At 38.5% G+C, this 72,089-nt stretch overlaps 2 long non-coding RNA genes and 1 pseudogene across 2 annotated transcripts; all 3 read right to left on the bottom strand.

Annotated features, from left to right (window-relative positions):
- Window positions 1-20,488: 20,488 nt before the first annotated feature.
- LOC112185233 lies at window positions 20,489-21,344 on the bottom strand. Its single transcript, XR_002930178.2, has 3 exons — window positions 21,260-21,344; window positions 21,101-21,156; window positions 20,489-20,602 (listed from the first exon to the last, which is right to left on the bottom strand). It is a non-coding gene; the product is annotated as an uncharacterized LOC112185233 (long non-coding RNA).
- Window positions 21,345-23,024: 1,680 nt separating this feature from the next.
- Window positions 23,025-27,258, bottom strand: LOC112180285 (annotated as a pseudogene).
- A 31,277-nt stretch (window positions 27,259-58,535) lies between these two features.
- On the bottom strand, window positions 58,536-59,454 carry LOC112189712. The gene is made up of 3 exons (XR_002932055.1): window positions 59,404-59,454; window positions 58,750-58,868; window positions 58,536-58,583 (listed from the first exon to the last, which is right to left on the bottom strand). It is a non-coding gene; the product is annotated as an uncharacterized LOC112189712 (long non-coding RNA).
- Window positions 59,455-72,089: the final 12,635 nt, after the last annotated feature.

Genomic DNA, 72,089 nt, shown 5'->3' with positions numbered 1-72,089 from the left:
TGAACCGAGAAAGGAAAGCATGCGATAATGCCTGAAATGAGTCAATGGATCCCGGCGGGCACTCGAAGAACCAATTCATTGCCTCATTGTCCAGCGTTTCACTGAACAAGTGGCACAGGGTGGCGTCATCGAATCCCTTGTTGTTGGTGACCTTCTTGAAGGTGTCCATATGGACGAAAGGATCAGTCTTACCGCTGTAATGTGACATTTTAGGGGTCTTTGCATACGCCGGTTTGACGGCTAGCAAAATTGCAGCGGTAAATGGTCCTGGCCTGGCCGCGAAAAGCGGGTTTGAAGCTGGTGCCGGGGTGCCCGACTCCGCCCGGATTAACCTTTGTTCCAACTGCTGCATCCTCTCCAATATTTGAGCGGTTGCGTCGCCGGCGGGGTCCAGGCGACCACTCCGCTGAGCTGATCCTCGCCCTAGAGCGGGCGGGTCTCCCTCTGTTCTCGCCCTAGGTCTCGAGCGGTGGGTGCGTAGTGATGACTCCAGCTCTTGTTCCAACATTGGCTGGGGTACAGGGGGTGGTCCCATTGCCGCTAGCTCTGGTGGGTGCAGTGGGACTTGCATATGTACGACCGGTGCTGGCATCAGTGCTCCCGTGCCGGGTCGGCTATGCCTGGTGCTTCGTGACTGTTCACTTCGTGCCGGGTTGGGGGTTGCTTCCAGCGCTTTCTTTAGCTCGTCGAAGCGGGACACAAGCGTGGCCACCTGTCTCTGGGCTTCGGCCTTTTCCTTGCGTTCTTGTTCACGTTCTCTGTTTGCCTTGTGAAGATCTGCCAGTGCCAGCTCGTACAGGGAGGCGAGGTCTTGGCTTGGCGGGCGGCTGCTACTTGGGTTTGTTTCACCGCCGGGGTTGACCGGGGTGGTGAATAACGCGCGGTTTACGCCTACCGTTGGGTTGGTAGGTTGGGGAACGGCGGATTGATCTGCCTGCTCTTCGGCATTTCCCCCGCTGTCGTTAGTCATGGTGATTGTGGCGGGATGACCTTTTGTTCAAGGGTTCCCACAGACGGCGCCAATGTTAATGCTCAAGTCCGGCGGTAGCCGATTCCTTGCTTAACGCGGGTCCGGTGGGCGGACCGCTACTCCTAGGATTAGGTGATTCCTGTTACTGCAACACGATAGATAGGGCGTCAGAGGGAGACCGTGTTGGGCGGTCTTCACTTCTCCGATGCCTAAGTCAGTCACTGTATGCGCAGCATAACAATAAATGAGTAGTAATTGCGTAATTAATGAGGAGAGAGGAGAGGACCTTTTATAGGCGAGGAAGGGGTTGATCTTCTTCTTGTTTCCGATGTGGGACTGCTGTGCTTCGATTCCCAGCGTCAGGGGCTTCTGATGCTATCTTGACGGGGCTCGTCAGCGGTGATCTGGGGGCGGTCCGGGGCTCGAACGGTAGCCCGCCTGGCCGTGACTTCGTAGGTCATCCCCTTGGTGAGATTCGGTACCTCCGGCGGTGCAATGAGCGTGGCTCATTATAGCTAATTATGCTTGTTCTAGCATATGTAGGTACACCCTGTATGTACCAAATCCTTTAATGGACTACGATGTCTCCAACAACACCAGTAGATGCTCCAAATCTAATCCAAGAGTTGACCAACTAGATTAGAAACTCAATACTTGAAATGAACGATTCTCAAATTGAAATCATCCCAGTCATAATAATTTGATCGATTCCATAGCAACCCCGCCGAACTCAATCCTCCCAAAAGAAAAGTTTACCTCCATTCGTGACTGAAAAACCTTATGTTCGAAGCAACCTGTAAATGGTTCGATAAGTAAGCAAAAGCGCATCATGTTACGTGAACGTAAAGTACCCCGAAAGACTTATCGAGAAACCCATCATTGAATGCTACCAGAAACCGAAACTTGTTGACTATCGTCGCCCCGCAAAGAAAAATACTACCAAACCTTTGCCAGAACTCAAAGATTTTAAATTAAGATCATAACCACATCACCTAGCTAGCACTTCCACTTGAATTACCATGGACACCCCGTGGCGTCACTACGACTATTTCTTGATCCCAAGTTCAACAATTTCACACAAATGGATATCCAATGACACTTAATAATACCCTCATGTGCGATAAAAGTGATCGCAACCATCGTAAGACCATCTGAATGTCCTTGATTTCTGAAACCTCTCAAAACCTCAATACTCCCTTTTGTGCTTTTTATTGGTTCCAAAATCCAAATTCTAGCTACACAAGGCCATCCTCCCCTGGCAACATCACCAGTTTTAATATGAAGGACACCCGTCCAACATTATGTATCACCCCTAACGATACCAGGATCCGTCAGTGGTCCCACCACATTACGATCAAATTTCCAAGTTCAACCCATAAGAAGTTTTACTCCAAATATGACTTAGAACTCCGGTCAAACTATGACCTGAAATATTTCCTGAGTCAACTGGGAAAACCCATGTCCTTAGAGTTACTCTACTTACTACTCTTATAAAATCTCAACCATTCCATCAATCAATTGCTCCATTAAGAACTTACTACAATTCACTCCCTATGACTTCACGTTTCAGAATCCGAATCAAACTCCGTATCACATAGTAATTCACTTGAACCACTATGGATACCCAACAATGTCACTACAATCAATCCCCGAAATTGCGTTAAACCATTTCACCTAAAATCAAACCAAAGACATACACTCACGTACAATATCATTTACAAAGAGTTGGTTCTAATCCTCTCCATTATTTACTGACCAAGATCAAACTCCATTGCAAAACTTTAAGTGTCCCGCCTACTTAAACTTAAAACACAAAACGGCTTCAAAACTCACTTCAATCCATCTCCATACTCATTCCATACTCACTACGATCCAAAACTTAAAAAAATCAATTTCCTTCACTTGAATAACAATATGTCCACAAGTCATGGTCAGGTCAACAACCCATGGTGCCAAAATGGAGGAATTTCCAATCTTGTTTTGTTTGTGAATTGCAAAGTATCGTTCCAAAATGATGTTCGCAACATCCACTACGTCTACGTGACACATTTCCCGAAACTCGGTTCAAATCAAAACCACTATTACTATTAGTCCCACTTCAAATAACCCTTATGATTTTAGGTATTCGGAGACGATCCAAATCTATAGTCGCTCGTCTCAATCACACAAACACGAAATCAAACTCCATTCTCGCACCTTAACCCTTGCCCAACAAACTTACTAGCACCAAGGAAGAAATAACCACAACATTTCCTCGAATCACCTCGTAGCACAACTCGAAATTGTAGAGTAGTCTTACTCTACCATCAGTAGGGAAAATGTGCAAAACATGCGATGACAAGACCCACCCCGAATTCCACCCTGGAATCCGAAGTGGCCCTGCGGGACCCACCTTTAAAGGAGATTTACCAAAAATTTCGGCATAACCTCCCTTAAAAATGGATAACCCAAAATCCTGCGGAAAACCAAAATTCACTTCTAATAATCCAACCACAACTCCTGGAGCCACCCTGCTCCCAAATTCAACCAATCCCATCTCAAAGCTAATAACATCATACATAATCTCCCAAAAGGTAAAAGTTACTACAATCACCAAAGTTAGGTCATAGACCTCAAATATAATTCATACAAGTCTGGGTCACATATCCCTTAGTAATCAGAGCATTCTAGGAATATAAATGGACAAGGAGTGCAGTAGGTTAAACAGGTAACCTATAGAATGTGATGGCGGAAGCAGATGCGGTCACTATGGCTCACACTTGTACACCGAGCAGCAGTACTGCAATCTGAGCATTTGAAACCGAAGGGCCCAGAGAAAAGTATATAAAAACGTTAGCGTGAGTGGACAAAAATAAATAATTGAAAGGAAAAAGGAGTTTATACTTTTCCACATTTATATCAATAAAACTCCCGATGCATGCAATAATTAAGAAAACCACGAGAAGCTCCGCTCAAGAAAAACCGACTAGCCCCGCTAGTCAAGAACAACAACAAAAGGATACGGGGAAAAGAGTTCACCATACGGGAATGGAGCCCCTCAGGCTCTACCTACCCTCGACTGCCACTCACACATAGATTGTGCGAGGAGGAGAACTAATAACCTCAACTACCACTCACACACAGATTGTGCGAGGAGGAGAACATTACCTCGACTACCACCCACGTGAGGAGGAGAAAGCTACCTCAACTGCCACTCACAAACACAAAGTAAGTGAGGAGGAGACTTAATCACATGACCCGCGTATGGTGAGGAAGAAGATCGTCGAAAGCCAATAAATCTGTATAGTTTCCCCACATTTCTCACGAAATAAGAATCCAAGTGTACAAAGACGTGACCCCCCACGCCAAGATCATCTCGAGTTCAATAAAAATAGGATATAAATAAGTATAAAGTTTTACTTCATCGAAATCTTATTTCGTAGATCTCATAATAATCTCAATTCGCCGAATATAAATATAAAATAAATGGTATAAATTCTGAATCTGCATAAATTAAAAATAATATCAGAGATCAATCATGAAATTCGAAAATGTAATACGATAAGCAATTTATCTTTCGGAGGCAAATAAATGATTGCATGCATCAATCCTTGAAAATAAAAGTCCACTCACAATATGCGGTCAATCCTGACGTCGCTTGTGATTTTCCTCGTATGGAGACTCCTCTCGTCCTGTACGAATAACATTCATAAATATATATATATTTCACAGGACGAAATTTTAACTTTACGATACTTAGAAATGGAAATTCGAAACATCCCCCTTCCTAAAATCCAACTCCTCAACTCTCCACAACATCCATCCTTAATACTCCAACATTAATCTTTCATTGATGTAATATCTAAAGTGAATTCGAAATAAATTTGGCGATCGAACTCACGAAAATCGATAATTAATCATTTAAACTCAATTCGTAATTCCTCCGATTTCCACCAAACTTCATACATCGAATTCTACAATCATTATAGGATATATGGAACTAAAACTACAATTAAAACGCAGCTCTACGCGCCACCACATGCCACCTACAGTGGCAGTGCGTGGGGTCCACGCGCTGGCGACCACTTCCTCCGATGACCACCAAATTCCGGCATTAGCATCTACACAACAGACCTAACAACTTTCCCAACTGCAACATAATCCAATTTTACCTTGAAGTAGTCGAATCAAGCCGGTGAAGAAAAGCCCCGAAACCTCAAGAACCCTAGAAATGAAAAATCGTTAATTCGACCTCCACAATGCAAATTGGAATAAACTACCTTAGGCGAAATGATCTCCATCAAAAACCGAACCTTCGATGCTAACCTGGTGGCCGGAGGTGGCCGGAATTGCCGGAAATCGGCGAAATCCCAAAACTGCAACCGGAGCAATCCTTGCTTCGATCTGGACTTTCACTGCCAAAACTCCAAAATCCTAGGTCACTAGTGTCAAGAGAGGGTTGAGGTGCCCCTGTGGTGACCGGCTGCACGCCGGTTGGTGGCCGGAAAGTGGAGAATCGAAGGGAAGAAGAGAAACCTAAAGGGAAGGGGGAAGAGTCGGGGGAGAGGAGAGAGAAAGAGGGGTGGGTTTCCGGTTTTGGAAACCTACCCGGTAACTTTCTATATTTAACAAAATTTTTATCATGAATAGTAACTTCCGTATTTCACTCATAACTTTTGCATACGAACTCCGATTTTTACGTACCACATATGCACGCGCTCGGTTTAACGTCCTCTACAACATAAATGAAGGAAATTTTCTCGAATTATTAACCCATAAAAAGTCAATTTTTAGCCACCCCCTAAACGTTAAAATTATAATCGCGAATGGTAAACATACAGAAATTCGTGTAACTCAGTAAAAAGGGTACATCAGATGTGGGGTGTAACATGCGAACAATTCGCTACACAACGAAAACCCTAGGAGGTCGGCGTACAAGAGGCATAGCACCTAAAGGAACACCATCTAGACATGTACCTTACACACTTAATGAATACATCAGCACCGAAGAGTAAACGATGGGGAACCGCTGCAGTCGGGCCATCACTCGGGAGGTACTGTGTAACATCAAGCATGTAAGGTAACAGGATAGAAACAAGCCTACAGAATCTGACAACCTAATGCTTTGATACCAACTGACAGGACCCGCTCTGAATTTCACCTCGAAATCCGAAGAGGCCCTGCGGGGCCCACCTTAGAAGAAATTCTACAAAAAATTTGGTAGAACTTCCCCTAAAAATGGACTACCCAAAACCTATAGAAAACATTTACACTTCTAAATCATCCATCCTTATTCTCCTGGAGCCACCCTGCTCCCCAAATAACATCAACTTCCAATTTCACAAATAACAATCTCAACCGACATTACAAGATTAATTTCACAGGTTATCAGAGCAATACTATTCCATTAGGTAGCAAAGAACACAGAAATAGAATGAGTACGCGGAAGCAATGCTGTTGGCTATGCCTCGACTCCATGTACGCCTGACCTCAATTAACCTAGCCTGCAAACTGGGTATTTGAAAACAGAAGGGCCCAGGGGAAAAGTAATTTAAAACACGTTAACGTGAGTGGACAAAAATAAATAATTTAATATGAATAAAACAAAATAAAACTTCATACTTTCCCACATTTTTCGATATATAAAAAAAATCCGGATGCATACAACATTTATAAAACACTTAAGAAAGTAATCCGAAAAACGTTGAACTCCAGAAAACCGACTAGCCCCGCTAGCCACAACAACAGAGTAAAAGATTGAAATTTCAATACTCAAAAATATAAGACCAGCCCCGCTGGTTAAGAAAACTCTGACTAGTCCCCGCAAGTCAAAAATAGTATAAGTAGGGGAAGATGATAGCCATACGACTGAGCCTCCCAGGCTCGGGTGATAGCCTCCCAGGCTAAAGTACTCCCATTACTCCCGTAATATACCCTTACCCCACTAAGTGTAGCGATAGGATACCGGGCTACAGAATTATTGTCACAGAGACAGTAACCTGCGCCACAAAGGCGGAGGGCTACGGTGATCCCATCACCGCGCCACAAAGGCGGAAAAATCAATGCTAGCATGATAAAATCACCCCTCAGTATGGCACAGGGAAACATAACCGAAAATCCAGTAAATCCAAAATACATAAGGCTTCCCCCATCTCTCGTAAAAGAATTTCCAACGACGTGTCCCACACGCCAAAAGTATCTCCAAATCAATAGCAAAAAGGCGAGAAATAATAATAAATCGTAATCCCCGTAAACCGAAACAAAACCAATTCTAAAATCATCATCAAGGCATTCCCAATGCCAAAATCGAAAGTCGATAAATAAATAGGAAAGATCAATAACTCAACCGCGTGTCCCACACGCCAAAATATTCTCAGGTCAATAATGAATAAGCAAGGAAGTTAAATAATGAACTAATATTTCATTTTGGAAAATACCATGGAAAATACTTTGTTGAAAAACAACATAATTCAAAGTTTCGAATCCGGGCATAACAAAATTAATATCCAAAAATCACAACCGGAATAATTCATAATCACTTCATGAAACTCATCAATGAAAGTAATTCCTCGTGATAAATTAAAATCAGGAATCCGAAAACAATTATATGCTCAAAATGTAATATAATAAATAACTAGAGCATTACTTTAAGAAATAAATGCATGCATCATTATTTAAAAACAAAAGTCCACTCATAGTACTATTCTGACGATCATGCATTCGAGTTCCGTCATCGAGCAATAGCTCGGTACGACGCCCTGTACATAAATATATTCCGTGAATAACTATTCTAATTAAATACGATTCTCAAAATCGAATCCTCATAAATCATCTCTCCAATTCTTCTCGGATTCAGCCCAAATTATACCACTAATACCAATTCATTAATTTAAAGGTTTCAAGGCAGAACCGAGAGATATCCGACGGTCGGATTCTCGTAATTTGATAATCGAAACCCTAAACTTCAAAAATTCATAATTAATTCCATGTTTCCCCAAAAATTACCAAACTTCACATACAAGCTCTACACAATTTATAGGATTTAAAGGGCTAAAAAAAATAGAATTTAAATTACTGTTTAAACGCCACCACTGTTCACGCATGACACTGTTCATGCGGTAGCCAACTCCTCCTCCGGCCACCAAATTTCAACCACATAATCATCTCAACATTCTAAGCATTTTTCATAACTGTGACCAAGTGAGGAAATACCTTGAAGTACTCCAATTTTGCCGATGAACACAAACCCAGAATTCTCCAAACCCACCAATTTGGAAATCCTTCAAATTCACCTTCCAAACGTGGTAATTTCAGCAAGAAGTCTTGAGGGAATATGATAAGTGACTCGAGTCGCTCCTAATAGAACCAATTTTCCCGTCGGAGATAGCCGAAAACTGGAGAATTTCACTAGAGAAGCAAATTGCTACAGTAACAATGATTGCATAAATTCGGGATTGTCCGACCAAATCACCGATACCCACTGATACCATCGTACAGAGGAGGAAGAGACGGTCCAAGGACAACTGGAATCACATCAATCGGACGCCGGACGGTGAAGAAATCGGAAAAAGAAAAAGGGAGTGCGACGCGGGGGAAGAGGGAGAGGAGAGAGAGAGGGTCAGGGTAAGTTCTGAAAATGGGAACGGGCCACTAAGCACGAGCACGGCACAGACCCGGCACGCTTAAAAGAGGCCCGGCACGGCCCAAGCCCGTTAGTGGCCCGGCACGACCCGAGCACGTTAGAATAACGGGCCGGGTTGGGCCTAGGAATATTGGCCCATTGGCCCGGCACGGCCCGAGCACGACACATTTTGTTTTTAAAAATATTTAAAAACCACAACGATAAGATTTGAATATTAGATCTCTTTATTTAAAATCTCATGACAATTCCACCAATGCTATTTCTTTATATTGTCAAAATAGTGAAATAAAACATTATATCCTTATTTTGACATAAAATATTTTTTCTAATCTCATAATAATATAACTATAGAATGAAGGAAAGAATAATATGATACTATATCTTCATTATATTAATAAAGATTAATCTCACAATAATATACTACAAGCAATATATTTTGACTTTTTTTTTTTCTTTCTTTCTTGTAGTGGAATATAAAAAATATTAGAAAACTAATCTTAAAAAGCTAAGATTAAGAAAAATATTGTAGAACTTAATTTATTTTAATTTTCTAAATAGTTAAACAAAATTAATTTTTATTTATTCAAATTAAAATTTTAAAATCGTGCTTTATAGTGGCTAGGCACGAGCACGGCCCGTTTATTGGCCTGGCACGAGCACGGCCTGACACGATATGGGCTCGGGCCATGGGCCGGACCGGGCTTAATGTTTAAGTAAATGGGCCGGCACGAGCCCGGCACGATAATAAATGGGCCGACCCAAGCACAGCACGAAGCACTATTAGGCCCGCTTAAAATGGGCCAGGTCTGGCCGGGCCGGCCCGTTTGCCACCTCTAATTTGGAGTTTACTTTGAAGTGAAGGCCCATTCAAGAAAATTTGGTCTTTGTCCAATTCATAAGTGTTCAAAAGATGTTTAGAATGAAGCATGAAACCTACATGATGATATTTGGCCCTTTATGAAGACTTTGAAGGAGTCTATGACGTTTTTACATGGTGGAATTTCAAAATTGTCTCTCTACGTTAATAAGAGCTTTATTAGATTTTTAGGATACTTTGTGATTTTCCTATCCCTTCATTTCTATAAACCTTAAGCCTTGGCCCAATTACAACTAAGACCTCTTTGATCCTTGAAAAGAGCATCCTTTAATCTGTGGAGATGAGTTATAACAGTTGAAACTATGGCTTGGGTCTATTAATTGTGCAAGTAGTTGATATCTTTCATGAGATCATACTTGAAAAAAATATTTTCAGAAAAAACTTTTCTTTCTATTATATGTGAGCTATTTATTTGTCTTATATTTTATCTCTCTCACATATAACTTGAGTGATTATATGCTCATGCATGAGCTAATGAATCTAAGAGAAGAAAGAGAGTAAACCTGTGAGAATTTTACGGATCTCTATTTCTGTAGAATTTTACGGATCTCTATTTCGATACTTCTGGAGAATGTTATGATTATTTGAGTGAAAATAGGTCGGACAGGAATCTGCTCGAGAATTTACAATCATTCGTGGAGAACTCAAGTTTCGTGGCACAAGATCATCAATCCTAATATTTCAAGGAAGTTAATTCAGATGAGGATTCAATGATGAGATTATTCCTATTTCTACAACTAGTTTTCCCATTCCAAATGAAGAAAGGAATCTAAACCCAAGTTTTACAAGGACACATGAAGCCAAAGATGAGCAGAAATATTCCCTATATAAGAGAGTACGAATTTCACATAAGGAGGGGGACTCTCGGAGCACATTGAAGATGCCTAAGGAGCGGAGATGACTCATCCATCTTCCCTTTCTTTTCCCCTTCCATTCTTTTTATGTTTTTCCTATGTTTTACTTAGTTATCTTTTGTTAAACCTTTTCTAGAGTTAGGGTGATGTCCTATCATGATTGTTTATGTACTTTAATGTTTTATTGATGGATTTATAGTTTCTTTATTATGAATGGTTAATCACTATTTGAATTGATGCTTTATGTTAAAGTTTTTTGATTGATCACCTTAGGGCTTTGTATTTAGTAATTGGAAGACAAATTTGAAGCATACCTGCAATAAAATTCAAATTAGTTTCTTGTGATTAAGAGTTGTGAATTACATTATTATCGTACCTGAAGTAATGGTTTGCATGATTATCTTGTTTTCTAGAGTGTAATGAGTCCTATGTGTTAAATTTATGCCATACCTGGATAAACTGCATATTAGGATATACGACCTCTGCCATACCTGGAGATAATCATACACTTAAGGAAAACTATGGTCTAAGTGCCGTACCTGGACTTAGATACGGGAATTGTCATCAAAATAAACAAAAGAATCTGTTAATTGCATCTAAACATAAATAGGATTGTCAGTGGTTGATTCCGAAACCCTAGGTTTTATCATTATTTGTTTCTTTCTTTCTTTCTTTAATTTTCACATTATTTGTTTAGTCGAAAACCTTAAAACCATATCTTCTTTAGTTTGGTTGTTTATGTGTTTTTGTTTTTGGATTAATTAGGTTAGGATTTAAATTGATTATCAATCTTCAGTTGGAACGATCTCGTACTTGCACACTATACTAACGACGATTCGTGCGCTTGCGAGTTTTAATTAAAATTTCACAACAAGTTTTTGGATTTCACAAGAAGCTAATCAAATTATATTGCATCTCTGCTTCAAATTTGTCTTCCAATTACTAAATACAAAGCCCTAAGGTGATCAATCAAAGAACTTAAACATAAAGATAGTGATTAAGCATTCATCATAAAGAAACTATAAATCCATCAATAAAACATCAAAGTACATAAACAATCATGATAGGGTATCATCCTAACCCTAGAAAAGGTTTAACAAAAGATAACTATGTAAAACATAGGAAAAACATAAAAAGAATGGAAGGGGAAAAGAAAGGGAAGATGGATGAGTCGTCTCCGCTCCTTAGGCATCTTCAATGTGCTCCAAGACTCCCCCTCCTTATGTGAAATTCGCGCTCCCTTATATAGGGAAGATTTCTGCTCATGTTTGTACTACTAGAATTATGGCCTCAGACATCGGCCAAAAACCGATGAGAAACAAAAACTCGACTGATGTCTTAGTGGCTGATGAGAAAGATCCAGAAAATCCAGACATCGGCTTTGAGCCGATGTCTAGTATTAGTGTAGACATCGGTTCTCATTATATATCGATGTATTTAATGCTTGCATATTTTAAATGATAACAAACTTGCATATTTTACTATTGTTAAACCCTTATTTTATTGTATTTAATGCTTAAAGAAATATAGATCATATAGCACAACTTTGCATTTTAACATTGTTATTGATTTAAGAAACGATGACTGATACTGTTACAGACATTGGTTCCCATTAACATTTCTTCTTGTTCATGATTTTGAAACGTAATTTGCAACATATACCAAGATTTTAGATTCAATATACATAGTCTAGTATTGTATGAACCAATATATTTACTTAGATTAACATCAGTGTGTAAGGGAAAAACGATGTCAATTATCTATAGCACATCGTTTCCATTGAAAAAACGATGTCTGGTACTCAATAATATATCATTTTTTAACAAAAAATAGATGTCTATATATTTTAGTAATATCGATTTTTATTTTGAAACTGATGTATCTCTATTACTGGACATCAGTTGTTATGGTTAAAACTGATTTCAACTTTATATCTAGACATCAGATTTTATAAAAAGGATGATGTCCACAAAATATGTAGTTGCTGCTATAAATTGCAATTTCGACAATTGACAAGAGTGATTTGAATATTTGGGTATTTTATCTGAAATCATCATCCTTAACAATTTACAAAATGGGCAGAATAAAACTCAATTCACCTACTACAAGGCTAGCCTAGCAATTAGTATTCATTTTTGTTCATAATTGCTACAAAAATGTTAATCAAAAGCTAGCCTAACTCAAAATCAAGAAACTGGTCAGAATCTACAGCAGAGTCTGTAAGTAGTCGGCTACTTCAATGTGCACCTCGTCAAGTTGTTGTTGGGTATACCCTTTCCGATCCTTTACCGCCCACTACAAATATATATAACAATGTAAGTCATGACAGCACCACACAAAGTAGCAGAAGAAATTGACCGACTCATTAACTGAAGTTTTAAAATATACAAGTGTAGTATACTTCCGATTTATTAGCATGGAGAACTACCTATTGCATAAACAATTATGCTTAGCCTGGTTATGATAGACTTTGCAAAATATAACAGTTGAAAGGGAAATATAGCATACATGACAAATATAAGAAGCCACAAAGGTATAGACACAGGTGCAGAAAAGACAAGAACAGCAATAAGAAGCAAATAAGTAGTAACTTATAATTTGAAACTCTATGTCCTTGTTATTAAATTGCGCTGTTTGTTTTCTTATTGTACTTAAATCTATAATGAAGCTCATTGCAATATTGCTCATGTTTTTTTTAATTATAATGTTGTAGCTATAGCACCTTGCTTGGTAGGCCAGGCTTAGTTTAATTTATCAAAGTTTTCATATGCAAAGTGAACGTGACACTTTTGCTTTAATACATAGCATTTCTTGCTCATGTTATGGAATAAATACATCATCTTGCCTATGTTACGTCCCGTACCTCAATTTACCAGTTTACTAGTCATTTGGACGGTAAACGACAATTACTTTCACTGTTTACTTTGTTTCGATACTATTAGTGGCCCTAAAAAGTTGACTTTTCGTTCGGGTCAAAATTTGAGGAAACTTTCTTCATGAAAGTTGTAGAGGACGTTAAACCAAGCGCGTGCATATGTGGTACGTAAAAATTGGAGTTCGTATGCGGAAGTTATAAGCAAAAAAGGAAAGTTACTGTTCATAGTAAGAAGTATATATTTGAATTTTTACTGTTGAGCCGGGTAAGTTTTCTTTTTTTCCTTCTCTCTTCTCCCTCCCGTGGTTTTCTATCTTTCTCTCCTCTGCAACTCTCTTTCCCTCCAGCATATCTCCTCCTCCAGACCACCAAATGGCGAGCTGCTGGCCTAGATAGACTCGTCTCCTCCTCCTTAACATGCATGTGGGAGTTGTTTACCGCGATTTGGCCGGAAATGTGGAGATCGAAGCCAACATTTTTATTGTAGCAAAATGGTCAACGCCGATTTCCCGTCACCTTCGGCCACAAACCCAGGTCCATTAGAAGCGGCTTGAGTCACTCTTCACGCTCTCCAAACCTCTTGCAACGATTCGAAGCGTGGAGGAAGAAAGCATAATTAGAAGATCTTACTGTTCACTCGGGTTCAACCTTCTCCTTAATTGTTGAGGTATTTCTACTCATTTTCTGACTTTGTCACAGTTGAGAAAATTAATGTGTGTGTTGAGGAGGTGCTACTACCAAAGTTTGGTGGCCATCGGAGGTGGAGGCCAGTGGTCGGCGCCGCCACTGTAGGTGGCTTATGGCGGCGTTTAGGGCTGCTTGCTGACTTCAATTTTAGCCTATAAAATCCTATTAATGTTGTAGAGCTTGTATATGAAGTTTGGTGAAGATTGGTGATGTTTTGAATTTATTATGAATTTTCAAAAAGTAAGAGTTTTGACTATTGATTTACGAGAATCCGACCGTCGGATTTCTCTCGAATCTGCCCTAGAACTTGTGAATTAATGAAATGGTGTTAGTGATCAAGTTTGGGTTGAATTGGAGAAGGAAATGGGGATGTTGGCCTAAGAGGTTTGATTTTGGAATCATATTTAATTGTCGAATTGTTATTCACAGAATATAATTGTGTACAGGGCGCTATACCGAGTTACTGCTCGACGAATGAACTCGTATGCGTGATCGCCTATAAAGTACAGTGAGTGGACATTTATTTAAATTAATTGTGCATGTAGTATATTAGCATTTTCCAGTTGAGATTTAATTTATAATTTGAATTATTGAGTTTTATGGTTTTATGAGATTTATTTTATTGAGCTTGATTTCTTGAGATTTATTATGCTCTATGAGTTACCGGATTTTTAGTGGATTTCCTTCCCGAGGGCTTTCAATAGATTTTCAAGCTAATTATCTATGAGTTATTGAGTTGGGAAATGATTTTCGGGAAGTGACTGATTCAGAAAATATTATAAGAATTATTGATTTCGAATATCAGTTTTTATGAAGATATACGAGTACGAAGGATTTAGCAAACATTTGAGCATGATTGAATTATCGAGATTTATTGAGTTTTGAGCTCCGCACCTATCAGCCTTGAAGTTAGATTGAGATTTCTTTCCGAAAGCATTTATTGATTTACAGAGTATTTGATTTATGCTTTCGAGGATTTATTGAGATATTGAGGTTTGAGTTAGCGAGATAATCCTGGGTTATGCTTTCGGTGAATTATTAATGTTTTACTGAAGTAATAGCAAGTTTCTTTCCGGAAGCAAGTAATTGAAAGAGGTTGTTTCCAGTTTATTGAGGAGGCTATCAGTCAACGCATGCATGCATTACCTAGTTGGGAGTCCCTTCTAGGTAATAGTCTGGTTGGCAGTCCCTTCCAGACTACAGCCCGGTTGGCAGTCCCATCCGATGCGTCATCTGGTTGGCAGTCCCTTCCAGATGACATGAGGTAGTACATCTAATAGTCCTCTCCTATCAAAATACATCCAGAAATTTACTTCAGTGTCTAGCTTTACAAGCTTTGCTGTTCTCATGGCCTCATTGGAGTCTAAGGAACTTGAAGTTTGAGGAGCTCCTAGACTCAACACTCTCAATATCTTCTTGAGTTTCTTCAATAGCATCAGATTCAACTTTTCTTTTAGCATGTGCTTTAAGCAACTCAAGGTCCAGTTTGAATGTGCTTCCTTACTGCTCGAAGGCCATTCATATACTTTGATTTATCCAAAGCCTGTAAGGGGCAGGAGAGAACAAAAGGAGAAAAAATGAGAATTAACGATGGACAAAGTCTCAATTATGTACATATAACATACTAGATATAAAATAATGGTTGATCACACAAATATAAAAGGAGAATGCATAATTTGATGAATGGAATTCCCTTAATTTGGACCCCTAAAATGAAATTAAAATAAACGAATTAAGTGCATATGAAAATATACCAAGACTACAAAGTAAGCTGAATATTACCAGCTCCAGGGGGGCATGTCAACAACAAGGTAATCCAGCTTTCCCCTACATAATGAAATGAACTAAATTAGACACTAAAAGCACCATCTTTTAGCATTGAATTATGGAAGGGCCTCTGAACTTAAATTTTTTAAGTTGTGCTATCGAGATCTAAAAAAAAAAAAAATGATGGAGATGGAAGCTTCATTAACATAAGCTTCACAAGAATTTCATTGGCGATACAGTACTTAGCTCATGAAATGGGGATAATGATCAAACAAATTTGCACAACTTATTTTTGGAAGCATGCCATACCACTCTGTCGTAGTTAGAAGCTGGTCTCTAGACAGGAATTCAAATTAAAAAGATATACCATCATCAGAAGGTTTAATAACAACAAACAAACCCTACAATTGTAAATTGAAACCATGAAGTTTAGCATGTAGCTCAAAAGAAAAATACCAGCTAAGAAAGCACCAGACAAATATGGAAAGTCTACCTTGGAACTAGAAACTGGCACAATATTTAAAATTGTCCGTAACCCTGCTGGAAGTTGCCCAGTATAAAGGGGTTTTGCAGGTTGTGCTGACACAGTCACATTGACATTCTTGACACAAGGAAGCTCGTTCACCACCTCATGATTTGCCTTTTGCTCAAACTGTAATGCAATTAAAGCTTATTATGATTGGTATTTCTTTCAACTGAAGACAAAAAAAATGTTTCTAGTTTAGTATTCTAAATCCTTGTTGATTGATTTATTGGACCTCAACTATCTCAATAGTCCATTCAATGTTACAAGTAGAAGCTAACAAAGTCATAATTTTTCTCATAAATGATAGAAGGTGAAAATCATGAAGCTAATAGTTACAGCTGCATCTTTTCATTAGATATAATTCATTCAAAGGACAAGAAAGAAATTGAGATTCATTCACATATACATCAATCAGTAAGCATTTTTTACGTTCACTTATAAATCAAAAGTCTACCATATCAAATTATCAAGTTTATGCAAGTTCTTGATATAACAATGGTGATTGTGTCAATTACCATGTCCTTTACTGGATGTATTGGAGTAGTGAGCTCTAACCGAAATGAAACCCGAGATGAAAAATCAATATACCTGGTCAGGACATCTTTTTTAATGTCTGTCATTGAAAATTTTCACATACATGCTCTAAATGACCTCTCCCAAAGCCTCATTGATTTGTAGTCTTTCACAAATCCACACGAGACGATGTCTGTCCCGAAGTCTGGATCAATGATTTGAGACAATGATTTCAGCACATCACTCTCAGCTATCTCATTTGATACTGCAGCAGCACCAGCTACATTTGACCAAAGGCAATAGGATAACTAAAAAAGCTAATCGCAAAAGAAGCCATTAACAAATACCAAAAACTACCTGCCAAAATTAACATCTACATCTGGAACGATGAACAACAAGAGTGCTGGTTTATTCATAGATGATGAACTATGAAGAAGGAATAAGGAACTAGCAGAGAAGTAACAACCAAACTGAAAACTAATATATTGAAGAGTAAATAAGAAATTAGGAACAAAAAATGAGGAATCGGGATATTTTTTTTCTCCTAGTCTAGAGAAGAGTTGGAGATAAAGAGTAATTACGAGAAAACAAAATCATCATATCAATCTAGTGTAATATCAAACTCAATTTCTAATATTGTTCAATAATTCAAGGCTTTCTCCAATCTGATTTGATAGAAAATTTTCAATGCTGCCCAAGTTCCAATCTTGAATGCTAATGCTTAAATTTTCACAACATAAATAATGCTTCTTTTGTAAAAGTTTCGTTCTTAAATCTCATGGCTTTGACCATATGGAATTCTGAACAATTCCAGTTCATTAAAAAAATCAAAATCCCTCTAAGGAAAGGCAATGGGTTCCTTCTAGAGCAAATCAAAGACTAACAAAACTGAATTGTGCAATTTTGGAAACTGGGTTTAATCCAGAAGTAGTTAAAGCTACTGGGTTTGCTCCAAGAAGGTAGAGAAAGCCTTACCTTCCAAAGAAGCAGCTTTAGTTGTGAAGGAGCTCAACACAGTGCCTCTTTGTGATATCCATTTCTGGTTTTCAAGTTTCTTGTTCAGTAATTCTAGTATACAACCATGAACTGCTGCAGAAGCACAACAATACCGAATTACCCACAAGAATATATTTGGCAGAAACATTAGACAGTTCCAAGATTGACCCAAACCAGCAACAATTCATTATGTTATTCTAGAACTGGTCTCATCTATAGCTAAATCTGATTGATGAATACAGCAACAGATAACAAACACAGTTGATGATGCTTGAGAAAGCAGACCTATGCTTCTAAGCAACCAATCAAATAATTAATGAAACTAATTAGTCAAGCAAATTTCACAAAAACTAAGCAAATGGAACAACAAAAACATATAACAAGAGAAGAATGAACAAATAGACAGCCATGAAAAGACAGAGCACTGAGTGAATGCCTATTTGAGGATTTGAGCTGAAACCATTTCTGGAGCGCATCTGAGAGACCCATTTGGGGAAGGTCCTTCTCTTATGAAATCCTGAATACCCAGAAAGAAAAGCGAATCAAAATTAGTTCTTGAGCCCAAAAAGAAAAGCGAATCAATACGGTATGAAATCCACATAAATTCGCGCAGTACCAAATTACAATCAAAGATCAACACAATCGATGAGCATGAGAGAGGAGAGGAGAGACAAATGCGATTATGGCAACATGGAAATCAGAAATAACGGAGAGGTTACCATAGATGCGAAGTATCTCGAGATCCAACTCTAACATAGATTCAATTGGGGACATTTACCTTTCGGGAGAGAATCAGTTGCGATGGGGTTCTTCGTCATCTATGCTAGGCACCGACTAGATCTTCTTGACCAGTTCATGGGGTCAAAAGAGCTTGAGCTTTGGGTTCTTGTGTAAACATATATAGAGAGAGGCCACCTTGGATTATGCAAGAGAAAGAGGACTCGAAGAATTGGAGAAGAGAGGGTTTCCAATCTAGGGCTCTCTGCTGTCTGTTTTGAAGTGAGAGTGATGGGAGGAATTCACCATCAATTCTATGAGGCGGAAACTGGTTTGGTTGTCGGGGAGAGGAGAGAGGAGAGAGGTCCAAGGTTTCAAAATGATGGATTTGGGGTCTAGGGGCAAAAGATAGAGGAAAAGAGGAGAGAGGTCTAGGTTTTAGATCAGATGGATTTCGACACCGTCAAGAACAAAGAGATATGGTTGAAGTGCGGAAGCACTAAAAGTTGTGGGTTTTGGTTACAGGTCTGTGTCGAGAGAGAGAGTGAGGCGCTGTCGAGAGATTGAGGATCTGTGGGTATTTTTGTTATTGTTTTGCTCAAGTATCAGGGCTTCAAGCCCGGTTATATCAATTTGGATAAAGACTCACACAACAGAATTTTATAAAAATGTGGTCTGAATGTAACCATTTTAAATTTGGGATTTATCTCTAATCAATTTGACTTCCCTCTATTGGGAGGTAGAGAAAAATGGTGATAGGAAATCTCCCTCCTTCAGCCAAACATATTGATCAGACCACAATTTTATTATTTTTTGTCGTATGATTAATACATGTTGGGGGAAAATTTGGGGTTTGAGATGGCATTTGGCACCATTTACATGGTGGGAAACTTGCCGCTCAATTTTTTAAGCGTCACACAACTATTTTGTCCTTAAACGCCTTCTGAACTAATTCATAAGTCCATATTAGACGATAGATTTTATAAAAATGACGTCCGAAAAATAAAAATTAATCAGACAACGGAAAAGTATGATGCGTCGTGTGATAGGCGTCGTCTGATTCAATTTTTGTAGTAGTGCTAGTATAAAATTGCTGAGTAATTTTCCGATGGACATGTGCGTGGAGGGAAGTGTAGTTTGTAAAATTAAAAGACATCTGAAACCACGTTCCTGCCACCAGCAAAACAAACTCAGCAATTTTATCTGACTAACTGATAGACCCACAAGTCAACAGTATTAGCAGCCCCAATTAATCTTTAGGTATGCATCTACCATTAGTCTGTACAGTACAGTGAAGCCCTATACTTGCAGACATATACTTCCTCTACATGCTGCAATTATATGCTTCAATTCTGTACAACTGTGTTCTAAGGCCTTTTTATGAAAATTGCTTCCCAAACAGAATCCAAATTCAGAAGGAACTGATCACTTATAAACTATAATCATTTACGTGACTACTTGTTTCAGCTAAGTAAGCATTAAGCAAAGATTATACTGAAAAGTCAAAACTTGTTAATTTGTTTCTTTCCTCTCAGTTTTACACTAACCAAACAAAGCACAAGCTCAAAAACCCAATCACAAAACAATGATTTTCATCACAAAGCGCAAGAATTTCAGCAAGCCTTAATTCAATTGATATAGCAACAGTACTTCAAGCAAGAAGTAAAGTAAACAAAATAAAAAATAAAGCAAACCTGAATTCTTGAGTTCATCATTGGCTTCATCTTTCACATTCACACAGCTCTTATTTGAACTCAAACCCAAGAAAGCCCTCTCCATTTTTAGCTCAAAACCACAAAGATTTGCTTAGCTGAATTACAGCAACAAGTAAAAAATTAACTTCCAGAATCTTAAAAGCCAAGACAAGAACAAGCTCTCTTATCTAAACCTTAATTGTTCCAATAGTAACAAAAACAAAGCTCTTGAACCATGAAAGAACAAAACATTGACTAAATTCTTGCTTCTCTGGATATAGAAACTAATTGAAGCAAATAAGGGAGCAAAGAGAAATATAAAGAAAGATAGATCCAGTAAGGGTCAGATTTAGAGCCATGATTAGAACATAACATACCTCCAGCTGGGTGCAAACATTTCTCATGTCAACAGTTGGAACACCTTGACATTTTATCCTCACTGTTTCTTCATGTTTCCAATGGTTATGAATATCATTCAGCATATTGTGAGTCAAACCATCTCTCCCTACAAGAAATCAAACCATAGTAATAATAAGATGTTGGCAGAGAAAAATAAGAGAAAGAAATTGAACTATCAGTGCATACACTGCTTGTTCTTGTTCGGTACCTCAATTGAAAAATAGAAAACTTCAAATAATGCAAAAGTACAAACTTTGCATAGCCAAGTTTGATCAATGAACAAAAGGAATACAACCTCACAGAGCAAAATGGAATCCAAACACCAAATTTCTGAAGACCCAAAACTACCAATTGTATCATATACTCTCCCCAGCTCAAAAACCTCAAACCAATACCAAGAAGAAGAAATACATCAAACACATCATAAGCACTTCATAAAACACATCAAACAAAGAAAAAAGCTCACACAACAAGAACAACCAAATACCCAATTCCTAAGCACATTACACTATTAGAACCTTAAAATCAAAACCATCATACGAAAATACGACTACCCAGATTATCAAACAAACTCTTCAGCTCATAAAATATGAAAAATCACTACCCAAATTGATTTGCTTCTTGGTTTTCCCTCTCTGACATTTCTCCACCAATTATCAACTACAACAACAAGAAACCTCAAAATCAGCTCAATCATACAAAAATAGAACTACCCAGATTATCAAACAAACTCTGCAGCTCATCCAATACGAAAAATCATTACCCAAATTGATTTGCTTCTTGGTTTTCCCTCTCTGATATCTATCCACCAAAATTTGAAGGATTAGGGTTAGGTTTTGGCTTCGTGTCAGTGGCTTCTGAGTCGATCTTCGGAGGATCAAAGGGCGGCGCGGTGGCCATGGCTGCTGCAATTCTGCGATTTTATCTTTATGCGAAAGAAAGATGGGTAGATACGGAGAGAGAGCAAGAAGAACCCGGAATCTACAAACCCAGAAATAAAGAACAGAGTGTGCATGAGTGAGTATTAGCAATCAAAGTTACTTGAAATACACTGTGGAAATTAACAGAGTACCTGATACCAGTCGCGCCGTCATCATTGTGGTTGTGTTCAGTTCCTCCGTCGTTGGCATTTGGTGCTCGAAGTCGCACCAATCGAGGAGGATAGACTCCTTGGAGGCCGGTTGGACCAGTTGGGGTTTGGATCTCAGAGCAACGACGTGGTGGCGTTGGACGAGAAGTACAGGCAGAGGCGATGGCGCCGGTGAGGGGACGGAGGTAGTAGTTCAATGAGAGAGAGACAGTAGCTATGGGAGCAGGAGAGGAAGGAGGAGAGCGCTAGGGTTTCAGGGAACAGTGAGAAAGAAAAAGCTGAACCTGGAGAACGAGATCAGGTTGGAGAAGGAGCTAAGGTCGGGGACGCGAAGAAGGAGGCAGTCAACACTGAGTCTATCAATTAGGGTTCAAAAGTTTTCAGACAAAGCGACTAAGTGTTGGGGGAATTCAAATTTAGCCCCCACGTTTCTCAAACTTTTTAAGTTAGTCCCTCCACGTTTTTTCAAAATTTTCAAATAGAAGTTTACATATCAGTTAATTTAACGACCTATGTTAATAATCACAATAGAAATCGATATTTCATAAACCGATGTTAGGATGTATTTTTTACATTGCGTGCAATTCCGACCGATTTAATAGTGGTGATGTCTGATGGCATAATTCTAGTAGTGTTGGCTTCATGTTTCCTTGTAAAACGTAGGTTTAGATTCCGTTCTTCATTTGGAATTGGAAAACGAGTTGTAAAAGTAGGAATAATCTCATCATTGAATCCTCATCTGAATTAACTTCCTTGAAACATTAGAATTGATGATCTTGTGCCGCGAAACTTGAGTTCTCCACGAATGGTTGTAAATTCTCGAGCAGATTCCTGTCCGACCTATGTTCACTCAAATAATCATAACTTTCTCCAGAAGTATCGAAATCGAGATCCTTAAAATTCTACATAAAGTAGACATCCGTAGCTTTCCGTGCATATAAGGATCATTGTCTGATTAAATCTGAGTATTTCCCAGTAATTCTGTGAAATTGGATGTTCTGCACAGGCAGATTCCTAGTCTCAGATTGCACATTGCTTTTTCAATCCTAGTTAGCTCATTTTGGCTTCTTTTCTTCTTTCTATGAAACAAACCTACAAAAACACTAAAAGATGTAAATGAATCATAAATAAGGAGAACTAAACATAAATATCAAGATTAAGAGGCATAGAAATATAGGAAAATATGAGCACATCAACTACCGTAATATCATTTTTTTCGGAGCCTAGATGAGTCATGACACTGTTGAATTGGGTAAGTGGGCACAAACAGTTGAAAGTGGAGTGATTGGGAAAATTATGGTCCAATTATGGGTAAGTGGTCGTGCTCCCTATATTATTCTCTGATCACCCAACTGTTTGATAAAAGTTGCATGAAATTTAAGGTATACATATTCAGGCTTTACTGCTAAGCAGTAGAGAACAAGTCTAGCTAGTCAAGCTTAACTTTCATCCAAACCATCGCTACTGCATTCTTGACGATGCACTATCTTATTTGAGGATTTGTTATCAGTCCTTCTTCTCTTGGAACTGCTTTTCACGCTTTTCACTTCTTGTTCCCTCTTATTTACAAACGAAACAAACGACTTCACTCGTCCTATTGATTGTGAACACTTGATGTCGGAATCTGCATGACGGTAGTACTGTCGAATCATGCGAAGAACATAAAGAAGAAGAGCAAGAAAGCAAGCAATGCCACTTAGTAGAAAGAGGCCCCAAAAGCTCTTTAGTTGAAGGCGGTCTACTGCTTGCTTTGCTCCTTCTACACTGCAAGCACTTTTCATTATCCACTTGTCATGGATCTTTTGGAGGTTTCCATTCTCCGATAGCTTCAATATGGCGGTCGACATGTCGATTGCCAACGGGGAGTCCTTCGCAAAGGCCTAATGAAACCCAAAACACGCATTCAGTCTAGCATTCTTATAAAATGGGTAATGTTCTCTTCTGAGATAATTTGATTATACGACTAAAGATTTAGATACACAATGTATGGCACCAAGATCGGTTTGTCACAAATGAAACTTAAAGACAAGAATTACCAATGAGGCATTCCTAGTTTTAATGTGTCAAAAGGGGCCTAAGGAAGATACAACATAGTTCCCATGAGCTTCAAAGATGCATTTTCTATTTTAACCTTGGCTCTCATACAAACACAATTTTCTTTAGGTTATACGGATAATTGTTCATAAAAGTTGTTTGACAGTGGCTTTTAAAAATATTGAAGGAGTTTTTTGAAAAATTTAACAAAAGTAGTTAAAGTGTTTTTATGAGTTATAGAAGCATTTTTTAAGGCTAAATAAGACGCCTCAAACAAAATCCATTTACTACACACACTCGTATTTTTTTGTAACAAAAATTAGTTGGTGCATTAGATAAGATCGCTTCACTTAAAAGCACTGCCTACGTACGAGGTTTGATAAAAAATAATATTAACAAAGCACATGAAAGTTTACATGAAGATACTTACAAATCCCCAACCCATTTTAGTGAACTCTTGACCAACAATACTATATCCACATCGACTAGAGAGGAAGAGCTGCATGTAAGCACGCTCATCAATCACCGCAGCAACACCACCTGCACTAGGACCTTTCTTCAAGGCCTTCTCATAATCTTCCGGCGAGTTAAGGGCAACAAGTCTGCTATGATGTATGTTTAGCTCGTCGGTTAAGTAAGCTTCAGCAAAGGAACCCCTTTGATAACCAATGGGCTCAGTGCCTGTCACTAAACTTTCAATCCCTTTCACAGGTGAAGAAAGTTGCTCCACTGTGAGGATCGAAGTCTAGCTTGCAGTGTAGCTGGAGTTGAGTATTAATACCACAAATAGCCATATGATTACCACAAAGCGACCAAGTGTGCTGCCAGTTTTCTCTTCTGCATAAACACCATGAAAAAGGGAAGTTATATAAACAAGATTTACCCATATACAAAATGTTTTGTTGCCAGACCGTCCAAACTGTCAATCTAACCATTAATTAATTATGTGACAGATTGACAGATTGTCAATCCCACAATATAATTTGATGTCGAATATCTGGAAAGAAAACATATATTATTCGAATCAAGTGGTATGGCTACATAATTAACTATAGTACAAGCCATTTCACTTACTCTGGGAGAAGAACAAAGTCGAAAAGCTAAACCTGCGAAACCCCAAAAGAAAAAACAAGAATTAGATAGATTCAAGCTCACAAAACCCAAGAGATGCAAATCATGTTGTGTTTGGGCATATGGAATTAACCACTTACCAAACAATTGTGACAAATTGTCTCTTTGGAGGCCCCCTAAAATCCTCATTAGTCCTGCGCTCCAAAATCCAAACAACTGTTCCCACAACTAGGAAGAAAACACCAGTAACACCCCACATCATTGGAGTAAAGGGTCTCAGAAAAGCCCTTCCTTATTGGAGCAACCACAATTAGCCCAGACTCAATATAAGGTTGAGTAAAATCCACCATCTTTGTTCTGTTAGTAGTGATTGTAATAGGTCCTACTACACCATCAAACTCCTGCACAAAGATATGTAAATCGAGGCAAAGAAACATACCATGTTAAACAAAAAGTCTAGGTACTATTTATACCGACCCCAATTTGGACTCTGTGCAGAAGGTCATTGTTTTCTGGGTTTTTGATACCATCTCCAAAAGGGACATACTTGTATGGCACACCATATGGTAACTCATTTAGTGCAGCCTGAAAGACCTCAATGCAGTAACCACTGAAATCAGTGCCTTTTATACCCACAAACTCGGGGTAGCTAACTCCATGGGGGACTCCAATCCTGAGCTTTCTGCCATTGTAAGGGAAAACCCATCCGCGAGGCTTCTCAGTTGTTTGTCCAGGCCAGATCACACTGTACAGTTTTTGAGTACCGGCGCTGGAGCCATTAGTCTGCATCTTCATTTGGAGCTTTTCTGGAGGAAGAACATTTAAACCCGAGGAGTTAGACCAATAGCCAATAGTTCTAGTCCCTGTGCCAATCACATTGATAACTTCAAATGCAGGATTGAGTAAGTTCCCATCTGCATCAAACTTAATTGGCCCTGTTAAGCCAGTTGTGTTAACCTCCAAAATGCTTTTGAGCAATTGCCTGCCTCCATTGAAAATGTTCAAAGCATCAAGATTCAACTTCCCACCACTTAACTCCCTCAAATTTGTGTCATTTGAAAAGGAAATATTCCACCCAATAGCGAAAAATGATTTGATTGCTTGAGCAAGAAGCAACACCGAATCATACGCGTATAGGCCATATGTATTTAACCCAAAAGAAGTGTTATTAAGTAATCTTCTTGCCCTAGTCAAGTTGCTCCATCTCGACTTGAATTCAGTCTTCAGTTGTGAATCAGGTGTGTACATTCGCAATGTGAGAACGCCTTGGATGTTGTTTGTTTGCACTAGAGGGAGAGAAGGATCAGTATCTAAAATGGTGGAGAACCAATCAGTAGCAATCCACACATATCCACTATCCATCATCTTCTGCTCCTGCGCTTCTTCAAGTACTTGCAGACCCCAACTAGTATAAATGTGCAGGATCAGAATCCTAGATTCCATTGTAGACACACTGATCAGTGCCATTCTGATCTCATCTTTTGTTGCTGTGGGAGTCAAAGGCACTTTGTATGAAATCTTGCAGCGCTTTTCGGCTAGCTTATCACCCAAGGAAGCAATAGCATTTCTTCCAAAATCGTCATCTACATATATTGCTATGACATCTCTCCACTGGTAGTGAACAACAAGGTCTACCACTGCTGTCATCTGAAAGAGATCGCTTCGTTTTGTTCGAATAAAAGAAAGGGAACTGAACAGGAGATAGAGTAGGGTCTGTTGCTGCAAATGATAACAAAGGCACTTGGAGCTCATTTGCTATGTGTGAGATAACATGAGCTGTAGCTGAGAATTGGGGGCCAATTATGGCCACTGTGTCATTCTCCATAAACTGCAAAGCTGCAAACAAAACATGAGAAGTTAAACATGCAGTCATTCTAATACATGACAAGTTGAAAGACTAAAGAATATATCTCATACCTTCCACGATTCCGAGGAAGTCACTCGATTTGGTGTTATGCATTTTGAGTGAGAGCTTTGTGCCATTGAGAATGTTGGGATTGGAATTGACATCTTCAACCGCAAGTGTTATGGCAAGTTTTGCAATTTTCCCAAGGACAGAATCGAAAGTGAACATCGAACCAATGTTCAACACATCAGGTCTTGTAGTGACAATAGTAATGAGTCCACTAGATGAGAACCCTTACAGAAAACCGAAAAAAGCAGAAGCAAGGCTATGTTCATGGTGAATCACTCTGCAAATTCAGAACCAAATCAGCTTAGTAAATAAAAAAAATTGGCAAAAAATCCACATTGCTAAATGACATAAAAGATTGAAAAGATGAATTACATGGTCTCAATCCAAACGTATAAGATCTCCACAAAAGGGGATGAAACTAAAGGATGGAGTTGGAATCAAATAGTGTAATTCTTGTGTTTTACATGTATGTAAGTCCAGAGCTGGATGTGTTATGCACAATGAACATACTTGGTCATTATATAAGCACCAAGCCACCAACATATTGCAGCAATACTGATAAAGAAGTGCTGCCCAATAATCTTGATCGAAGACTTGAAGTCCACCGCGGCGTGATTGTCCTGTACACGGTTTTAAACACAGAAACAGTGTAAGGCAAACTTAATTTCAACTTGAACGACGTCATTATGAGATCTCCACAACATGAAGAAAATCCTTAACCAAGTTAATTATCTTGGTCATGTAACGGGCCTTCTTACGAGTGTTTGGAAATGCCTCCTTTTGGTAATGGGATTATATTTAGAATTGCATTACTAAATATGCAAGTAGCGTCTCATTTCTCATCAGCTAATAAAGCTTAAGTGCATGGGCTCATCTCTTCCAAAAATCGTCTAGTGGATACTTAACAACTCTTTCTAATAGCGATTGCAATCGATAGCAAAACAAATTGAATCGACTTGATGGCCACTCTCACAGATAAGAAAATATTAAGTATGGTTGATTGTTTACGGGTGCATGATCTCAGCTTGACTAAAATATGTTGGAAATTTGGTTGATGGAAGTAATCCATCACCATATTTTGATTCTCCTACAAAATCACACGACTACAATATATACATTAATAATAAATAATTATAATATTATTGTCATAATAGCTTAAATAACAAAGATTATAGAACTTATAGAAGGATTATAGGCTTTCGAAAGACACATTACTCTAAAAGAGTTTATGATTGAGGCGTGTAAATATTGTCCTTAATAGTAGATTTCGCCCCTCGAAACACTAGGACCACATCTATTCGCATTTGTTATCATTGCCGTAAGGCTATGAGGTCCGTAGGACTTCAGGGACCAAAACAATTAAAGAAATGGACCATAGGGCACGTTTTTTTTAATCTGTATAGCCATTTATTTCAAAGTGGGACACAACTCAGGTGGTAAGCCAGCAACTATAAACCATGAATGAGTACATCCATGGTGCATATTTCAGAGAGAAATAAATTGCGTACTATAACCATGAATGAGTACATCGTTGCCCTATAGCATACACAGACATGGGTGAGTTATTACCATTAAAGTAATTCAGAGTGAAATAAATTGCACATCATGTTCTCGACTGTAAATATGTCAGTTTAGTCATTTTCAAAGCGTATCAAATGAGTTGGTTGGTACCATTTTTCTACAGTTATTCAGTTTCATTGAACTAGAATCTTTGGATGTTCAACATTGTTGATGACATGAATGGAATCATTAAATCAAACAAAAAATTTTTGTCCGACACCACTCTCAGGAGTTTACAGTGATTCAAAACTTGCTCAGGCGAGTTCCTTGACCATGCAACCACATCATTGCAAAGGATTGTACTTAACTACTTACGGAAAGTATGTAATTTCATCGGTTAAGGGTCTGACGGAGCAGAGGTGAAAATAGAAATTGTTACAATTTTGAAATAGTAGGTTTATGTCAAGGGTTTTTGTTCATTTACCCTAATTCTAGGGATTATTTTTTCTCATTTACTCCATTAAGTTTTTTTAGTTCTCCCTTATCCATGAAAACTCTAATAAGATCTTCCCTAATACCCAATTATGTTTTTTTAAGACTATTTTACCCTCACCTTTTTGTTACAGAAAGAGAGAGAGAGAGAGAGAGAGAGAGAGAGAGAGAGAGAGAGAGAGAAGCCATAGGAGACTCCGCCAGAGTCCGGTCACCGGCCGCAGAAATCCAGTCACCAACTGCCACCCACCATATTTCTCTGAAAACCTCTTCGGAGATCCCAAAGAGATCGTTGGAGATCACAAAGGTCGCCAAAAATGTTTATTTCCCGCAATATACCTCTATTGCCCCCCAAAATTGCCCCCCAATAAAGGTCTACTGGGGGGCAATAGAGGTTTATGAAACCTCGGCGAAAGTCTCCAAAAAGGTTGTTAGAGATCTCATATAGGACCGGAAATATTTATTGTCCCCCCAAATGAACTTGTATTAGCCCCCAATACACGTCTATTGAGCCCCAGAATACACATCTATTGCCCCCCGTAGAACTTTCGATCACTGGAATGGGAACTCGTCTCCGTCAGATTAGACAAATAAAACTTTAATTAAGGGAAAAAAAGAAGAATAAGAGATTACATCAATTCAGAACATTTATTGCCCCCAATAAACATCTATTGTCCCTCAATAGACTTTTAACGGACTTTTATTGCCCCTTAATAGACGTCTATTGCCCATGATAAAATCTGCTTCTTTTGTTTCTTTTTTCTTTCCTTCGGGGCCTTTTGCCCCATTTTATCAAAAAAAAAAGGGACCTCAGTCTTTTGAGATAGAATAACAGACAAAGAGAAAGACCTATGGTGTTGCACATAGATTGGCACACCTCGCTAGTCTATCGTATTTAGATGAGTATTGGTTAGAGGAGGCTCCTATTATTATTTAGGACGCACTCTATGAGGATTCTTGTACTACTACTCGAGGCGAAGGTTATATATCCCCCTCGTTGTACACTGGTTCTCCTATTATTAATAATATTCGGGCGTGGGGCTGAGCCTCCCAGTTAGGCTGGGTTCCAAACCTCTTTCAAAAAAAAAAAGAAAAAAAAGAGCTATAACATTCTTACTGCCCCCAGTAACCTTTCGCTTTCATTCTGCCCATTGTACCACACATTTCTTCTTCCTCGCAAATACCCAAATACAGAAATCAAAAATCACTCATTTCACAAATTCGTTGGAGATTTAATAAACTCGCATGTACCTAAATTGGATTTTTTTGGCTTTCTGAATCGAGAGATTGGAGCAAAGCAATTCAAAAAACCAAGATAAAATTCATAAATATAAAATCATGGACGGTGATTCATGGAGCGCTTGTCTTTCCACCGCCTCAAAGCCTTACCAATCCGCTCTTCAATCTTGAGAAGCTGCAGGGTTTGAGTTGTCACCGGCTCCCGTCGTCCCGTTGTAGAAGAAGGCCAGAGGCTCTGGTCGCTGTCGCTATCATCGGTGAGAATGTCGTCGACAAAGAAGACTGGAGAGACAGGCGAGAGAGAAAGCCGATGTCTGTGGAGAGAGAGAGAGAGAGAGAGAGAGAGCAGATCGTCGAAGAGGAGAGAGAGAGGGAGAGACATAGAGGAGAGAGAGAGGGAGAGACATAGAGGCACATATAATAAATTAATTATGTCAAGGGCAAAACTGTGATTTTTCTTTAAACATTGTTAGTGAGAATAAAAATGGGTCCTTGATCCAGAACACCAAAATAAACAAAAATTATCTCATTTACCCTAGCAACAAATTTTTGTTCCCACATACACAATTTAACGTCAAATAACCATTTTGCCCTAAACTCAATTAAAGAATTACAATAATTGCCACTCTCTCCTCTCTCTCCAGCACGAGGAAACTCTCTCTCCACTCGCCGGAACTCTCTCTCCTCTCTTTCACGCGCGAAATTCTCTCTCCTCTCTCTCAAGCTGGAACTCTCTCTCTCTCTCTCTCTCTCTCTCTCTCTCTCTCTCAGATTGCCTCCGTTGCCATCGTCGGTCCTGCCGTCGACATTGGAGGAAATGCTGGAAATCCATGGCATGAATCTAACGCCGGCTTTCGCAATGTCGCAATGTCGCCTGAGCCTAGCTCGCTTTGATTGCCGTCGTTATGAAAGAGAGAAGGAATCCTAAACAATTTCAATCTTGGAGCTGAGTGGTTTTGCAACAGAAGGCCTAGAAATCCTAAATGATTTCAATTTGGATTGACAGACAGAGAGGTGAGATTGAGGAAGAGAGAAGGAAGATGTCATCCACGGCTGCATCCGATCTCCAAGAAATCTGGTCCCGGGTTGCAACCGTCGAAGTCGAAGACTCCGTCTACAACCGTCGAAGTCGAAGACTCAAAGACTCCGTCTACAACCATAGAAGCCAAAGATGGGAGGAGAAGAAGACATGCCTAGAGCAGTTTTTTTTTTTTTTTTTTAAGTAATGGGATAGAAGGAGGGAAAGAAAAAGAAAAAAAAATTAAATATCTATTGGGGGGAAATAGACATTTTAAATTTATATAATCTCTTCGTTTTTTTCTTTAATCAAAGTTTATTTGTCTAATTTTAGGAAGATTAGTTTCCATTCTGGCGACCGAAAAATCTATTAGGAGGTAATAGACGTCTATAGGGGGGCAAAAAAAATATTAATGGGGTATTAGGGAAGACCTCCTTAGAGTATTTTAGGTTAGAGAAAATTAAAAAAACTTAATGAGGTAGGTGGGAAAAAATATCTAAAAATGGGGTAAATGGACAAAAACCCAATAAAAATTTGTTGCTGGAATAAATGTGATAATTTTGGCCAATTTTGGTGCTTTGGGTTGATGACCCTTATGTTAAAGTTTGCCTTTTTTTCTTAGTTGGGCTTTGTTTTAATTAACTGTTCCATCATCCAATGGTCCAATCTAGTTTATATCATCCTTGTCCAAAATCCAACCCAATAGTCCAAATGTTTGTTCCCAAAGTCCAGGTCAATACTCCAAATGCATAAGTCAGTCCATACCATAAGTACACTTGGCAAAACACCGTGCCGTGTCATGTTCGTATCGTATTAAGTTGATTTCGTATATTTATCATGGAAAATGATAAAAAAAATATTAAATTAACATGTGGAGGATGATCAAACCAAAACAAAACCATCAAATTTCACGTTAACCGTCAAAACCATTAAGACCCGTTAAGCAAATAACTAAATTTTTACTCACAACATCTTACAAACTGTAAGTAACATAACTACATAAGACGCACACATAAATCTTACACATCAAAATATCTTTTTTTTTTTAATTTTTTTTTTTAACTTTAAGAGTTTAGGTGGTTGTCATGAATATTGAGAAAGGGGTTACGATAATTAGAGAGATGCCTTAGGGTTCTTAATGTATATTAGACAGAAAAACTCAAAATTCACAAGAATATGTTAATGGTTCTTATCGTGTCGTGTTAATGAATGAACACTAAACGTCACCACTAAATTTGTGTTTTTCTTATTGTGACCCTATATGGAACCAAACTAATAAACTCCGGACCAAATCTTTATAATTTCATTTGTGTTAGTACTATGTGCAATTTTACTAAATAAAACCGTATGCACCATACAGAATTACTTCTACCCACTGACCCACATGATGTACGGATGAACTAGGACCACTTTAGAATTGCACACCATATATGGGCTGTGGTTTCGTTTCAATTGGAGGTCATAGGGCATAGGGGTCCATAGGGCCCCGTTTTGTATAGCGACTTGTTTCAATATAGGACAAAACTTAAAGTTTCTAAATTTGTACATACATGTGGGGATATAGTTCAGAATATTTATGGTCATAAATATTTGCCAATTTAGTCGTTTTCAAGGCCAGCCAATTAGGTTGGTTGCGAAAATTCTACAGTGCTCCGAGCTTGCGATGCTTAGGCACATCAACATAATATGTACCACTGGATATCAAATCTGAAATTTGATGGTTGAAAATGCTAACGGGGTGACCTGCTCTCAATGGATATAAATTTGCTTGGACATTTGCTCAGCTCACAGAAAAAAAACCACTTGAAAAAAATATTTATTTTGTCATCTTCTGAAGAAGTACGATATGATAGTCACCAACTCGAAAGTTTCAGACTTTAACTTCAATCAAGGTCAGTCCTCGCCTATAGATGCAATCAAACTAGAAACCCAATCAAAAAGTGCCGGAAAATCGCCAATGTCGGAGAACAATGTCGGAGCCGAGAGTAACCCAGAAATGAAAATCATCAAAACTTAATCTAATTCGAAAACTAAGTACACCAACGTGTAGAGCATGATGAGAGGAGTGATTTTCATACCACATGCACCCTAAATAGTGGCCGGAGTCGCCGAAATTCGCTGAAACTCGCCGGAGGTTTTTTAAGCTTTGGATCGTCGATTCTCTGTTCATAGTCGCTGCATGTATGATCCGAGGCCACAAGAATGTAGGCAACAGTGAGATGAAGAGGATGGTGCTCGTGCGCCGACCGGAGGCGGCCTGATGGTGGGGCACCGGTCGGGTTAGGGGATCGGGTCGCTGGCTCTCAGTTTTGAGTCGGGAGACCTCAAAGCCTCTGGACGTGATCTTGATCCTTGATCTGATCAAGGGTATTTATAACCCCAAGTTCAATCTATTTAAAGGGCTTGGATGAAGCAGTGGTGGAATTGAAGTCCATGATCGCACCGTTGATTTTCTATTATTTTCTAATATCTCACACTTCAGAAAATCACGATAAATAGCTCAGGTATCCTAAAAATCCCCCCAAAATTTTCACGAACTTGTTGTGTCGTGTACTTTATTATTTAATCCTTAAATAGAGGATTTCACTTTATGAAAATTTCTGAAAACATTCTCAAGCACTTTGAATCTATTGAGATCGTTAAATTTTCTCGTACGATCTCCACTAAGCTCGATACATTTTTCTGGGGCTCACATCTGCCGTCATATTGACATGAAATAAACCAGTCAACCCTTTAAAAGCTTCTACTTCCCTAGGGGAAGCCGACCCTTAAGGAGATAAAATTCCTAAAATTTTCACATTGGTTGATATACCTCCAACCCATGAGAGCGTGAGAGCTGACAGATCGAAAAAATAAGTTGTGAGTGAGCGGTTATGAGCATATTAGTTTTATGTGGTATTTAAGGTTTAGGGTTGACATACTAGATCGAGACCCAAACGACGATGAAAATAGCTGAAATTTTGACCATAACTATATCTTCTTATCTTGATAACATCCTACGGTTAATTTTAATAAAATCTATTTTCTACACATTGTTCCTCATGGAAGGTATAGTATTTGATACGACTAATAAACAAGTTATATCACATTAGTAGACATATATAAGGATTTTGTACGATCTAAACAATCGAAATTGGAAATTGATAAATTTTAAATTACCCGTCTATTTATAGCGGATTAATAGGTATTATGTAAAAAAAATTAACCCTATCCGCGGTCATTTTGACATGAAATAAACCGGTCAACCCTTTAAAAGCTTCTACTTCCCTAAAGGGAGCCAACCATTGAGGAGATAAAATTCCCGAAATTGTTAAATTATTTGATATAGCTCCTACCCACTAGAGCGTGATAACTGACATATCGAAAAAATAAGTTATGAGTAAGCGGTTATGAGCATATTAGCTTTATGTGATATTTAATATTTGGAGTTGACCTACTAGATTGAGACCCAAACGACAATGAAAATAGTTGAAATTTTAACCATAACCATTTATTCTTATCATGATAACATCATACGATCGATTTTGATAAATTATATTTCCTCCACCTTATTACTTATGGAAGATATACTTTTCAATACAGCTAATAAACAAGTTGGACCACATTAGTAGGCATATAAGGATTTTGTGCGATCAAAAAAATGAAAACTTGAAATTGATAAATTTGACATTACTCATCTATTTATAGCGTATTAATAGGTATTGTGCAAAAAAATTAACCCAATCCGTCGTCATTTCTACATCAAATAAAGCGGTCAACCCTTAACATACTTACACGTCACTAAGGGGAGCTGAACCACGAGGAGATAAACTTCTCAAATTTTTATATTAGTTGATATAGCTCATACCCACGAGAGTGTGAGAGCTGACAGATCAAAAAATAAGTTGCGAATAAGTGGTTATGAGCATATTAGTTTTATGTGATCGGGTATTCCGACCCGATTACCCGAGGGCGAGATCCGGTCATATTCTCGCCATCAGGCCATCTACCAGCAGCAGAACACAGGCGTTAGTTTCGAATCCTTGACGCCGACGTCTTCCTGATCTCAAACTTTCCATTCATAGACGGACGGCGAAGGTACGAAGCTGGACAGCTTAATGCTTCCCCATCGGTTCTCTAACATTTTCCAACGACTCCGGCTACGGATTGAGCTGCAAGTGGTATGAAACTTAATCCTCTCGTCACACTCTACATGCTAGTATAAATAGTTTTTGAATTCAATTGGGTTCTAACGAAATTGTGTTTTTTGGGTAACATCGGATTTCACTGTGATTCCAGTTTCAGGCTACAATTCCAGAGTTTTTGATTCGTCTCCGATAGCTATTGCTGGGTATTTTTGCTTGCGTTCCTCCTATAAGTCCTATTTGATCATGCTGCACCAAATGAAATCAAGCACTTTCGTGCGCCAATAGCAAATCGATTGCCATAGGTCGGACCTCGAAACCAGATCGAGCTACTGGTGAATTCCTAATCTACCTCAGGCCATGTCCTTCCTCTTGTAGGGTAAAGGAGATGAATAGAACTATGGGTCTTCAAACTTCAGAGGAACCTAGCAGAGTAGCAGTCGGCTTAAGAGAATGGGGTTGTCCAGTCGTGCATAGAAATCTTTTCATCCAACGTCAACCAAGAACAGGCTAAGCCTTTCCCATCAACATTTTCTCTTTATATTTTGACATGTGAGCTGCACGTGTCTGGGCCCAAACAAGACGAGCATGCAAAGCTCTGAGCATGGAAGAAGCATTTTCTTCTTTAGGATTGTCTAGTTATATCGAACTGGGATCTTGGATATACGGTTTTTCATTCTATACTGATGACATAATATGAATGAAATCACTACATCGAAAAACAAAATTATTTTTTTATACCAATAAAACTTCTCACAAGAGTTTATAACGGGTCAAAACTTTCTCAAGCGACTTCCTTGATCATGCAACCACATCGTTGCAAAGGATTGTGCTTAATTATAGAAAGTATGTAATTTCATCCGCTAAGAATCCGATGGTAGCAGAGGCAAAAGTACATTTTCGAAATAGTAGGTTTTAATTTGTTAAAGTTTGTCTTTTTTCTTAGATGAGTTTTGCTTGAAATTCATCATCCAATAGTCCAATCCAATTCATATTGTCGACATCCCAAGCCCAACCCAATAGTTCATATATCCGTTCCCAAAGTCCAGTCCAATATTCCAAATGCATAGGTCAGTCCCCGGAGGGTTTGTTTCGATGTGTTGAACTAGGAGATTAACATAGAATACTTAACCCTAATTCACATAGATTAAGATTACATTTAGATAACAACATCATGTAATTAGTTTTGTATTTCACATCTGCTTACATCCACCCAAAGGCCAAGTGGCCAACTACATCTTATTGGAAAAATGATCATTTACCCAATTTTGGGGTTAATTAACCCCACTTACCCAAACACTCTAAGAGATTTCTCACTTAAACAACAGTTTTCATTTTTAAACTGTCACGCCCCTAATTTTACACACATGAAAATCGATATATAATCCCATAATTACATATGCGTGAACGTTCAGCCATCAATACAAAATACCTAGAAACTTTTTCCCTTTTAACTCAAGTACATATTGATGTCCTGAACCCACCATATCAATATAGACCCGTTCCATAGAGTCATATATTACAATGCTTACGAATGAAATTGTCAACAACAAAATAAAACGTAAATGCCGCTCAGAGTTAACTATACAACGGAAGTCCTTATCAACGGTAAAGTTACAAAAATGGCTACCTACAGTAAAGCTGCAAAGACGCTACCTCAGCTTCAGCCCCGATTACCCTAACCTGTAGGATTAACCCCTACATGTTTTGAATAGTGTACCGGGTTGCCACACAACAAACCCGGTAAGCTTTTGCAAGCCCGTATGAGTAACTCAAAAACACACATGCACAACTCACGCCAAACGAGGAAAACAACTCACGCTTTGATTCCTTAAAACATGAAATAAAGGAGAATAACTCACACTTAAATTTGCTTTCAAATCGAAACATAGAAAACAACTCACTCCTTGGTTCCTATCAATAAAACATAGAAAACAACCCACACTTGAATTCTATCAGTAAAATATAGAAAACAACTCACATATTGAATTCTATCAGTAAAACATAGAAAACAACTCACACCTTGAATTCTATCAGTTGTACCATAAGGTACCATAGAAAGCAACTCACACCTTGATTTCTATCAAATCGTTAATAAGGAGAACAACTTGCAGCTTGTCCCCTTAAAAACCATTAATAAGGAAGCTACTCACACCTTACTCCCTAAAAATACGTAATGTCATGAGTTGTCAATAACCAATTCCTGTTACCCCATAAATTACCTATATGGCAGACATATTAGAGTTCTAACTGAAAACGTATTCACTCGTCCTGCCAAAGACGTGATCACCTGATATTCTGCCCAAGGTCTTAGACCTTCGATCCTTGGGCCACACTGTCCCTTGGAGCAAAACATTAAAGGAGTCGCATTGGACCCAAAATGTTACACAAATCTCAACGCTTTTGAAAACAATCGAAATCAATATTTCCATAATCATTGTTTTCCGAAAAAGCCATAACACAAAACAATAAAAAGCATCAATTCATGCATATTGTTTTCATACCCAAATCTCAACACTTTTCAAAACAAATCGAAATCAGCATTTCCACAATCATTTGTTTTTCAAAAGCCACAACCCAAAACCATAAAAAGCATCATTTCATGCATATCGTTTTCATAAATCCACAAACAACCAAAACATATATATTTCACTCAAATATATATCTATATGTAGTCATCCGCTCAGGAATGCCTACTAATACCAACTATAGTTTGTATTTAATAAATAACTCTCAAAACAATAAGGGTATTCCCGTTCTTGAATGAACTTCGTGAGATTACTCACCTCGAAACTCCCGCTGCGTCTTCTATACATAACAGAGCTAACACTCTCACCAACAACTTTTCCAATTCACCTTTTAGAAGCACCTATTCACCAATGATCTCAAATCAGTAACGATTCACATTTGATTTAAGTTCGAAACCCCTGTTTTGAACTAAAATCCCCAAAGTGGCGCCAATCGGGGCAAAACCACATCCGAGACCTCCCAAAGTCTCCGGAATACGTCCACGATCGATGTGACCAAACCACAAGTCGATCGAATCCTCACGGATCAATAAATCAATCGGTATGAAACCATAAAAATCATAACAATTCCATACGAACTCCAAAATTTGCATATTATATATCGACACACTCGTAACAACGAGTAGAACATATATAATACCAAAAACAGTTCTTTAAGTGGCCGGAACGCACCGCCGCCGGCCAAAACTCAATATTTCACAAAACTCCCAACATCAAAGTTCTTTATCTAAGCCTGCTTGTGAAATTTCATAACTAGCTCGAAGTCAGAAAACAGGCATAAGGGGTCGAAAACTACCTCACAAGCCGTGAACAGTAATCCAAACTGAGTTGAACAAGGTTTCAAGTGCAACGATCCAAACAACCACCAAGGATCGATCAAGGAGGCTGCTCTGAGCTCAACCAAGAAGACTTGAAGCCTCGCCGACGTCGGAACAAGGATTTCCGACCGGGTCCAAAATCCTCAAACTGCACTGCCTTGCAGCGCCACCGTGGAGGAGACTCGGCGCTAGAGGACACCAGAGGGACGACCAAACGGAGGAGACGATCCCATCTGGAAAGTTTCGTCGCCGGAGATTGCCGCAGTTCGCCGGAAAAGTCAGGTCGGATCGTCCGGGTTTGGGTCGGGTCAGCCGGGTATTTTCGATTCTGAAGGTGCAGCCGAGAGAGAAGAGAGAGAAAGAGATATTCCGGAAACGGAAATAATGAAAACAGTAAGTTTCCAACTTGGGAAACTTCTATTTATACCAAAATGGAAATTCCTTCCATTGGCCATAACTTTCTCATACGAACTCCGATTCTCGCGTTCTACATATCCACTAACTCGTATCGATGCGCTCTACAACTTTTGTGAAGGAAGTTTTAGGAGAATCCCAACGTATAAAAAGTCAACCTTGAGCCCCCTCCCCCTAAAGTCATACTTTCTAAATAGAAATTCGTCCGAAATACTTCCGCTTCATCCACGAGCCATGAAACCGTCCAATTACCATAACTTAGATTCCGAAAAATCTTGGAAAAAAAAAAAACAAATTTCCGGGGCATCACATAAACCCCAATTACCCAATTGTTTCCAACGTTTATGTTTTATATAAAAATTTTGACCGTTTTGCCCTTTTATAACTAAAAGCTTTCAAATTGTAATAGAAACGAGATTTAGGGAGAGAAGCTCTCCGATTTTAGAGAGAGAGATGATCGGCTCCATTTATAGAGAGAGAGAAGCTCCCTGGGCTTTGAGAGTGAAGCTCTGCCATTTTAGAGAGAGAGAGGAGCTGTGGGATTTCTACATATAGGAGAGAGGAGTCGTGCGATTTTAGTGTGTGAAGCTCTGCGATTTGTAGTTAGAGCTAGTGAGGGAAGACATGCGTTTCCTAGAGAGAGAAGATATGCTGCGGTACCCGATTTTCACATGGAGCGAGATGAAGATCCTCTACGTGTTCCTCTATTGCGGTTTGTTTATTTTCCTCATCGATCTTTTACAGTTTGATTTTAGCTCGATTTAATCTGTTTGATTTTAGGTTCTTTTGTGTATGAATTGTTGTTTTAACTTCGAACTGATTTTGCTAAATCTGAGCTTTGTATTATGTTTGTACTGGTTTTGAATTGTTTTTGCAGTTCTGATTTTAAATTTCCAGGTCTTCTTTATTGCATTTTGTTAGTTTTGAATTTTTGTGTTAAGTTCGTGCTGTTTTTGGTGAATTCATGCTTCGTGTTGGTTTTGAGCTGGTTCTGTAGTGTTTTTGTTGTTTTGATTATATTATTGGGGGGCAATAATCATTCCATTGGGGACCAGTAATATGTTTTAACCGGTAGTTAGACTATCCAATTGTTGTGTAATGATCTTTTTATTTGTTTGAATTGCGATTTGTTACATTTTCAGCAATGTTTTTGTTACTTTGACTATATTATTGGGCCCCAAGAATGTCTTTATTGGGGGGCAGTAATATGTATTATGTGTTAGTATGTTGTTGTAATTGTTGTCCAGTTTTTTTTTTTTTTTTTGGTTATTTTAAAAGCAATTTGCTACTGATTCTTATTTGTTTAGGTGGTTTTGTTTACATTATTGGGTGGCAATAATCTCTTTATTGGGGGGCAATAATAGATTCGTTCTCCTTTTTTCTTCCCAGGATTATGGTTGATCCTCTGGTTGCTAGGTGCATTTACTCTGGCAAAGGTTATATGATTCCTTTGAATCAATGTATGAGCTATTCTGACTTGTATGAAGACATTTTTCGTACATTCTAGTTTTTTCCAAGTGATGTTATTGACCTTCAGTATTCAGTTCTTGGTTGTGAAGTTTGTTTCCTTCGTAACGATCATGATTTCCAAATGCTGTTCCGCGCTGCTAGAATACATAAGTTAGATTGTGTTGAGACTTCTGTTTTAAAGATTGGTGGAAGCTGCAGCAGAACTTGTTAAGTGGATAGTGGTTCGGCAATTATTGATGAAGACGATTATTTGGGGGAGGCCCTTAGAACTGAAGTTCACAAGACGTATTTGTTTGATGGGTGGAGTTAAGCTCTGTGAGATGCTCAGGAAGTATGCAATTGCAGTTGGGTTAGAGTTAGTATTTTTGAGAAATGATTTGGATCGTATTCATGCAGTCTGTACAAATGTTGGAACCAAAGGTTGTGATTGGCATCTTCGCGCTCTTTCATCATCTGCCAATGGTTGCCTTTATATAACAGAGTTGAATAATATTCACACTTGAAAGGGTGTAGTTAGGACTCAAAAGTACAAGCTTTTGGGATCCAGGTTGTCAAGACTTGCATTGCTGCCGAGGTTAGCTATAATCTTTCATTGAATCCAACAGAGATTATGAGTAAGTTCAAGTCAACATATGGGTTTGATATTTCCTACAAAGGTTGCCTTGAAAGCAAAGCATAGGGCTAAGGAAGCGATTTACGGTTCCGATGTAGATTCATTCAGCAAGTTATCTTGGTACAAGGAAGCTGTTTTGCAGAGTAACCCCAGCTCTTCTTTTGTGTTGGAAGTTGACCCATCTACTAATCATTTTTAGAGGCTTTTCATAGCTTACGGAGGTTGTGTTGAAGGCTTCCAATTCTGTTTGCCTATGTTGTATGTTGATGGACCGTAAAAGCATTTACAAGGGTCAGATTTTTTCTACAACTGGAAGGAATGGAAATCAAGGTAGCTATATAGTTTATTCCCCCCCCCCCAATAATTTTATTATTGGCCCCACGTAATATTGGCTTTCGTTTTAGTTTCTTCATCTGTGTTTTTAATATTTGTTGTTTTAGTTTCTTTTATTGTTATTGATATCATTTTTGTTGTGCAGTGGCATGCTGCAATAGTTTATTGCCCTACAATAAAAACATTATTGGCCCCCAGTAGGTTTATGCAGGTTTCTACCCTCGAGCCATATGTTTTTGTGATTATGAAACAGATGCAGATTGGACATTCTTTTTCAAGCATTTGAAGAGTTTGCTTGAACCTCAAGGAAGAGTCCTCACATTTATTAATGATCGGGGTACTGGACTGTTGAGTGCCTTCGATAAGTTATTTGCTGGTCATCCTCATCTGTTTTGTTACAAGCATTTGGTGGCAAACCTTGCCTGTAAATATATGGGTAAAGATAATTCTGTCTTGATAGAAGATGTTAAGTAGAAGTTTTTTAAGGTTGCATATTCCTCTACTGAGATGGAATTCCGTTTCAATTTGCGGTTGCTTAGAGCAATTGGTGGTGCCAATATTATTGACCATTTTTTTGCTGAAATCCCTGTGGAAAATTGGTGCCGTGCATTTTATACTAACTGGCGATATGGAATTATGGCTAATGGGATTGTGGAATCATTTAACTCTTGGATTGCAATTGAGTGTTTGATGCCAGTATACTGTATGTTGGATGAGACCAAAATAAAAGAAATGGAGCTGATGGGTGAGAGGAAGGATGAGACACAACGTTGGACCACAAAACTAACTCCCAAAATGGAGGAAAGGTTGAAGGTGCAGATGGAGAAATCTCGTCGTTCAGTGTCCATTTGTAATACCCCGGAAATTCGTTATTAATTCCTAATGGTTTTTGGGAATTAATAAAGTGTTCGTTTGTACGAGTTCGTCGTTCGAGGGTGTTGCGGAAGTGTTTCAGATGAATTTTAATTCGGAAAGTATGACTTTAGGGGGGGGGGGGCGCAAAGGTTGACTTTTTATACGTTGGGTTTATCCAAAAACAGCATTCAGAAAAGTTATAGAGCGCGTAGATACGAGTCCGTGGATATGTGGATCACGGAAATTAGAGTTCGTATGAGAAAGTTATGAACGATTGAAAAGTTGGGAAATTTCTATAAACAGCAAAAATTCCGGGATTTTTCATAAAACCCCAAAATTTCCCTTTTTCCATTTTCTCCCCCAGAATTCTCTCTGTTCTCGCTCCTCCGCGCGACCCGACCCGAGACTATATCTGGCGATCCGACCCGATTAAATCTTGCAACTCTGGCCACCTCCGGCGACGGGATAAGCCAAGGACCACTCAGACTTGCCTTGCTGACTTCCCTATGGTGGTGGGTTCCTCAGTGCCTCACTGGAAGTAGCATATCGGAGTGCCCAAAGTTTACGATTTTGAGATCCGACCAGAATTCCCGATTCCGGCATCCCCTCGAGCATATCGTCAGCTTTCTGGAAACGTCTTCTCCTCTAGATCACGCCCATACCTGCCTTGAAGGACAATTCAAAGTGTAGTGAATGTGAAAGATCAAGGTTTGAAGATTTTGACGGCTCTGGTTGAATCTGGAAACTTGATCAGACGACTGAGATTAATTCAACTTCCAATCTTGATCTAGGACGATCTAGACCGAATCTCGCTTAGCTCCAGGTAAGAAAGTTACACATCTGTTCAATATGAACAAGGTTTTAGTTGACGACTTTTGCATTGGAGGTGGTTGACTTGGCCGCCGCCGTTGACCATTCGTTGACCCGTCGCTTGTGGCGGAGCGTGGCAGCATGTCCGGTATCTTTTTTGGGTTTTGTTTTCAGTTTATTCATCTACGCTTGCAAATAAGGCATATCTTGTCTAGGTAAAATTTTTGAAACGATACCCTTATTTCCATGTCTTCCAGCTACTTTATCACCTACTTTGATTTCACGTTTTTGTGAAATATATACACGAATCGTTTCTGGATTATAACTAGAACCTCCCTTTTTCTGGATCCATCTTACATCAATAAACGCCTGCACCATTGTATGAGAATAAATAAATCAAAGAGAACATACTTGGTTTCGAAAAAATAAAACAATCCTAACGCACGCGCGTGTTGATGCAGGCGTGCGTAGCGATACTTTCGGACTTAAGAAAAAAAAACTGGGCTGCTTCTTCTCTTCTTTTGCAGTAATGGGCCACAAGGCCATATTTTTTTCTTTTTCTTGGCCACAGGCCTGTTTCCCCCTTTTTTCTCTTTTTTTTTTTTTTTTTTTTTTTTTTTTTTTTTTTTTTTTTTCTGGGCCACAGGGCTTAATTTGCTTTTTTCTTCTTCTTTGGGCAGGGTCTGATCTTTGACCCCGGTCACCTCTTTTTTTTTTTTTTTTCCTGTTTCTCTTCTCTTTTTTCTTTTTCTCTCTTCCTCCTCCTTCGTGTCTCTTCTTTCTGGTTCTGTGTTCTTCTTTTTTCAGATGGGTTGCTGATCTGGGAAGAGGGACGAGGCCAGTCGGTGATGCAGGCAAGCTGGGCTTCTCCAACCGAACAGGGAGTTTCAGGCAGCATTGGGCTTCTCGAAACGCGAAGGCCGGTTGGATCGCCGAAGTCTGGTGCTGTAGGTAGGAGTCCTACGACTACAGTCTTGGCAAAGGGACGAGGTCGGTCTGGAAAAGGCAGAGGATATCGCTAGTTTGTCGATCTGCAGAGATCAGAGATCGTGGACTGAGGCCTGTGCTCTGGGCTGCAGGTGAGCGAGCGTTGGGCAGGGGCCTGAGCGGAGTGTGTAGCGCTGGAGATGGTTTAGTGGTGCAGGGCTGCAGGCCAGTTGGGATCGGTGCTGTAGTTCACTGGAGGCCCTTGTGGGCTGGCAGGAGGAAGAGATCGAGAAGGGAGGACGCGGCCGGTCTTGGACGGGGAAAGAGAATTTTTTTTTTGTTTTTTTTTTTTTTTAGTGCGGCAGAAGAGAAAAAATTCTAGGGTTTGGTTTTTCGAATTTTTTCCTGGCTATTTGCTTTGAGCGTGCTGATAACGTGTTAAAGTAAAATGACAATTGGAATTGGTCTACTCATTTCATTTCATAGTCCCTTTATATAGGGAGTGAATTACAAGGGAAATATCAATTACAATGATGATATTAACTGCTGATTGGTCCTTGATCCATGCTGATTGATGGTGACTGCTAATTACTTGATTCCCTCTCCGTCAATCACTTTGACGAAGGCACATAATGTGTTTTTCCTTTAACACACTTTTTTTTTTGGATTCAAAATGATAATTTCATTCACTGATGCCAAATGGAAAATGGGTAATAGCAGCGCATAGATGCCTCTGCCCCAAAACTTATTACATAGTGTATTTCTACACAAGGTCATGTAGCCAACTAGGGCCAATTTGCTTGCAAAACATATTACCACCTATAGTCAAAGTTGACCGGGCTAAAGCATGAGCAAGCTGATTGTACTTTTTCCTTACATATTTCCGCTTAACCATCTCCATTTCTACCATCACATGTTTGACATCCTCAATTATAACCCTAATCCCACTCAAATCAAAGCCATTACAATCAAAAGCCTTCAACACATTCAAAGCATCACCTTCAAAACCCAACTCTTGACAATAAAGAATTCCATACCTTAAAGCTGGAGCTTCTGTTGCCAACATATTAAGTGTCCCATGACACCCTGTATCCTTCCAAATTCATCACGCACTACTGCACCCATACCTACTCTTCCATTTTATACATCACATGCACCATCAAAGTGAACCTTCACCCAATTAGGAGGAGGAGCCTCCCAAAGTAAAGAATCTGCATCATTGTGGCTAGTTTGCAAAGACTTCTGGTCCCTTACATTTGCATTGGACCATTCGTCCATCCACTCTACTGCTTTATGGAACAAACTCAGAACCTTGCAGCTCCTTGCCCCTATGGAAAGCATTATTTCTATCATGCCAAATCCACCAAGCTAGCCTTGAAACACCTCTATCTCCCTAACCTCTCCTCATGTAGCAATATGACACAACAGATCAATAAAAGAAGGCTCACTGCATATCTTCACCACTGACCTCAACCAAGTTAATTTCCACACTTGTTTCGCCTTTGGACACTGCCGCAAAATTGCATTACTGTTGTAATACCCTGGAAATTAGTTATTAATTTCTAATGATTTTCTGAAATTTATTAAGTTGGTCCCTAGTACGATTTTGTGGTTCGAGAGTGGAGCGAAGGTGTTTTGAATGAATAATTACTCGAAACGTTTTATTTTCAAGGGGTCAAAGGGTTGACTTTTTATTCATTGAGTTTTTTTGAAAACTTCATTCACGAAAGTTGTAGAACGCGTAGATACGAGTTCGTGGACTTGCTGTACGTGAAAATGGGAGTTCGTATGAGAAAGTTATGGTCAGTGGAAAACTTACTTTTTTTGGAGATTTACTATAAATACCGATTTTTCTGAAATTATATTCAGAAAATCATATTTCCATTTTTGGAAACCCCAAAACCCTAATTCTCTCTCCCTTTTCTGTGGCTAACCTAACCCAGATCCGCATGATTGGATCTGGAGATTCTGACGCCGTCTGGAGACCTCATGCGACACCATCACCTTAGTTCTCTTCCTCTCTCGCTCTCCTCTAGTGACCCCGACCACTCATTCACCTCAACAACCACCATGCATGGCGCACCAAGGCCCAAAAGGTGGAGGCGTGTCACCGGCATTGCTCCGGCCTTTTCCCGGCAACGATAGGGCTCGAACTGTGCATGGTTTTCAAGCTCTCCTCATTCTGATCACATCTATATCGGTCTTGCAACACGATTCACCGTGGATTGATCGGAATTTGGAATTGAATTTCTAATGGTGAAAATCGCCGATCTAGCTTTCAAGCTTGATCCCAGCCGATCAAGGCTGAATACTCCTCTTGTTATGCTCTACATTGTGTACGATTAGATTAGCCTAGAATGGAGGTCGGAGTGGCGGCACGTGGGGCTAATGCGGAGCCACTTATGGCTATGCATGGTGGTGCGCCAAGCCTCTGTTGAAGCAGATCCTTGCCCCAATATCATCTGCTCGTCAATACGAGTGTTGTGATATAATATTTGTGGCATTTGGAGATCGTTTTAGCATGTTAGGGTTTTTAGTGATTTTGATTATCTCAGTTTTCGATCTATGAGGATCTGGTTGTTGGATCATCCTTTTGTTGGGTGGTCTGACCCTATGAGTGTTTTCAGAGACAGTGGTCAGTCTCGGATGATACTTCATCACGATTGTCGTAGTATTCGGGCTTTAGTTTGCATGTTTCAAACTTAGATGCTTTCGCATCGCAAGTGGTATTAAAATGTGACCTTAATGAGACTAGGTACAAGACAAAGTTATTTTGGACGGATTATGTTATCTCGGTTCGGTAAGAAGACGCAGCTGGATTCAAAGGTGAGTAAATCTTATGAGGTTCATTTATGAACAGAGTTTCCTTTATCATTTCAGTTTAATCGCTAAATTGAGAAATTGTTTTGTGAAAATAAATTTTTGTTTTAAATTATATGAACTTGATCGGCTACGGTTCATAGGTAAGTAAAATGAGATTTTAATTATAAAAATAATTTTTCTCGAGTTTTGCAATTGTGGACAATAGTTGGTATTAGTAGCATTCCGGAGTGGATGACCACGTGTGTGTGTGTGTGTATATATATATATATATATATATATATATATATATATATGGGTCCGGATCATGGGACACATTATTTGACACAATTTTTTACACTTACTTTTATCCCTTAGATCTTAGTTGATCAAATGCTTGTTATTAAATGTGAGTATGATTTGGCAAGTGACATGGTAATAAAATTATTCTCCAACGAAAAAGATGAATAAATTTAGTTAAACAATTTTTTTTTATAAAGAAAATCAAAGAAAAATGTTTTACGTGATCCAACTCCAGAAGAACATGGGTGTTCTTCAACTAGAAAAAGAAAACCCCAGGTTCATGGCAAAGAGGTGTGCTCCTTTCCAAATAAAAACACCAATTTGAGGTCATATCAAATGCAAAATCCACATCTAATCTTTCTTTTTAAATAATCAAATCAATCTTCTTAATTGAATGCTTTAACCAATGGGCAAACCAATCGATCAAGTTAATATCTTTGCAGTGAGATTAGGGACCTAAGCAAATCCTAATTCTTTGCTTTTAGAATATATAGGAAGGAATCAAATACTATGATCAAGGGACATTAGCGGTTCCACATAATATTATTACCATGTCACTTGCCAAATCATACTCACATTTAATAACAACCATTTGATCAACTAAGATCTAAGGGATAAAAGTAAGTGTAAAAAATTGTGTCAAATAATATGTCCCTTGATCCGGACCCTATATATATATATATATATATATATATATATATATATATATATACCTGAAATATATCTTGATGGTGTGGCATTATGATAAGCATAATAAATTGTATTTTATTTAGGTTATTGTTTTAAGCATTACTCTTTTCGAAAATGCAATATATCATGTAATTGTTGATTTTATTGTGTTGAAAGAGTAATTGAGTTGTCACATTATGATGAGAACAATAAATTGTGATTTTATTTAGATTATTGTTTTGAGCATTTACTCTTTTCAGAAATGCAATATATCATGTAATTGTTGATTATCTTGTGTTTAAAGAGTAATTGAGTTTTGGGTGTAACATTTTGAGTCTCACAAGACTTTTCAAATGTTTTCAGTCTACGGATCTGGTGTCACAATAGTGACAGAGGCAAATATATCATATACCGTGCTTTTGGCCGGCTGACTGGTTACGATTCAGTTAGAGCTCTAGTCTGTCTGCCATTGTATGTCTTGGGAGTAACAAGTAGGTTACTTGCGACTCATGAATTACGCGTTTTTAAAATAGAGTTTCGGGTGGTTTCTTTCTTTTATTGTCCATGAGGGACATGGGTGTTGTATTTAAAAGGTGGGAGCTTTCACTGGAGTTGAAATGCTGATTCATTGGCTTTAGCGTGAGTTTTTTGATTTTCTTATTATTTTCCTTTTTCATTTGAATTGTTGGCTTTTACTTAATCTCCTGAACTAAACTTTATGCAGGAGTTACTATGATTTGAATGGTGTGATTTTAGGTGATCTCCTGAACTAATTTTCTATGCAGGGATTACTGGTTTTTACCTTGTGTGATTGTAAGTTCAGATGTGTATTATGGAGTTAAATGTTGTTGGTATAATTTATTCATAAGTTGAGGAAATTATAAGCATGTGTGTTTTGAGACATTCAGTTGAGTTCTACTCATACGAGCTTAAAAAACTTACCCATTTTGTTGTTGCAACTCGGTACACTATGTAGGGGTTATTCCTACAAGTCAGGGAAATCATGGTTGAGGTCGTGGCTTATTGTTGCAACAGTGTTAGGTTTGGAACTTATTTTGTGTATCTACTATTGTTTGTAGGTATGCTCCTTGTGAGCGTTTACATATACTTTGATGCTTTTGAGTTTATGTAAACACTTGGTAATGTAATATGTGACTCTAGAGAATGAGTCGGTATTAACATTTGTGGGCTTGGTTTGCTTGTTGCTTAGATTATATGTAAAAAAAGTTTGTATGCATTTTGGGCGATTTGTTGAGTTATTGCATGTCAAATTTCAATTTTCTTTATTCAAAATTCGAGACATGACAACTTTTTCTTCCAACTAGCAGAAAATTAATATGGCGTTGACTCAGAAGCCTAACACAAGGTACAAATGAATGGCAAGCCTTCCAAAGGAAAACCTTGACTTTGTTCGGAATTCGAGATCCCCATATATTACTCCATACAGTTGTGGAGTTTGATGCACCACTTCCACCACTACTTCCAACTCCTGCACCTCCATTCTTCCTTTCCATCCCTAGCCAATACCCTAATTTCACAATATATTGTCCATTCAGGCAATAATGTCATAGCTCTACATCTCTTGTATTTCCTCCCACCAAAGGAATAGTAAGAAATCTCTCAACATGCACATAAAGAAAATGAGCTTTGATAAATTCAACGTCCCACATACCTGAGCTTGTAATCAACCTTGTTACCAATGTGTCACTAGGTAGAAAAGGTGAAGTAATGACCCTAAAAGTTGAGGGAGAAGGTAACCATAGGTCTCCCTAAATTCTAACAGCTAACTCACCTGTTCCAATTTACATCGTACTCCCACAGCTAATAACTCTCTTCCCCAAAGGAGGCTACCCCAAAGGAACTAGGGTTTAGTGGCCAGGAAAGATTTAGAAACGCATTCTCAACTAAACCAGCTGGGTTCAGGAAAATTCTTCAGACTGTTTTTGCTAACAAAGCTTGGTTGAGCATTATAAAAATTTCGTCCATGAAATTTGACACAAACAAGTAACAACTTAAATATACTAACTCTACAGAATATGCATCTCCCAAGTGAAACAAAACATGAAATAACTCAAAGGGAAGAATATTGTACCGTCTGGAACATCTAGAGGAAAGTGATCCTCTCGCTGAAACATAGCATGAAGTCTCGTCTGAGTCTTTGGAAGTCCACGGCAACCACTACCTCGTGAAGTGTTGCCACTGGCAGAGTTAACATGGGTGCCTGTTGGATGTAACTCTTGATGCTCGATTGGAACCCTGACTGGTGTCTGGTGTAACACCCTAAGTCAACATAGAGTAATCCCTCCTATAACGACCCAACTGCCCACATTGATAGCAAGTCACATCCCTCATTTGACGCTGGGGATGATCTCTCTAAGCAGGCAATCTCTCTGAAGTACTGCTATGCAGACTAGTACCATCACTGAACTGCCATTTCTCAGACTGACCACCTCCCATATGAAGTCCTCTAAAGTATTGTAGGGTGGTTGAATCTAAACTGACACGTCTACTGCCTCCTGAAGATCTCAAACCAGAAGTGGAAGCAGCACTTTTAGATGGATCTTGGCTGGGGCCACCCGTATCTTGAGGTTGAATACTAGACAAAAAACATAGTCTCTACCCTCAAAGCAGCGTTAACTACCTCATGATAAGTGTAGAATGGTATGGTTGTCAACTGCATCGGTAATCCTTTCCAAGTCCATTAATAAGCCTGGAAATCCTTTCCTCCTCAGTGCTTACAAAGTTTGGTACATGATGGGATAGATGAGTAATTCAGGAAATCGTTTTCCATCTTGTCAATAATGGTCGAACCAAAATAGCTCCTATTGAAATGAGTCTTGAACTGGTCCTAAGTCATCTGGCCAGCATTACCATGATCCTGATTGGTCCGGTGCCACCAATTTAAAGTAACACCCTCTAGAAAGTCCACTGCCAAGCCCACTCTTAGGTCCTCAGGACACCTAATCTGAGTGAAAACTCTCTCCAACTCTCTCCATCTTGTTCAACCAATTCTGGGCATCTAAAGGCTCTTGGGCCAGGGAGAAACTATAAGCTCCATGTCTCCTCGTCCGCTCCATGCTAAAATCAACACTGGAGCTAGGGTGTTACGTCCCGAACCTAAATTTATCGGTTTACTAGTCATTTGGACGGTAAACGACAATTACTTTCACTTTTTACTCTGTTTCGATACTTTTAGTGGCCCTAAAAGTTGACTTTTGTTCGGGTCAAAAATTTGAGAAAATGTTCTTCATGAAAGTTGTAGAGGACGTTAAACCGAGCACGTGCATATGTGGTACGTAAAAATCAGAGTTCTTATGCGAAAGTTATGCCCAAAATACTAAAGTTACTGTTTATGGTAAGTTTCTATAAATAGCCGAGTTACTGTGGTAAGTTTCTATTTTCGGAAACTTACCGTGCTCTCTCTTCTCTCTCCCGATTCTGTCATCCTCTCCGACCTCTTCACCTTCTTCCGGCCATAACTTCTTCATCCGGTGACGGATTTTGACGTATAAGATGTCGTTGGAAAGCTCTCTTCCCTCTGTTCATTTCTACGGTGGTTTGGTGATTGATTCTAGATTGTGGAGGGTGCAACAACTAGAAGAAAAGGACGGTCACTGTAGCAGATCGGGATTTCGATTGATTTCCGGTGATTCCGGCCGCCTCCGGCCACCAAACTGGCGTCGAAGGTTCAGTTTTTGTCAAGGATCATTTCGCTCCTATCCTTGAGCCAAGATTTGTAGTGTGGAGGTCGAATCGACGATTTCAAATTCTAGGGTTCTTGGGTTTTTCTGGAAAAATTTCACCGGTCAAATTGGAGCCCTTCGAGGTAAAATTGAACATGTTGTAGTTGTGAAAAATGTTGGGCCTGTTGAGTAGGTGGTGCTGCCAAAATTTAGTGGCCATCAGAGGTGGTGGCCACCAGCGATTGGGGCCCACGCGCTGCCACTGTTGGTGGCGAGTGGAGGCGTGTAGGGCAGTGTTTTAATTTCTGTTTTTAGCCCATTAAATTGTAGTAACGTTGTAGAGCTTGGATGTGAAGTTTGGTGAATTTTGGAGGAGTTTGGAATTGTTTTGTGATTTTCCGAAGTTCGGTGTTTTGAGATTCAATATTGGGAAATCCGAACGTCGGATTTCCCTCGTTTTCATTGTGGAATATGTTAATTGAGGAATTGGTGTTGTGGGAGAGATTTGGGTGGAATTTGAGAAGTAATAGAGATTGGGATTTTTAGGTTTCATTTAGGTTCGTATTTATTTTATCGGATTGCCATTTACGGAAATATAATTGTGTACAGGACGATGTCGCGAGCTACGGTTAAATGAAGGAACTCATTTGCGTGGTCGCCGAATAGTACTGTAAGTGGACCTTTTCTTTTAAATATGGATGCATGCAAATGTTTTTCCCGAATTAATTATTTAATTATTTAATCCATGTTATTATATTTTGCTTTCGGGAAATTATTGTTGATTTGTCTTGATTTGTTTTGGGAAATGAATTAGTGACTTAAATTACTCTTTTAATTTATTGAGCATTTTAAACGGATTTAAATATTTTTATTACTATGTCAATTGGATTATCGAATTGAAGTTGCTATGCTCGATTTTGAATTTGTGATTTATGCGAAATTTCGTTGAAGTAATTCTCTGAGGTGATTTCCGGAATTAATTATATTTCTATTTGTTGTTTTGAGATTTTTGGAAAGATTTTCAAAATAGGATTTCGATGAAGTTATTTCTTATTTATCTATTGACTTTCAGTTTTGGCATTGGGAATGCCTTGATGATGATCTAACTATTCTTTTATCGTGCGGGACACGCTGTTAATTTATGTAACTTTTTACTAGAATTTCCGGGTACGGTTGGGAATCGTACCCGTGTTTTCTTTATTCGCGGGACTTATAGGGAAGCCTTATAGATTTACTGGATTTGAATGGTTTTTACTCGCCATACCTGGGTCGCCATATTTTATTGCTAGCTAGCCTATTAGTACTCCTCCCTACTTACTATGTGTTCGTGGGTGAGTAGAGCAGAGCATGGGATGCTCCAGAGTGTGGGACACTTTGACTCGAGCCTGGGAGGCTCCCTTCTTTCGTATGGTGATACTTCTTCCCCATATCTGATCGTTGCCTGACTAGTGAGGCTAGTCGGTTTATCGTTTTGAAATTCTTGGATTTAAAGCTAAATGTGTTTTCTAATTGTTGCATGCATCAGTTTTTAATGAAACAAATGTGGGAAAGTATGAAATCCTTTTTCTTTTAAATTGTTTATTTTTGTCCACTCACACTAACGTTTTTCGTCTACTTTCCCCTGGGCCTTTCGGTTTCTAATGCCCAGTTTGCAGGCGAATTAGTGGTGGTCGGGCATACATGGCATTTGAGGCATAGTTGTCACTACTTCCGCTGTGTAGGATCCCTTGATCCTTTACTCTTCTTTTTATATCCCTGTGTATAGTAGTATTGCTCTGATAACCTTTGGGATTAGTATTGTTGAGTTTTGTGTTTTGTGAAAGTGGAGTTGTTGGTAATTGGGAGCAGGGTGGCTCCAGGAATATAAGGTTGGTTTTCTTGAAGTGTTTTTGTGTGTTTTACAGGTTTTTGGGTAGTCCATTTTAGGGGTGACTCGGCCGAATTTTTGGTAGAGCTATCCCTAAGGTGGGCCCCATAGGTCCATCTCGGATTTCAGGGTGAAATTCGGGGCGGGTCATGTCAATTTGGTATCAGAGCATTAGGTTGTTAGGTTCTGTAGATTCGTTTCTATTCTATTACCTTATATGCTTGGTGTTGCCTAGTACCTCTCGAGTGATGGCCCGACTGCAGCTATTCCCCATCGTGTACTCTTCGGTACTGTGGTATTCATCAAGTGTGTAAGGTACAAAGCTAGTTGGTTTTCTTCTGGTGCTATGCCTCTTGTACGTCAACCTCTTAGGGATTCTGCTACGTATTGGTTTCCTTACATATGCACCTTTCCCTGGTATTGGTAGAGTAAGGCTACTCTACAGATTTGAGTTGTACTATGAAATATGATTCGAGGAAATGTTATGGTTATCCCTTCCTCAATGCCGACAAGTTTGTTGGGGCATGATTTAAGGTGCGAGATCGGAGTTTGAATTTGTACTTTATTGGTAGAGATGAACGACCATTGTTTTGGGCTGTCTCTGAGTATTATAACTGTTAGAATTGAAATTAGTAATACTGTTGGTTCTGACCTTGAATTGAGTTTTGGAGAATGTGTTGCTTGATACGATCGGCCCTGTAAGCGGCATGAGGAATATTACTGGAATTCGATGGAGATTCTTTGTGAATCTCATTGTTGGAAATCATTTATAGAGAATCCACATTGGAATGTATCCCAACTGGACACTTTATGTCGGTGTCATGTACGCATCATTCTCCGGTAGACAACAGAGAAAATTGAAGAGATGTTCTGGGTTGTTATGTCTAGAGGCTGTGTTTTCAAGTGGCTATGGTCACTGATGTTGGTAAGTGGGAAGTGATAATAGTAAATGAGAATTGTAAGTAGAATGAGATTTTTAAAATTGTCGATTTGGGTCGTTGACCTAACTAGGGTGTATGAGCATAGTTTTGCTAGGAATAAAAGAAATTGATTTTAGATATAACAACTGATAGTTTTGTCTACCTGAGTCTTGGATGGTATCGAGTAGGGAGATGAACATGAGTGGGTTTTTATAGTTATGTGCTTGAAGTTCTAGAAATCAGTAGAATGCTTAAGGTTTTATAATAGAGTTACTATTTTGGTCGGTAAATAATTGGGAGAGTTGGAATCAACTCTTCGTATGTGATATTATGCAAATGGGTGTCCTTGGTTATCCGCTTTTGAGTGAAACAGTTACACATAAGATTGGGGAATAGCGGTAATGACCTTGTTATGTGTCCATAGAAGTTCGAACGGAATTACTATGTGATACAGAATCTGATTCGAGTTTTTAATCATGGAGCCTTGAAGGTTGAATTGTGATAGGCTCTTGGTGGAAGTTTTGCCTGACGGATGGGTTGTGATATGATATTAGCGGTTGGTGGAATAACTTCAAGGAAATAAGTTTTCAGTTAGCTCCGGAAATATTTCAAGTCAAGGTTTGACCAGGACTCTTGTTATTTTAGGTGGAAGGTATTGTAGCATGTTTTTAAGTGATGTACTTCAGTGATGGTTACTTTGAGGAAATTGGATCATTATTGATGTGGGACCACGTTCGGATCTGGATATCGCTTGGTGTGCTACAAGATGTTGGACGCGTGTCCTTTGATTTATATTAAGGATTGTTCAGGAAAGATCTTGTGAATTGTGTTAGCTACCTTGGGGAATTGATTATTGCTTGATTCGAATATATGTAATGGATTTCTTTGGAGGAATTGAGCGAACTTTGCCACCCTGGTGACCCTTAATTGGAAATGTATAGGAAATTGTTGGTATGAGTGAAATCCGGTCACTACTTATCTAAAGGTAAGACGACTTAAACAGGAAATAAGAGTTGAGTTGGAATAAATTGATTGGGCTTATGTTCTATCAAGGGTTCAACAGATATTTAAGTACTAATTGTGAGCTACTATGATTGAGTTATGTTATTGGATTAATTCTTGGTGAGAAGATTTGGAAAGTTTTCAATACAATTTTGGTTAGCACAGGAAAGTCATAGGGATTCTTGTTGTAGCTGAAATTTTTTAAGTTAAGCGTCGATCGAGGAGCGGATTTGTGGCTATCTTATCCTCTTTTCAGTAAGAACCGTCGTCCTCTATCAACATTGGCCTTAAGTTAAATAAGAAGAGTTGACTATAATCTAGTACTTACAAGTTCAACGTTGTTTGATATGATTAATTTCTAGTGATTCTTGTAACACCAGATAATGAACTTCTTGGATATCTTATTTTCCTGTCTTGGGAAGTAGACTGTGTTTATGTGGTATGCAAAGTATTATTTGTTTAATTAATTGACTTTGAGCTTTTCCATTTGGGCTCTTATTCGACTTTCTCTCTAGGTTGTTTGAGCAAAAGAGTTTTTGCAAATTTTTGCTTAGTAGTGGATAAGACTTTTTGGTAATGCTTGAGGGCATATCTATACTTTAGAACTGTTGAGTCAATAACGGATGCTGTGAATTTTATTGGGATTGTGGTCTCTGACCAGATTCCAGCTTGAGGATTTTTTTCATTTCAAATGTTGAATTTCTTTTCCTGTTGGTCAGATTTTGGATCAGATTTGGAGTAATTTCTAGTGTTGTTGGATGCATCATAGTCCATTAGAGGTATGTGTCCATTTGAGGATTTGACACATACAGAATTTAGAACTTTTCTATAATGTCATACCTGTAGTAGAATTGTTATGAGGTGATGTTAGACAGATGGTTGGAAATGTTCTACTTGGGACTGGTGGAGCAGTTATGAGAGAGAGTTTTTCTAATTATCTAAGGAAGCTATTTTATTTGAGTTTGATCAGAATTCCAATCAAGTATTTAATAATACAGATAGTGGTGTTTTCGGTTGTGAGAATTACATTGGCATATGAAGTAGAATTATCAATTGTGGCATTAGAGGACAGCGAGAACGGCATGGATTTAACCAGATTTCTGACTTATGATTATTAAAGAAGTGTAGCCTCAGTTAAGAACAGTTTTAGTGTGATGCATCTCCTCCTGGATTTGAGTTTTTGGGCTGGAGTAGAGTGAGTAGTTACGGTTCTTGCTTTCCACCGGGTTTCGAACGACAGGGTACTCGTTGCGTACCATTAAGTAAACACTATCATGTGAGGAATTTTAGCAGTTTTGATTGGGGTAATTAGTAGATTCCTTGAAACACATTTGATTTAGAAGAGTTTTCCACCCCATTATAATTATAGGAAGTTTTTGAGGGACAATGCTAGTTATCCAGTTTGAGATACTATAAGTGTGGCCAACAGGGCAACTATCAAATGAGTTTTCGTAGTCGACTCGGAACGTCATTTCAAGGCTGGACCAATGATTTTTAGTCAGGTATCAGTGTAGCGCAGTGGAAGTGTAGTGGCCCCATAACTTACATGATTAAGAACTTATAGGTTGTTCAGAGCTACCTTTGTTATACTTGACAATTGTGGAACCTTTATGTGAATGATATTTGATCAATAATCTATGCACAACAGGCAAAAGAGGAAGTGTTTTTTTTTTGGGGTAGCTAAGTTACTTGTTTTGGACTTGTTGGTTAACAGTGACTATCTTGTGGCATATTTGTAGCGGTTGGGTTACCCCTATGAGCGCACGTACGAAGGGAAATGTATTAAGTATGGATTCATATATTATCACAATGTTGTTGAAGAATAGGGTGGAACTTCACTGTGCAACGTATTTGAAGAGGTTACGAATGCTACTATTCCGACCGAATGGTTTGTGATGTCAATACCTTGCATCTGAGCCAGTAGTTGACTTGAGGTTGTAAAAGAAAACTTAATCAAGGGAAGAGTCGATTTTCCGTTATGTGGTACTTAAATTGTAATTTGTTCAAGTAACCGACTTTAAATTAACCTTGAGTCTTATTCTCAAAATTCTACCATGTGTTTCTGCTTACATGTTCGAACCAAATACAGGTTGCTTCGAACATAATGTTTTGACGATTTTTCTCCTTTAGTTGATAAGAATTTTTGGTAATGTTTGGAAGTAAGATGGTGAATTTATTAGGAACGCTATGAAAACTGATCAATTTAGCGACATGACATGTTTCACCTTAAGAATTGTTCTTCCTAAGTGTAGACCTCTCAGTTTTACTTAGCCAGCTCTTGGATCAGTTTTGAAGCTAATTTCTACACGTCTTGATTGGATTTGCACATCTTTTATGTATCTTACACTATGTCAAAAAGGCCTTCAGACGACAGAACTGTTCTGTCGTCTGAACGAACAAAAATGTGTCGTCTAGTACGGTGTCGTCTCTTGGGGGCATCAGACGACAGAAGTGTTCTATCGTCTGATTTTTCAGACGACATAAAAAAATAAAAGTCTTGTGTCGTCTGATGAGTTTTGCATTTTGGGAACATTGTGATCAGTATCTTTAAAAGCATTCAAACAACAGTTTTGTATTGTCTGATAAACAAAACAACCACAGTATTTTCTAAATACTATTGTGTGAAGAATATTTGCAAGACTTATTTGTGTGGTCTGAATGCCCTTAAATAAGAAAAATGAAGACACATATGTAGTGTCTTCTCTCATACAACAACACTTAAATGTTGTGCTAATTAACTTTACACGACAATTATATGTGGTTGTAAAGAGAATCAGAGGACAATTAAGTGTCGTTCTAGAGTTAGTTTGTATGACATTTAAGTGTTGTGTGAAAGATTTTGAAATTATACATATATGTTGTTGGGAAATGGTTTAGACAATAGATATCATATTCTTTCTGTTATGTCAATCTCATCACGACGACAATTTACTGTCGTTTGAGACTATTTAGATGACAAATTTTTGTAGTCTGAATATAAATAGTACGTGTTTTATATTGTCTGTAATCACATCCAATCACACTTATTTGTTGTTGTTATACACTTTAGCCAATACTTTCAACTAACTTATGTTGTTGTTTTGGCTTTCAGACTACAATTTTCTGTTGTCCCATTGTCAAAAAGACAATAGAATTATTATTGATTTTTGTGTTGTGTCTGTGCAGCTGCAACCACACGTTTTGGTGTGCTTTTGTTGTAGCTTGCAGTTTGTGACGACACATTGTAGTAGTCCCCTATACAATTGGATGCATGCATTTTGGAAATTAAAAGTGGCTATTCCTGAAACCATAAAATCCACATCCAAAATCATTCATTGCAATTTCCATTAATCCACCATTGTCTCATGTACACAAACCTAATCATGAATATCGATTCAAAATGACCCATATATACTAATTTAGATATGCAGACAAGTCCAAATGCTTAAACAAGGAAGAATTTCTACTAGACACAAGTTAATAAAAGAACTAGCTAGCCATAATGCTGTACCAGTTTCACAATCTGATCATGAATGGAATCACCTGAATCATAGAAGTGGTCATATATAGAAGACGGAAGGTATTCCGGGGTGCGTGAGTATATATGCATAACCCTGCAGATAATATGAACATAGAATGAAGTTATATCCTTGTTTTGCTGGATCAGATATCATGCAACCAAGGACAAAGCAGTTTAGCAGAATAATAAACAAAATAGCAAAACATCAAGCCACATTACTCAAGTGTCCTAACCAAAGAAAAGAAAAGAAAAAAGCTTACCAAAGCATGATTAAATTTGTCTTTGCTATTGTGGGCATCCATGAAAATGATAGCCAGTAAATAAGGATCCATTTTCTTGCAGCAAGCCAGCACAAAGAGCAAACTGACGTCTTACAGCCCTTTGAAGCAAATCAGAGAATAGATTAGAGAACATATTAGCTTGCAAGAAAACAACAAAAACCTTCAGACGACGAGCCCAATTAGAGAAAGAACAGAGTAAGAAACAAGATGATACCTCATGACTAATAAACTAACTAGAAGCAAAATCTTGACATCGATTATATTTCAAACAAACATCTTTCATGGCTTTACGTGTTCCCTTATAAGAAAAGAATAAAATAAAAAATTTAAAAGCTTTCAAACACCATAGTAAGAATGCTAAAATAAAGCAACAAGTGCATATTGACCGAGAGTTGACTCGACTAGATCTGCTTTATTCCCAGCTAGTGCCATGACCATATTTGGATTGCCTTGTCATAAGGGAATGATCCAAGTAGATAGAATTAGCTATATTGAAAGACGCAAACTCGCATAGAAAGTTAGTATACAGAATACAGAATACTAAACAAAACTGAAATTAAAGTTATAGCCTAAAATTGTTTAAAGCAGCCAAGGACTGAGTGAGTTTAGACAGCAAAAAAGTGCGAGCAATACCTTGTGATTTCAGTTCTAGCACCCATTTTTTTGCTCACTCAAATGAGGCCTACAAGAGAAAAAATAAAGTTGAATTTCTATTTAAGGCATAATCAAGTAGCAAAACTTAAGAGCTTTCCTGGCACTATCCCTATATTCAACATATGAAACGGAAAAGAAAATTTCAAATGATACTTAGTTACACATAAATAATTGTCAGCTCGGGAAGACTAAAATATTTTCATTGTTTTAACTTTTATTTTTCAAAACTAGACCTCTTCGTAAAACGCAGCAAGGCTGACGTACATTCCTTCACCTGCCACAGAATAGAATTGTCAGAGCTCAGTACTTTCAGTCCTGAAGCCATTGTATGGTATTATAATGTGAGGTTAGTGTTTTTGATAATCTCAACCTAGTTGGTTTAGAGTTTGAAAATTAGACAACTACATGAAGGTGGCTCACAGTCAAGAACCTAGTAGTCAAAAGTGTGGGTGTTCAGATGCAATGCAAACATTGTCAAAAGGAAACAAGTTTTTAAGTATAAATTGATTGAAACAAGTTTCAAAGTACTACACAATTTTGATTCTCCCGAAAGGTGTTATAGCCAAAGCAGCCAATGAAGATCAGACATCTAGAATTTGATCATATGCTTGGTATGTTACAAGTAAAAACTCCAACCTGAACAATGCCTCCAGGACTTCCAGCCACTCCTTTTAAATGAACTGTTTGAATGGAATCAGCAATTAGAGCTTGAGGAGCCAGAGACCAACTTTCCTCTAATATATCCTGAGGAAAAGCATGAAAATCAGTTGCTCAGCTTTATTCAAAATATTCCAGATGAGGACAAATAACATGCCTTGGTGCTCAGTGATGATACAATAGGCATGGAATGCGGATGTGCGCTTATGTTTGAAATACATATAATAGAATTACTGTAATAAAGTCATGAAAACTGGAAGGTGTAGCACCACTCCCCTAGTCTTTTGTCATTGCACAGAATTTGGATCTAGCGTGCATGAGACGGATTAAAATCTAATCGTTAGAAATAAACACTTTCAGAATAGCCCAAGGAAATCAGGATAGTGTGTCAAATAAAATTAAGTGATGACCTGTCAGTATTTACCTCAAATTGAATAAGAGTATTGTGAAAGGCTAAGTCAGCATGAATCGAGAACTACGCACCTCAATATCAGTACTTGAGTACAAGAAAAGATCCTCTGTTTTAATCTCCATACGATCAGCTTTGCTCCCAATTTGCTCACTACTCTGCTAGCAGACAGCAATGTGAATCAAACTACAAATCATATCCTTTTTTTTTTCTTTCTTTGTTTGTTTGTATGTTTTTCTAAAGACATAGCATGGCATGGTGAAACCAGAGATGTTTCAGGCTTGTTGACCAATTCATATTACTTCAGCTCCACAACCAAAGTCTTTCAGGCTTTCAGCCACATTTTCAATCTAAATGGATTACCACTTTTTTTTTTATTGAAATAAAATTATTATTCAGTTACCTTATCTCAGATAAGTGTTAAACATTAAATAACATAATAACATTAACAATATGTAAAAGAATCCTCTAAACAAAATCTATGATTCAGCTGATCAGCAAACATAGAAAACGCTATTGCATACAAGAATTAGATAGTGGAGAGCCACTATACTGCATCAGTGAACCTTTAGAACAGAATGACTATATAAAAATACCAGGCTTAGGAAAATGCTAACCTCTTCACCGGAGACATTTAAAACATGGGATGCTTTACCCAGCTCATGTCTTTCAGCTATAAGTGCAGCAATCTGGCAATTTAATAGTATAATTTGACGTGGGAAAAAAGAAACAAAAGAGTAATAGTCAATATGGGGACTAAGATTTTGAAAATCAAAGACATACCAGACATATAATTAGGTTCTGAATAAGCTGCAAAGGAAAAGCTCCATATGCTCAAATTGCAGTACCTAGAATACAAGTGTACTCTTGCCAGCACTAGGATCACCGCCAACTAAAACCAATGAACATTCAAAAAACCAGAAGGAAAAAAAAAAAAAAAACTTACTGTTGTGAATTTGGCTCGTTGATATGCCTAAATTGATTAGGATTCCAGGCAAAACCAAATGGGTAAGTGAAGATTAGTGCGCACAGGAATTCTTCTAGTATCCTAATGGGTTTTGGAATAGGAAGAGTTATTCCTATTGATTTAGACCTGGAAAGTAAGTTCTATTCTAGTTAGGAATAGGAAAGCTAGCTCTCTTTCGTTGTTCTAATAGTTTTAGGAATCCTAATGTGACATGTTTGTAACCAGCACCTATAATCTATAAATAGGGCTGCAGGGAGGTCACATAATGTGTCCTCAAATCAGAGAAGAGATCAAAGAGAGATCTCAGAGAGTTCTCAGCTACATATAAACACAAGAGCAGGAAGAGCCAAGGGTGATAGAGAGATCTAGCAAAGGGGTTGGGGATTAGCATAGGGATTTCAATAAGTACTTGTAATCAAGTTGTTATCTCCATAGTGCTAGTGATTCTCAAGAGAGATCACACAAAGGACGTAGGCAATTGTCGAACCTCTATAAAATTCTGTGTTGGTGTGCTGTGGTTTGTCTTGTTGTGATATTTTGCATCATCATCCTATTACTGTTTGCAGTCATAAGTCTATAAAGAGAAACAAGGTTCTGGGTAAAAGGTACATATTTACTACACTTACAACCACTTAAATCACTGGGAACAAAAGGAACATAAACTATATACCAAAAGCTTTTAAAAGAAGCAACTAAATACATAAGCCAAAACACAGGACACGAGGACTGAATGATTCATATACTCCATAAGCCAAGGCTAAATGTTCATCAAAGTTAAGAATAACTGAAAGACAAAAGTTAAACTTGCAACAGTTATTGGTGAACAAAAAGAGACATAATTTGATCACACCTGGTACAGTACCACCGCCAAGCACCGTAGCAACTTCATTTCTAAAGGTTCCATGCCTAATATCAACCACAAAAACATTTACAGAATTATCAAAATCATTTTCCCAACTCAAAAAGGAACCAAACATTCTTTCAAAAACTAACAGAGTCTAATATTAAACTGTGACACAAAACTTACAATGGAATTCGCCGATCTTTCCAACTAATCCCCCAGTTCACATCATTCAACCGCACAGACTTAACCTTCCCACTTGGCAACCAAGACCTCACCTTCTCCAGTTCACATCAGTCAAAATATCATCCAATTTCCTAATACAGCACAAAATAAGAGACATTTTACTCAAAAAAAAAAAAAATCACTACATATTAATCATTTACTGAAACAAAAAAAAAATCATAAACTCGAGGTCTAAGCCATATTAGCATCCCTGTAGTGTCAATTTCACATTAACGTATATGCAAAAGCAAGATCTGCTATGATTGTTTCCATTTACAGATCATGTTCAAGTGTTGGGCTCTCTCTTTTTCACTCCAAGTCCAACAAGAACAGTAATCACGTTCAATCGACCTCAAGAGTTGAAAAGGTCGAGTACAAAAAAGAAGGAATGAAATTTTATGTTCTAAGAGAGCAAAATTCATACAAAAAAATTAAATGAATCAAGAAAGTAAAGTGAGAAAGCAAGAAAACCTAAATACCAAATCGAAGAGAAGAGAAGACCCACCTTTTCTTAGCAGAGGGTTGAGGAGTGGGTCGTCGTTCTTGAACTTGAGAAGGTTATCGAAGTCCATCATACCATGAAGAGAGGCGCAATGTAATAATCGCCTTGCAGGTACTAGAAGTACCTGGTGACCTTCTATCGATAATCAAAGACGATATCGGAATCTCGATTGAGGGATTTGCCTACAAAAAGATTATCGACGCCGCCGCCCTGGGATCCTACGACGATGTTGTTGTTATTGGCCTCTTTGCCCAGCCTGTATAAGTCGACAATATAATTAGGCAACCAAACTGACCATTGCCCATAACCAAACCCTCCTGAAGTGAAAACTTTCAGAAAAGAAACAAACAAGCACAACAAACACAAGAGTCCTACCATGGAAGCCAAATTTTTGTTTTGTTCTTCCAGTTCTGCATTCTTCCTATCCAAGTCTCTTATCTGAGAAACTAAAGTACTAACATCGCTCTGCACAATCCATTTAATAAATTTATAAGAATTTAGAACTGAAAGATCACAAATTGTTAATCAAATCATATAAACTTGAAAAAAAAAAAAAAAAAAAAGGTTCTTTTCTCCTACCTCAGAGAGTCGATTTGCGCTCTCCGATTTTGTCATTCCTCCATTATCTGTGCACAGAAAATTATGAGCGATAATAGAAGGCAAAATTCAATTCCAAAGTTAACAGAGAAGTTGAAGAAAATATAAATAACGGACCGATAGGTGGGATTTGGCTGAGATCGGGTCCTGAAGAAGTTTTGCTCAATCTTTCTGTAGCTCGCTTTTGACGAATTTCTTCCAACTGCAAAATTGAACCAAATGCAAATAAGGAAGAGAGGATATTTCGAATCCATATATCAAAAGTTTAATAATGAATAGAGAATCAAAAAAGTTGACGGCGAAGAGGTCGGTACCGTTCGGCGGCCTAGAGATGCGTGTCGGGAATCCATGGCAGAGCGAAGGCGAGGCTAAGGATCCTCCTTACAGCCTCTGCACGGCGTTTCCGGCTTTCTGTTTTGGTTTTGTTTCAATTCCAGACTACAGAGAGAGTTACAAGTTTTAATGGTCAGCAAGGCCCAAATGAATAACAGCAAAGTGGTCGACACTCCTCACCACTTTGCCTTCCCTTCGCCCCACGCGTCCAGGCCAGATCGCACCTCCTCCAGCCACGCCTCGAAGCATTGCCTTTGCGAGAGAGATTTCATCAATTTCAATCTGCAGTAAGAAAAATCATGAGAAAAATGTAATAAACTAGACAAACCCCAAAATCAGAAGAACCCTAAATGCCCAAATTAAAAAAAAACCATTGTTTTTGGGAGAGCAGCCTTCTAGGGATTGGATCTGAATGGAGGGTTGAGCCGGAAGAGGAAGAGGCGGAGTTTGGGGCATGTTGATTTTTGATTGAAAGTGATTGCGGTGGCTGTTGGGGAGGTTGCGGGGTTTGGGGAAGGAAATGAGAGAGATGGAGAGGAAGACGGGGTTTTGCTGAAGGAGAGAGAGTTTTAGACAGAATTTGTGGGAATGAAAAAAACAAGAAGGGTTTATGTTATGCCAAAAGAGACCTAAAACAAAAAAAGTCAAACTCACCTCATTCAGACAACACTTATATGTTGTCTGAATATCACCCTATTGATTAGTTAACTATAAGGTTTGGGTGCTTAAGAGGGAAAAGACTCAACTTGTTGGAGGGAAATCTAAAATTTCTGGGTTTTTTCCCATCTTTTCAAACAACATATAAGTGTTGTCTGAATGCTCACCATTTATCTAAATTTGAGATAGGAAATCACCACCTTTTACAACTACACAAATCTGTTATCTGAATGCTCACCATTTTTCCAAATTAAACCAGTATGGTTTTAGTGTATATTCAGACGACAAAAAAGAAAATTATGTCGACGACATAAAACAAAACTTATGTCGTCTAATGCGTGTCGTCTGAAGGCCTTTTTGGCATAGTGTTAGCTATACCATTGTTGAATGATCAGTGGGTGCGCCCACTTCTACTTCTACAGTATGTAAATTTCAGGGACAAAATTTTATAAGGAGGGGAGATTGTTACGTCCCGAACCTAAATTTATCGGTGACTAGTCATTTGGACGGTAAACGACAATTACTTTCACTTTTTACTCTGTTTCGATACTTTTAGTGGCCCTAAAAGTTGACTTTTTGTTCAGGTCAAAATTTGAGAAAATGTTCTTCATGAAAGTTGTAGAGGACGTTAAACCGAGAACGTGCATATGTGGTACGTAAAAATCGGAGTTCGTATGCGAAAGTTATGCCCAAAATACTAAAGTTACTGTTTATGGTAAGTTTCTATAAATAGCCGAGTTACTGTGGTAAGTTTCCATTTTCGGAAACTTACCGAGCTCTCTCTTCTCTCTCCCCGATTCTGTCATCCTCTCCGACCTCTTCACCTTCTTCCGGCCATAACTTCTTCATCCGGCGACGGATTTTGACGTATAAGATGTCGTTGGAAAGCTCTCTTCCCTCTGTTCATTTCTATGGTGGTTTGGTGATTGATTCTAGACTATGGAGGTGCAGCAACGAGAAGAAGAGGACAGTCATTGTAGCAGATCGGGATTTCGATTGATTTCCGGCAATTCCAGCAGCCTCCGGCCACTAAACTAGCGTCGAAGGTTCAGTTTTTGTCAAGGATCATTTCGCTCCTATCCTTGAGCCAATATTTGCAGTGCAGAGGTCGAATCGACGATTTCAAATTCTAGGGTTCTTGGGTTTTTCTGGAAAAATTTCACCGGTCAAATTGGAGCCCTTTAAGGTAAAATTGGAACTTGTTGTAGTTGTGAAAAATGTTGGGTCTGTTGAGTAGGTGGTGCTGCCAAAATTTGGTGGCCATCAGAGGTGGTGGCCGCCGGCGATTGGGGCCACGCGCTGCCACTGTTGGTGGCGCGTGGAGACGTGTAGGGCAGTGTTTTAATTTCAGTTTTTAGCCCATTAAATTGTAGAAATGTTGTAGAGCTTGTATGTGAAGTTTGGTGAATTTTGGAGGAGTTTGAAATTGTTTTGTGATTTTCCAAAGTTCGGAGTTTTGAGATTGAATTGTAGGAAATCCGACCGTCGGATTTCCCTCGTTTTCATTGTGGAATATGTTAATTGAGGAATTGGTGTTGTGGGAGAGATTTGGGTGGAATTTGAGAAGTAATGGAGATAGGGATTTTCGGGTTTTATTTAGGTTCGTATTTATTTTATCGGATTGCCGTTTACGGAAATATAGTTGTGTACAGGACGATGTCGCGAGCTACGGTTAAATGAAGGAACTCGTTTGCGTGGTCGCCCAATAGTACTGTGAGTGGACCTTTGCTTTTAAGTATGGATGCATGCAAATGTTTTTCCCGAATTAAATATTTAATTATTTAATCCATGTTATTATATTTTGCTTTCGGGAAATTATTGTTGATTTGTCTTGATTTGTTTTGGGAAATGAATTAGTGACTTAAATTACCGTTTTAATGTATTGAGCATTTTAAGCGGATTTAAATATTTTTATTACTATGTCAATTGGATTTTCGAATTGAAGTTGTTATGCTCGATTTTGAATTTGTGATTTAAGCGAAATTTCGTTGAAGTAATTCTCTGAGGTGATTTCCGGAATTAATTATATTTCTATTCGTTGTTTTGAGATTTTTGGAAAGATTTTCGAAATGGGATTTCGATGAAGTTATTTCTTATTTATCTATCGACTTTTGGTTTTGGCATTGGGAATGCCTTGATGATGATCTAACTATTCTTTTACCGTGTGGGACACGCTGTTAATTTATGTAACTTTTTACGAGAATTTCCGGGTACGGTTGGGAATCGTACCTGTGTTTTCTTTATTCGCGGGACTTATGGGGAAGCCTTATAGATTTCCTGGATTTGAATGGTTTTTACTCGCCATACCTGGGTCGCCATATTTTATTGCTAGCTAGCCTATTAGTACTCCTCCCTACTTACTATGTGTTCGTGGGTGAGTAGAGCAGAGCATGGGATGCTCCAGAGTGTGGGACACTCCGACCCAAGCCTGGGAGGCTCCCTTCTTTCGTATGGTGATACTTGTTCCCCATATCTTATCGTTGCCTGACTAGTGAGGCTAGTCGGTTTATCATTTTGAAATTCTTGGATTTAAAGCTAAATGTGTTTTCTAATTGTTGCATGCATCAGTTTTTAATGAAACAAATGTGGGAAAGTATGAAATCCTTTTTCTTTTAAATTGTTTATTTTTGTCCACTCACACTAATGTTTTTCGTCTACTTTCCCCTGGGCCTTTCGGTTTCTAATGCCCAGTTTGCAGGCGAATTAGTGGTGGTCGGGCATACATGGCATTTGAGGCATAGTTGTCACTACTTCCGCTGTGTAGGATCCCTTGATCCTTTACTCTTCTTTTTATATCCCTGTGTATAGTAGTATTGCTCTGATAACCTTTGGGATTAGTATTGTTGAGTTTTGTGTTTTGTGAAAGTGGAGTTGTTGGTAATTGGGAGCAGGGTGGCTCCAGGAATATAAGGTTGGTTTTCTTGAAGTGTTTTTGTGTGTTTTACAGGTTTTTGGGTAGTCCATTTTAGGGGTGACTCGGCCGAATTTTTGGTAGAGCTATCCCTAAGGTGGGCCCCACAGGGCCACCTCAGATTTCAAGGTAAAATTTGGGGCGGGTCCTGTCATAGGGAGTGCTGCAGCAACCTGCTGAAAGAAACGTTCGACTGCACCGGCAAAACATTTAGAAGCATCCCCATCTCTGGGTGTAGGAAGAGTTTTGCCACGTGTTCGGCGTCTAGGAGGCATAGCACCTGAAGAAGAGAAGGTTAACAAAGCTCAAGGATTAGGACATGAACTTATCTACTTTACGTACATAATGAACACACTAGTACTGAAGAGTATATGATGTGGATCCGCCGCGGTCGGGGCATCACTCGAAAGGTACTATGCGTCATTATGCATATAAAGTAGCAGGAACGAAAAGAAGTCTACAGAACCTAACAACCTAATGCTCTGATACCAAGTTGACAGGACCTGCCCCGAATTTCACCCTGAAATCCGAGATGGCCATGTGGGGCCCACCTTAGGAATAACTCTACCAAAAATTAGGCTGAGTCGCCCCTAAAAATGGACTACCCAAAACCTGTAAAAAAACACATTGCACTTCTAACAAACTAACTTTATTCTCCTAGAGCCACTTTGCTCCCCAAATTCCAACAATTCCATAATATTTAACTTAAAATACAACATGTTCCAAGTACACAAATGTAACTCCCACGCTTTATAGTATTTGTCCCACAGTTTTCCAGAGCAATCTAAAAAAGGAAAAAGAAATCAAAATACAAGTAGGTTCAATAAGTAACCTACAATAAGGTATACAACAGCAACATATGCTATGCCCTGAATCCTACTATGCCGAACCAGCTACTCCATAATTGGGCATTTGAAACCGAAGGGCCCAGGGGGAAAGCACATAAAAACGTTAGCGTGAATGGACAAAAATAAGTAATTGTAAAGAAAAGGGATTTCATATTTTCCCACGTTTATTCCTTTAAAAAAAATCCAACGCATACAACATCTATAAAACATATTTCTTTAAGCTCGAAAACTCGTGAAAACATACCAGCTCCGCTGGTTAAGAGACATCGGACTAGCCCCGCTAATCAAGTAACAGTAGAGGATGGGGAATAAATTATCATCATACGAGTAAGGGAGCCTCCTAGGCTCTTTGCTCAACTCACCCACAAACACATAGTAAGCCGGGAGGAGTACTAATAGGCTAGCTAGCAATAAAATAAAACGACCTAGGTATGGTGGAGTTTAATCATATTAAAACCGAAACCAATCAGACTTCCCCAAAATATCAAAATAAAAGCACGAGTACAATTCCCAACCGTACTCAGTAAATTCTTCATAATCAAATAAAACAACGATGTGTCCCACACACCAAAAGAATATTCTCAAATCCAATAATATAACATAAATCAAAATAATAACCACTTATCGGAGATGAATCATCGAAAACTCAATATCAAGTAAAATAGTGATTAAACATAAAATCATTTCTGAAATCATAACGGAGATAAATCATAATCAATCTCCAAAAATCATCATTGAAAGCAAATCCATGAGATAAACTGAAATCAAGTTTTCAAAAACAAATCATATGCTTAAGTTATAATAAAATGATAAATAAATAAATCATTAATTTCGGAAAAATAATCACATGCATCACTTAAAATCAAAAGTCCACTCACAGTATACAGTTAATGTGGCCAAGATGAGGATCCTCATAGAGCAATGGGTGGTATCTCGTCTTGTACAAAATTATAATTCATAAATAACGATTCGAAAGTTAAGTACGATTCTAAAACGAAATCCCTTGCAAACCAAACATCTTCAATTCTTCTCAGATTCATCCCAAACTTCACCACTTCAATCGATTCGTCGATTTAAGCATTCCAGAGTAGCACAGAGAGAAATCCAATGATCGGGTTCTCATAAATCTACAATTGGAACCCCGCACTTCAGAAAATCACAATGGATAATAAACCTTCTCCAATTTTCACAAAACACGTACCAACATGCTCCATAAGTTACAAGGAATGCAACTAACCAATTTTGGAGGCCAGAATTAGCCCCCATGCGCCCCCAGTTCCACCAACAGTGGCAGCGCGTGGACTAGCCAATTCCCGAACCGGGAATTAACACCTATGCCAAATTCTTCATCACAATAATTCCATCAACTTTCATAACTACAACAAAGTCCAAAATTACGTTGACTGGCTGGAATTTAGCCCGAAATTCAAACCCTAGAATTTCAAATCTTTAATTCTTCCTTCACACTTCAAATTGAATCCAGAGACTTTGGATGGTTGAAGTATGCCTCAAGATCTTCAAAACGAAATCTGGAGAAATCGCCGGCAATCGAAATCTGGTACAGTGCACTGTTTTTGCTTCAATTCTCTCTACTCTGGCCAAAACATTGAAAATACCGCCGTAGACTTCAAGGGGAGGAGGAGGTGATCCAAGCCATACCAGTGGTGCACTGTCAAGTGGCCAAACGGAGGAGATTGGTTGGAAAACTCGATGCAGGTCGGGGAGAGAGAGAGAGAATGACGCGGGGTAGGTTTCCACATTAACTTCTCGTTTTGTAGAAATTTTTCCATGAACAATAACTTTTACATTTTTGATCATAACTTATTCATATGAACTCTGATTTAAGCGTATCACGTGTCCATGGACTCGGTTTAACATTCTCTACAAATTTCGTGAAGAAACTTCCTTAAATTAGACATGAAACAAAAAGTCAACTTTTAGGGCCCCTAAAAGTACCAAAACGAAAGTAAAAGTGAAAGAAATTGTCGTTTACCATCCAACTAACTAGTAAACTGATAAATTGAGGTCCGGGACGTAACACACAATGTGTTTTATACAAATGTGAATGATGTTAAATTTATAAATTAGCAATCTCCCACATGCATAGCTAGTTGTCTTGAGATGTGTTCAATTTATGTTTTAATCTCTAAATAATTAAAGAAAAATGACCAGACTCTATGGTTCAATCTTATAAGCATCATCTTATAAAACACATTTTGGATAAATCCAACCAAACCGATGTAAAACTCTTTACTATAGCAGACGGCTTTCTTGAAATTCTAGTTTGTTTGACTGGGAACAATTTATCACTACTACAAAAATCGAAACACACAACACTCATCACACAACAGAACCAAAATCTGCTATTGTGTGTTAACACCAACTCTATCATACAACGGAACAAATCTGTTTCTGTTGTGTGAATGCAAGGAAATTGAAAACTTTTTTTTTAGGAAGACATTGCACAACTGAGTTAAGGATTTTATGTTGTGTAAGTGTGAGGCATAGAATGGAGGGAAATGAGCATATGATTCCCTCCGAGAAGGAGCTCAACAAAATGCAATTTGAATTATACACACAACAGTCTTTTGTTATCTGTTGTACAACGAACTGTTGTATGAATTTTGAAAAATCCCACTAGGCATACCTAGTGCAAGATGCACAAATTTATACAACAGATTGTCATTGTTCTGTTGTCTGAGCATGGAAGAAAATTGCACAGCGCGGCAAAGTTTCAATTTGATGAAACCTATGTAGGCACAAGCGCGCGGCAAATTTTCCCTCCTAGCCTGCTTTGTCATTATATTGTCACACAACGGTCATTTTCATCTGTTGTTGGAGAAACTTAAGACAAATTGGACTCTCCCACCAAACATCTTAATTGAAGCCCTACAACCACTCTTATTCCTTTACTTTCCCCCAATTACTCCCACCAAACCCACAATTGCGTGCTCTTACTTAGCTCCTTCCAATTCAACACAGCAACCCATGCATGTACTCTTACTCGAAACCGAATCCAAAATAGCCCGCAACCAAAGGGAAGAATTAAACCCTTGAAATCAAACCCCAGGAATCAAACCCATTTCTCTACTAAGATCCCTACTATAATTTGAATATCGATTTGGAAAATTAGGGCTTCGATACATTGTTCTTCAGGTTAGTAAATCTAAGGTCTGTTTCAGTTTTCTATGTTTTTTGAATGAAAGAGTTAGTGATTACAACAGATTGAGGGTTTGTTTCAGGGTTCGGTTCTAATGGTGGACTGAGGTTTACTCGTTGTTGCTTTGGAATTTCTTTCCCCAAGAAGGTTTGTTCTTCTTCCTGGGTTTGTTCTTCTTTCTGGTTTCTTCTTCTTCTTCTTTCTGGTTTCTACTTTGGATAATGTAAGTGGATTTGTGCATATTTCAGTCTGTCTTGACCATCAACCACCATTATCTCTCTTTGTCGGACTGTTACTTCATCGGTCGACGTTATCAAGAGCTGATTCCAGGTCTGCTTTACTTCTCTGGTGAAATTTGGGCTTTTTTTTGCAAGAACGTTCTTGGGTTTGTTCTTCTTTCAACTGGGTTTCTCTGGGTTTACAGGAAAAAGTTTAAGAGGTTGTTATCCTCTCTTAGTCCTCTCTCATAGTCTCTCGCGGCAGATTTGGGATTTGGATCTCTCTCACTCTGACAAAAGGTTTGTTTACAAAAAGACTTTATCTTTGTTCAAATGATTC

The sequence above is a fragment of the Rosa chinensis genome, chromosome 1 (assembly GCF_002994745.2).
Source record: "Rosa chinensis cultivar Old Blush chromosome 1, RchiOBHm-V2, whole genome shotgun sequence".
In the NCBI taxonomy this organism is placed as follows: Eukaryota; Viridiplantae; Streptophyta; class Magnoliopsida; order Rosales; family Rosaceae; genus Rosa; species Rosa chinensis.
This window is presented reverse-complemented; position numbering and strand designations above follow the sequence as displayed.